The 64,125-nt window shown below is 42.7% G+C and overlaps 2 protein-coding genes across 2 annotated transcripts; both read left to right on the top strand.

The window, feature by feature from the left end:
• Window positions 1-24,976: 24,976 nt before the first annotated feature.
• Window positions 24,977-25,921, top strand: LOC130025366 (olfactory receptor 52B4-like). The gene has a single exon (XM_056116323.1). The coding sequence runs from the start codon at window positions 24,977-24,979 to the stop codon at window positions 25,919-25,921; it is 945 nt and encodes a 314-aa protein (XP_055972298.1).
• A 23,847-nt stretch (window positions 25,922-49,768) lies between these two features.
• Window positions 49,769-50,713, top strand: LOC130025368 (olfactory receptor 52B4-like). Its single transcript, XM_056116326.1, has one exon. The coding sequence runs from the start codon at window positions 49,769-49,771 to the stop codon at window positions 50,711-50,713; it is 945 nt and encodes a 314-aa protein (XP_055972301.1).
• The last annotated feature ends 13,412 nt before the right edge of the window (window positions 50,714-64,125 follow it).

Genomic DNA, 64,125 nt, shown 5'->3' with positions numbered 1-64,125 from the left:
TGATCTGACTTATATTCATGAGTCAGACACGTGTGTGTGTGTGTGTGTGTGTGTGTGTGTGTGTGTGTGTGTGTGCGTGCACACACACTTGTGCATGTGTTTGTGGGGAAAGGAGATTAGCAGCACATGCAAAATATCTGGGTTCATGTTGCTACCTTCATCCCTCCCCCACCCCCCACCCCCCAATCTGGGAAGAACAGAGCTGAGTGGTGCTGGTTGGGGGCGGGGGTTGGGGTGGGGTTCTTTCTCCATCAGATGGAGAGAAGCAGTCAGGAGCATCTCAGTGTCTTTCAGATTTACCAGAATCTTCTGAGGTTTCCAAGCTTTCTTCTCTGTAGATTGGTTCTTTTTTAAAAACTAATTTTTGCTTTGTTTTGGGCCACACTCAGTGGTACTCAGGGCTTACTCTGGAGAAGCTCAGGGCACAGTACGTGGTGCTGGGGATTTAACTTGGGTTAACTGTATGCAAGGCAAGCACCATGCATGCTGTACTGTCTTTCCAGCCCTGTGCATTTGGCTCTTGAGATTCTAATCTTACTTTCCTGCTGAGGCCAGCATGCCTACTGAGGCCAGCGTCCCCCTCCCTGACTGCTGCCCTTAGTTGTCACCCTGGGGCTGGAGAAGGCCTTGCCCTGGGCCCTCCCCTCAAGGACTGCAGAGGCACTGACTGCAGCAGAGACTGCACATAGACAGCAGATGGGGAGGACAGTTGCTTTCCGGAAACATCACACTTGATTAGCCATGCTCTTTGGGTTCCTTATAAGTAATTCCTAGAATCCCTCTCCATCCCCATCTGCCCAGTCCTGGTTTCCGAGTCAGAGGGCTCCTTCAGGCTTTGACTCTTGTGCCCTTTGAATGTGTCTCCATTGTTCTTTGGGCACTTGATCACTGTCTGGCACAACCAGAGAATCTAGGCTCATCCTCTATGTTCTCATTCCTGTGATAAGTGTTTTTTCCTTAATCACTGGGGCTCGGGATCTAGGTCATGACAGGGCACTTACATTGTATGTGGGAGCTACTGGGTTTGAACCCTGGTTCTGATGCAGGGGGTGGGGGTGGGGGTGGGGATAAAAGGTAAAGGTAAAGACCCTCCTGTTGTTCATCGATTTGCTCGAGTGGGCCCAGTAACGTCTCCATTGGAGATTTTGTTGTTACTGTGTCTGGCATATCGAATACGTCACAGGGAGCTTGCCAGGCTCTGCCGTGTGGGCGAGATACTCTCGGTAGCTTTCCGGGCTCTCCGAGAGGGGTGGAGGAATCGAACTCAGGTCGGCCATGTTGGCTGCGTGCAAGGCAAACGCCCTACCGCTGTGCCATCCCACCCTGAACGCGCCCGATCTCGTCTGATCTCAGAAGCTAAGCAGGGTCGGGCCTGGTTAGTACTTGGATGGGGGTGGGGATACTGGTTCTTATTTTGAGATGACTGTCTTTGGTTTTTTATTTTGTTTATTTATTTATTATTATTTTTTAAATTTTATTGAATCACCGTGAGATAGTTACAAGCTTTCATGTTTGGGTTACAATCACACAATGGTTCCACCAGTGCACATTCCCCCCACCAATATCCCCAGTATACCACCCCCCCCTTTCCCATCCTCCCTCTGCCTCCATGGCAGACAATATTCCCCATACTCTCTCTCTACTTTTGGGCATTATGGTTTGCAATACAGACACTGAGAGGTTATCATGTTTGGTCCTTTAACTATTTTCAACACACATCTCCCATCCTGACCGATTCCTTAAGCCATCATTTTCTTAGTGATCCCTTCTCTCTTCCAGCTGTTTTCTCCCCTTTGTTTATGAGGCAGGCTTCCAGCTATGAAGCAATCTTCCTGTCCTGTGTATCTACTATACTTAGGTATCAGCCTCATGTTATGTTGTTTTATATTCCACAAATGAGTGCAGTCCTTCTATTTCTGTCTCTCTCTTTCTGACTTATTTCACTTAGCATGATACTCTCCATGTCTATCCACTTACAAGCAAATTTCATGACTCCATCTCTCCTAACAGCTGCATAGTATTGTGTAGATGTACCAAAGTTTCTTTAACCAGTCATCTCTTCTATGGCACTTGGGTTGTTTCCAGATTTTGGATATTGTGAACAGTGCTGCAATGAACATATAGGTACAGATGTCATTTCTTCTGTGATTTTTTTTGCATCCTCAGGCTATATTTTCAGAAGTGGTATTGTGGGGTCATATGGAAGCTCAATTTCTAGTTTTTGAAGGACTGTCCATATTGTTTTCCAGAAAGACTGGACTAGTGGGCATTCCCACCAACGAATCACTGTGTGATACAGTTACAGACTTAGAAAACTTTGTGTTCATGTTTCAGTCCTATAATGTTAGAGTACCCGTCTTTCCAGCAGTGCCCATTCTTTACCACCAATGTTCCCAGTATCTCTCCAGACACCTCCCCCATTCCCCCCTGCCCCCATACTGCCTCTGTGGCAGGCACAATCCCTTTTATTCTCTCTCTCTCTCTCTCTCTCTCTCTCTCTCTCTCTCTCTCTCTCTCTCTCTCTCTCCTTTAGGGCACTATGGTCTAGAACACAGGTATTAAGTGACCATCATGTTTGGTCTAAAGTCTACTTTCAGCACACATACCCCATCCCAAGCGGGTCCTCCAAGCATCCTTTACTTGATAGGATGACTGTCTTTGGTTTTGGTTTTGGGTCATCTCTGGTGGTGCTTAGAAATCACTCCTGGCAAAGCTTGGGGACCATATAGGGGTTGGGAATGGAACTGGAATCAACTGCATGCAAGGCCAGTACCTTAACCACTGTACTGTCTTTGGCTCATGAAGATACTTTAGTCTAATGTCTGCCTCACACGTCTAAGTATCTGTGATATATATGTATACCTATATGAATAAACATTGTGTAAATATGCACACAAAAATATAATCACACATTAATCTATAGATTTTATTGCCTTGCCTATGTATCTGCCCATTTTTCTTTTCATATTAAAAACTAAGTTTTCTCAAATAAGACATATGGATGGCCAAGAGGTATATAAAAAAATGCTCTTCATCACAAATTGTCAGGGAAATTCAAATCAAAATGACAATGAAATGTCACCTCTGGCATACATCACAAAGAATGAAAATAATCAATGTGGGTGTGGATGTGAGGGAAAAGGAACCTCACCCACTGCTGGTGGGAATGTCAACTAGTTCAGCATTTATAGAAAACAATATGGACACTTGTCAAAAGACTGTGAGCTGAGTTTCCGTATGATCCATGAATTCAACTTCTGGGCATACTCAGAAAAGACACTGGTACTCCTAAGGAGGTCATTGTAGCACTATTCACAACAGCCAAAATCTAAAACAGATGACTGGTTAAAGAACCCATGGTACACATATACAGTGGAATACTACTCGGCTATAAGACAAAATCATGCAATTTTTTGCATACATGAAGTATCATGCTGAGTGAAGTTAGAAGGAGAGGAGCAGATGCAAAATAACTGGTCTCATATGTGGAATGTAAAAACCCACAATATGGGAACAACCAATGGCCCAGAGCAACAGAATCTATTTTTTCTTATTTTATTTTATTTTATTTTTTTCGCTTTTTGGGTCACACCCAGCGATGCACAGGGGTTACTCCTGTCTCATACACTCAGGAATTACTCCTGGCGGTGCTCAGGGGATCATATGGGATGCTGGGAATTGAACCCGGGTCAGCCGCGTGCAAGGCAAACGCCCTACCCACTGTGCTATTGCTCCAGCCCCTAAAACAACAGAATCTAAAATCTTCTCTATAGCATGAAGCTTACCAGGCCAATTAGACTGGAGGAATTGGGGAGGACAGTGGGACTGAAGGGGTAGCCCTGACTCAAGCGTGGAAGGAAATGGCACAGGTTGCATAGATCTGGTGTCAGAAGGTTGTATGTATAAATCCGTAACATTGACGGTATTTCACATCACAAAAAAGAAACAAACCAAAGAAAACAAAATTCACTGAAACCTCCAGGTTCAATGAAGTACCTAAGTGAAGTCACTTATATTTTCTTCTTTTCCTTTCCAACAATAAAAAATATTCAAGCTTTTGTTATCTATATTTACTGATTTGTTTAATCCTAGAATGCATAGAATGTAGTTTTAGAATTCTTTACTCATTCTCTTAGAGAAATAAACCTATGAAATGGAGTGCAATATTGTTAGAGGCCTGGAGAGCTAGTATGGGGTTGAGGCACTTGTCTTGCATGTGGTCTGCCCTAGTTGGATTCTCAGACCACAAAGGCACCTGAATGTGTTACTCCTGAGCATAGAAGCTGGAATAGCCCTCAGACTGCCGGGTGTGGCCCAGAGTCCACCTCCCCTGCCCAACAAAACAAGAAACAAATTTGATAGAGCCTAAGGGTTTAGAGGTGAAATAACTAGTCCAAAACTTATTTTTCATTTTTTTTCAGTTGTGTGACTCATTTGGAATCTCTTTATGCTTCTATTAGTATTCTCTTAAGATTTTGTTCTTTCATCCTCTATGTTATTAATAAAACAAAACCAAAACCAAAACTCCCGAGTTTGTGAAATATTAATTGGTTCTAAAAATCAGAACTGCAGAGCTGGAGAATTACTTCAAAGACTGGATTGCAGGCATGGCATGCGGGAGCCCCAGGTTTGATCACTAGCACTATCAAAAGCCATCCTGGAGCACCAGTGTGGTGTGGCTCCAGACAAAGTCAGAACTGAATAAAATCGTTTGCTCTAAGGAATATTATACTCTTCTTCTTTTTTTTAAAATCTTCTTTTAGTTGAATAACTTTGAGATATACAATTACAAAGTTGTTCATAATCAGATTTCTGTCATACAATTTTCCAACACCTTTCCCTCAACCAATGTACATTTCCCATCACAATGTCCCAGTATCCCCCCCCCCCCCCCAGCCTGCCTTTATGGCAGATACTTTTCTTAATTCTCTCTCTCTACTTTTGGGCATTGTGGTTTGCAGTACAGATACTGAGAGACTGTCATGCTTGGTCCTTTACCTACTTTCAGCACACATTTTCCATCCAATCATCATCGTCATAGTGATCTCTTTTCTATCCCAACTGCTCTCTCCCCCAGTACTTGAGACAGGCTTCCAATCATGGACCAATCCTCCTGGCCCTTATTTCTACGTCCTTGGGTATTAGTCTCATATATTAAAAATGTCTATCTATCTATCTATCTATCTATCTATCTATCTATCTATCTATAATGTATATAATATATATATGTCCTACAAATAAATGCAATCATTCTATGATTATCATTTATAATCTTGTGGCATTTATAATCATTCTATAAATGTCCCTTTCTTTGGTACTCATTTCACTCAGTATAATACTCTCCATTTTCATCCATTTATAAGCGAATTTCATGGTATCATTCTTCCTAACAGTTGCATAGTATATCATTGTGTAGATTTACCATAGTTTCTTTAATCAACCATATGTTCTCAGGCACTTGGGTTGTTTCCAAACTCTGGCCCTTGTGAGCAGTGCTGCAGTGAACATAGAAATGCAAATGGAATTTCTGCTGTGTGTTTTTGTGCCCAGGCAGGGGAGAAGAAATGAGCGGAAACTTCCTCTTCTTCCTTTAAAAACTTTTTTTTAAATTGAGTCACTGAGAGACACACAGTTACAAAGTTGTTCATGATTTGTTTTCGGTCACACAATGTTCCCACACCTGTCCCTTCATTAGTTTACATTTCCTATAACCAATGTCCCCAGTTTTCTTCCTGTCACCACCAACCCCTCTTCCCCTGCCTGCCTCTATGGCAGACACTCTTCTTCTTCTTCTTCTTCTTCTTCTTCTTCTTCTTCTTCTTCTTCTTCTTCTTCTTCTTCTTCTTCTTCTTCTTCTTCTTCTTCTTCTTCTTCTTCTTCTTCTTCTTCTTCTTCTTCTGCCACACCCATCAATGTTTAGGGTCTATTCCTGGCTTTGCACTCAGGGATCACTCCTGGTGGGCTCAGGAGCCATATGTGGTTCTGAGGATTGAACCTGAGTCAACCATGTGTAACGCAAACACCCTACTCACTGAAAGCACCGTACCTGCTGTGCTATTGCTCCACCCCCCACATTTTTTCTCTGTTTTTGTTCATTTGTGCAGATAACATTCCTTTTGGATAAAAGGTGACATGGTATAATTTTTTTTCTTTTTGGGTTACACCCAGCGATGCACAGGGGTCCCTCCTGGCTCATGCACTCAGGAATTACTCCTGGTGGTGCTTGGGGGACCTTATGGGATGCTGGGAATTGAACCTGGGTCAGCCGTGTGCAAGGCAAACTCCCTACCTGCTGTGCTATGACTCCAGCCCCAACATGCTATAAATTTTTTACTCACAGTTTGATTTTGATATTATTGGATTAATTTTTTGTAAATGGTACATTTGTAAAAATGAAGAGTTAAAATTGCCACGCAGGTCATGTGACCACTGGCATAATTTACTGGTCAGTATCTTGCAGAACCCAAATCAGTTCAGATAGTTAAATCAACTGCTTTTTCCAAAGTGGTCAATCAATGAAATATTAATGAACAAATCCTACTACTGGCAGTTGGTCTGATTTTTGCTTAGTTAATGGTTTTGAAATTATTTAGAAAGAAAAATATTTTTTAGGTTGCATTGATAGTATAGCCAACAGAGTGCTTGCTTTACACACAGTCAACCCAGTTCAATCTCCGGCATCCCATATGGTCCCTTGAATGCTGTCAGGAGTAATTCCTAAGTACACAAGTCCAGAGCCAAAAGTAACCACCGAACTTTGCTGGGTTTGACCCAAAACTCAACCCCCTTTCAAAAAAAAAAAAAGAAAAAATAAGGAACCCCTATAAAATGGACAGGTTCAAGAATTTTGAAAGGGTTTTCCATTAACCTTGAGAGAAAGCCATCAAAAAAGTGAAATTCTCAAACGTTTTATGATATTACCCACAAAAGAGAAATAATTAGTAACTATAATGACCCAGTGTTGGTCGGGTAGTTTTAGGAATTTTGTCAAGGATGTTTTCAATTCAGAACTTACCCCATGAGTGATGCAATTCTGGCACTATTAAAGGTAGGCCATGGTCAAGAATCAGTCTCAAGGTTACTTTGAGTACTTTTAAAGTGGTTATAAAGAGGTTTCATTCCTCGTTATTCTGAGGGGGAATCCCGTTTCATCTTATTATTATTATTGAGATTTTAGGTATCACCTGGGGGTGCTCTTGGCTTGGTGGTCAGTGGACCGTGCAGTGCTGGGGATCAAACCCAGGCCTCTTCATGCAAAGCATGTATCCCAGTTGCTGAACTACCTTCTGGCCTGAAGTTTGACTTTACTGGAGACATGTGACTCTAAGGCTGGAAGAAAATTTGCTTGATTGTTTGTACTCTTGACCTGTGGAACTCCAACTTATCTCTGTAATGAGAGAGACACAAATTTCATTGGTACCATCATTACCAAACACTGTAGAGCTTTCCCTTTTAGCTAAAATTCTTACTGAATTTTATTCCCCTTCAACTTCAGAAAAAAACAGGACTCAGGCCATTGAGATAGTAAAAGGGTTTAGGTGCACATGGCCAACTCTGGTTTTGTCCCTGGCACTACATACTGTCTCCCAAGTACCACCAGGAGTGATCCCTGTGCAGAGAGCCAGGAGTAAGCTCCAAGCACTGCAAGGTGTGCCTGCAAAACAAACAATCGAAACAAAGAAAAAGAAAAAGAAAACAGTGAAGATTGCCTTGTTCAGGCCTTGTGGTCTGAGCTGCCTTTCCATTACAAGTCTCAGACTCTAGTCCTAGAGCTTGATTTCACATCAGCAAGAAGCTTCTGTTAATAAACACCACCACCCTCTCAGCACAGTCCAGTCATGAGGCAGGGGAATCACGCTGGCCTGTCCAGCTTGGTCCATGCAGAGACACCCAGGCTGCTGCCTAGAACTAACGCTAGCAGGAAAATAGCCTGTACTGGGAGACGAAAAATGCACTCACTTATATTGTGCTAAAATAATCATTTGTGTTTCCAATATAGCCTGTGGGTTCCACTTACAATAGATGTTTCCAAGCCAATAAATATTTCCTTAATCGATTGCTAATGCATGTATGCAGCTCATTAAATGGGTGTGTTGAATATAACTGTTTTAAGAATAACTTTGTATTTTTGTTTTCCTTCCAATTTTTCATATTATAAACAGTGGTATATAATCATCCTCTTTTGCTGTGCATTTTATAACTTTTCTGGCCATTTATTTAGAATAAACCGATAAGATTTGGCTTGATGGGAGAAATGTAAGAATGTAAGAATATTTGTTTAAGTTTCTTACCCCTTAAATCTACAATGCTGAACTGTCATCCAGTGAGGTTTATTAATACAGAATCCCAAGAACAATATATCCATGTGTCAGTTTCTTCAAATCCAGGTCAACAGTGAGAATTAGGATTCCTTTTGTTTCATTTATTTCCTTCTTCACTTGTAGAGTTGGGAACTGAACCCAGATCTCATGCATGCAAGGCATGTATGTGCTTTACCACTGACCCCAATCCCAACCCTAAAATGCCTTTTAATCTTTATGGGATCAAGAAGTAATTGAACAGGAGGCTGTGTCACATTTTGATTTATCTTCTTTTGTTATTATTATTATTATTTTATTTTTAGGGCCATCCCCAGTGGCTCTCAGGGACTATTCCCAGCCTGGGGTCTCTACTCTCAGTGCTCAGTGATGGGGATCCAAGCAAGATCCCTGCATTCACAGGCTCAGTTTGGTTTTAGAAGTTCTGGGATTGCTGATGAAAGGAAACTCCTTACATGTCCTCAGCTGGATTCCTGCTCTCTCTGCTGTGGGTCACTGTACTGTAAAGGCTGTGGAGCCAGAAGACAACTTTTCACCACTCCCCTCTCCCGCTGCAGTATCTTACTCAGGGGCTCAGGTCAGGAAGGGAGTGGGTGCTATGTTTATGCCTTTGAAGTCTGAAGTGAATAATGGCTGCAAGGAAGAAGTGGAAAAGAGATAGTTACTGTTACATGGCGACTAATGAGGATAGTTCCAGGGAATCAGAACAGGAAATCACACACACACACACACACACACACACACACACACACACACACACACACACGTGCGCGCGGCAGGGGTGCAGGAAGCAGGCTGGGAGGGGCGAGTGTCTCCCTCCTACTGGGAGCCGAGCACTGCACAGTCTTGAGGTCTTGAGGAGAGAAACCCTGTTTCCTCCATGAGGTAGAGCCTTTCTGAATTTCCTTGAAACTTGCTTTCCTCTCAAATAGGAGGGCGAAGCTAATCCCCCATGCTGTCTCTGTTGCTGAAATGCTCATTTTAAGCAGGTGGTGGGAGAATCATACCCCTAGAAAAGACCACAGTGAGGGACAAGAACAGGGGGTAGGGAGCTATTTTTTCCCCCAAAAGCCACTAGAATATTTATAACGTTATTTGTGAACCTTCCAGCACAGGCAGATGGGCTTGGAGCTGAGGAGAAGCCACCGTGTGTCTGTCCTGCTGTGGACCAGACCTTATTCATATGGGGGATGGATTTTTTTCTTTTAAATTGTAGAGGTGATGACACCAACACACATAAAGGTGAACAGAGCTAAATTTCTGCACTTCCACAAAATAGCAAATCAATAATAAATTGCTCAAGTAACATTTTTTTCCCCAAAATGAATTGGGGTTCACATTGAATGTAATATTTTATACTCAGTTCTTTTCCTCAAAAAGCTGAAGCCAGTTCTGAATCAGTGAATCTTATCAAACAGAAATTTCTCAGTCATTTAAGATCATGGACTCTCCGACCCTTCCCCTCAATTTTTCTGGCTCCAGCTCACATGCACAATGCCAGGGCAATAGAGGGAGATCGTCATTCATCTCCTAGCTTTGTGCAATGGTGCTCTGCATTGTTCTGCTCGCTGGCACCCACCTCATCAGATCATTGGTCTTTGACTTGAAACAGCAAAATTTTTGTTCTGACAGTGAGATTTTTCAGTCTCACTCATTTTCAGCTCTTTCAGTTGCCTTGTCCTGGGCTTAGCAAACTTACAAAAATTTATGAAAACTGTGATGTGGCGAGGTTTAACTGGGATTTAGGTTCTCCAAAGATTTTGAAGTCCACAGCACAGTAGTATTATAAGCACAGTATTGTACAGTAGATTTCTAGGACTTATTCATCTTGTATAAATGAAATTTTATAACAGCTAATTAGCTTTAATATGATACATGACTCTGTCTGGGCCTGATTACAGACTCAATCACACATTCCTGTGAAATGCTAAGATCTGTTTCTCTAGGTTTTTAACTGTGTATAATACCCACATATTAGTTTCAGCCAACAGGTCATTAAAAGCCTACTGTTTACACAAAAACCGTGTCTCAGTATTGACTGGGAAGAAAGGAGTGGGCTCCGTTTTGTTAGGAGCACAATGTAGTTTCACACTTATGAATGTGGTTGAAAAGAATTTCAAGAGCTAGGCTTTGATGGGGTTTAAAGTAGAGGGCAACTACTCTCAGGGGGAAATGTATATTTTATATATATATATATATATATATATATATATATATACACACAAGGCTCAACCATTAACAACATGTTAATAATCTTATTTATTTATCTATTTTATAAAGTAGTTCACAATATTTAATTACATTTAATATTCAAACACCAATCCCACCACAATAATACCTTCCCACCACCATATTTGGGATGTTTCCCATCCCGATACCCAACCACTGCCCCAAAGCAGAACCAAAATTAATTTTGTGTTGTTTGTTTTGAATAAACTGCTGAAAATGATCCAAAAAAAGTTTTCTTGGAGGAAAGTGTGTAGAGATGGTTGTACTTCACTCAGGGGGCATTAAGCCCTTCTATGAGAGATTACTAATATGTTGTTGAATATTGAGCCTTGTGTGCTTATATATATATACAAATATATGTATATATCTATAAAATATATTTTCCTTTCAGGTTGGTTGTCTTCTTTTCATGACCACATGATATTTCATGCCTCATACCAAGGGTAGCACACCATATTTTGTGGGGTTTAAGACAACATGTTAGAAATCTCTTGTAGAAGGGCTTAATGGCAGCAGGGTGAAATAAACGTTTTTTGATCATTTTTAGTGGATTGTTCATAACAAGCAATACAAAATAAATTATTTTGGTTCTGCTTTGGGGGCAGGGTTTTGGGTTTGTGGTAGAAACATTTGAAATAAGGTGGTGGGAAGATATAATGGTGGTGGGATTGGTGTTCGAATATTAAATGTAATAAATTATTGTGAACAACTTTATAAAAATAAAATAAAATAAAAAAATTGAAAACCAATAACTGCGTCTGGATATCAGATATTATAAAATTACAGGCTGACTACACAGGTATATTAGGAATTGTCTGATATCCTTATGTTGTTTGTTTTTGCTTGACACCTGCAGAGGTAAATAGCAGATAGGCAGTATAGAGAGTAATTGCATAGACAAAAGAGGGAGAGTTTGAAGGTAATCATGAGACCTATTTATTAGAAACCTCTTAGATTTACAGGATCAACCAAAAAACTAACATGCAAACATAACATAACATGCATCATAAGACCAGGACCCAAGAGGCCTTATAGACCATCTCATCTAAGGTTTTGCCTTTATCTTTGGGCTGTCAATTCTATAATATCGATATTAAACATCCCCCCCCCCCCCACACACACACACAGACACCAGGGATTTTTTTCTTTTTCCTCACCTAGTTGTACTCAGAGCTTACTTCTAGCTCTGTACTTCTAGGGATCATTCATGGCAGTTTCAAGATACTATATGGGTCACTGGGGATCAAACCTGGGTGAGCCACATGCAAGTCAAGCATCCTACCCTATGTAGGATGTACAATTGCTCCTGGCCTCTTGAAAGTTTGTTTTTATTTCAATACTATATGGTTTTTATTTTTGTAGTTTTATAGTGTAAAGTCAGAGAATGCAATAGCTCATATTATTATTCTCAGAGTTATCTTGACTATTTGCAGAGTTTTATGATTCTATATAAATTTTTGCAATGGTTTTTTTATGCCCTTAAAGAAATCTTGGTGGTACTACATGGAAAGTATCATGTTAAGCAAAATGACTCACAAAGAAAGGGATAGACATAGAAAGATTGCATTCATCTGGGGAACATAAAGTAACAAAATAGGAGACTAACACCCAAGAATGGCCGAGATTAGTACCAGGAATTTTACTCCATGACTTGGAGGCCAACCACACATGCTAGGGGAAAAGGGAGCTCAGATAAAGAGGGGAACACCAAATAAAGGTGTTGGGAGGATCCTCCCAGGATGGGAGAAGCATGCTGAAAGTAGACTATAGACCAAACATGATTGCCACTCAATGTTTCTTTTGCAAATCACAACACCCAAAAGGAGAGAGAGAGAACAGAGGGGAATGCCCTGCCACAGAGACAGGGTGGGATGGGGGGATGGGGGGTGGGAGGGATACTGGGATCCGTGGTGGTGGGAAAAATGGGCACCGGTGGAGGGATGGGTATTTGATCATTGTATAATTGAAACCCAAGCACAAAAATTTGTAAGTCTACTACTGTACCTCATGATGTCTCACTAATAAAAATTAAAAAAAAAAAGAAATCTTGGATTTTGATGCATATTGCATTGAATTTGTGTAATGCTTTGGGTATCATTATCATTTACAATGTTGATTTTCTAATCCATGAACATGGACTATTTTCTCATTTTGAGTCTTTTTCTATTTTGCTTATTGATGGCTTATAGTAAACCTTTCACCTCCGTTGTTAAGTTGAATCTAAGTATTTTTGTTTGTGGACACAATTTTAAATATTAAAAATATTTATCTTCTAGTATATTTATATGAATATTAAAATGCAGCTGATTTTTGTTTGCTTATAACAATTATAACCTGGTACTTTATTTGTTTATTGTTTCTTAAGGTTTTTTGGTGGGAACTTTAGGGCTATATGTATACACACACACATATATATGTATGTATATATACTCATATATAATCATATCATCTGCAAATAGTGATTATTTACTTTCTTTTCTTTTTTGTGGGGCCACACTTGGTGGTACTCAGAGCTTACTGCTGACTCTGCACTCAGAGATCACTCCTGGTGTGCTCAGGGAACCATATGTGATGCCAGGGATCCAACCTGGGTTGGCTGTGTGAAAGGTAAGTGTCCTACCTGCTGAACTATTGCTTTGGCCCGCCGCTGATTTCTGTTTTTCCTTTCTTGCCAGAATCCCTTTTTGAATGACAGCGGTGAGAGTGGATATCCTTGCCTTGGACCCAGTTTTAGAGGAATGGCTTTCATTTTTCTTTTCTTTTTCTTTTTTTTTCTTTTTGAGTCACACCCAGCGATGCACAGGGGTTACTCCTGGCTCTGCACTCAGGAGTTACTCCTGGTGGTGCTCAGGGGACCACATGGGATGCTGGGAATCAAACCCCGGTTGGCTGCGTGCAAGGCAAACGCCCTACCTGCTGTGCTATCTCTTTAGCCCCGGCTTTCATCTTTTCTTTTCTTTTCTTTTTTCTTTTCTTTTCTTTTCTTTTCTTTTCTTTTCTTTTCTTTTCTTTTCTTTTCTTTTCTTTTCTTTTCTTTTCTTTTCTTTTCTTTCCTTTCCTTTCTCTTTCTTTCTTTCTTTCTTTCTTTCTTTCTTTCTTTCTTTCTTTCTTTCTTTCTTTCTTTTTCTTTTTTTTTTACACTGTGATCTCTGCTCTTTGCTTGAACAATATGAGTATTTCTCCAGGTGGAACCAGAATTCCCACACTCAGAAAAGGACAAAAGGTGGAATATGCCAATGATAGGTTATTTTGTTTGTTTGTTTGTTTGAGACATTAAAAATAAATCCTAGGTGACATACTTAACATATTTCTGGTAAAATCATTTTGCTCTTAACTTGATTATTTATTTTAAATTGAGGTAATCATTTACGTGACTCTGTATGTTGTAGAGGTACAATTTCAAACGTCTTCAAAATGTTACCTCACCACACCAATGCCAAAGTACCAACATCCTCCCAACACATTGGACCTTGACCCTCCTGACATTTCTCCATTTTTCCCTTCTGGCATTCTCAATTCTCCATTCAGAATCTTAGGAATTTTGTTGATTTTGTTCTCCTTTCTTTGTGTGTGTATGTTCCTCAAACATGTGAGGTCACCAGATGTTTGCTTTTCTCCTTCTAACATATTTTGTTTAGTATGATCCTTTCTAGTTCTCTTCATGTTGTAGCAAAAGGCAAGATTTTAATTTCTGTGGGGGCAGTGGTGGTGGTGGTGCACAGCTGCTGCTTTGGGGCTACTCTCAGCTCAGAATCTCAGAGCTCAGGGGTTGTTCCTAGAGGTGTTCTGGGAGCCACGTGGTGACAGAGATGGAACCTGGATTTCCTTGTAAAGCATGTTCTCAGCCCACCGATTTATCTCTCTGGAACTAGATTTTCTCTTTAATTATAGTTGAGTCGTTGCTCTTTGTGTAAATAGATCAGATCTTTATCCCCAAAGTTGGACATAGACGTTTTCATATTTGTGTATTAGAAGTAGAGCAATGAACATAAGTGTGCACGTAGCATTTTGAATTGTGCTTTTTGCTCTTGTGAAAAAACCTAGGGATGGAATTGCTGAATCTAATGGTAGTTCTATTTTAGTTTTTTTAATTTAAATTTATTTTTATAAGGTTGTTGATAATAATTTATTACATTCAATATTCTAACATTAATTCAACCACTATTATATCTTACCCACCACCATTATTTTGAATTTTCCCAACCACTACCCAAGCCTGCCACAAAAGCAGGCCTAAAAATGTATTTTGTGTTGTTTGTTATGTATAAGTCTCTAAAAATTATCGGGGCTGGAGTGATAGCACAGCGGGTAGGGCGTTTGCCTTGCACGAGGCCAACCTGGGTTCAATTCCCAGCATCCTATATGGTCCCCTGAGCACTGCCAGGAGTAATTCCTGAGTGCAAAGCCAGGAGTAATCCCCGAGCATCGCCAGGAGTGATCCAAAAAGCAAATATATATATATCAAAAAATATTTCCTTAGAAACCTCAATGAGCTTGATTACCATGTGGATATGGTTGATTGTGCTGAATCCTTTGCTGAACCCGGCTTGCTTGCATAGTTGTCCTTCAACTAGTGTTCTGCCAATCCTATTCAGGATGACTCGAGTGAACAGCTTGTAGATGACAGACAATAGGCAGATTGGGCAATAGTTGCCAATGTCATGGATGTCTTCCCTCCTGTACAGTAGCACAGTCCTGCTGGTTTTCCACTAGGACGGAACCTTGCATTCAGACAGGTAGCGTGTGGAGAGCTGAGCCAGTGTATTGATGGCAGGTTATTCAGGTGTTCAGGTCTGACTTTGTCTGGGCCAGGTGCTGTTCGTTTCTTTACCGATGAAATGGCGTGTCGGATTTTGGACGGGAGAACATTGGGAACGACATATCCATCCTGCGGAATTTGGTATGTGGGTAGGTGGACATGGCTATTGAAGAGATTCTAGTAGAGTCATGGATAATCTTCTCCATTGCCCTTCTGGAAGATGTGACAGATCAATCAGGACATCGGAGGGCAGTCATCTTGGTCTTATAGTTGGCGAAGGACAGGAGGGCATTGTGAATGCTTTTCCTGGCTTCTGCCACATCTACCAGCACTGCTGCTCTTCTCACTTTGAGGTTTTCCTTTATTGCTTCTCTGCACTGTTTTGCGAGCTCTGACATTCGCTTGTGGTTGCCTGAGGCATGTGCCAAGCCACATTGGTGAATAAACTCAAGAGTTTTCGCAAACAGGTGTTTTTTTGTGGCTATCTCACTCAGCTCCCGGGAGAGAACAAGGCAGAGTCTCCTACCCTGTGCCTGACTGTCTGCACCAGGGCCCAACAGCTGAAGACCTCCGGGCCCCAGCCAAGGCCATGCTGGGACCACTCTCCACACACTTGGATGAGCCTCACGCATAAAAGAACTGACAGAGGAACCCAGGTGTGTGGGACCCGGGGCTGAGATCTCCAAGCCTGCATGGTTTGGGACTGGACCTGCCAGTAGCTAGACAGTTACACCCACCAACTGCCGTGTAATTCCAACAACGGCCAGGATCCAGAGATTATCACACATTCGTGGCTGTGCGACATCTTATCACCTCATTCCTACTTTGGAAAAACTGGCAGCTACCGAATGTAACCTACCCACACGGCAGAGTCTGGCAAACTCCCCGTGGTATACCCAATATGCCAAATACCAGTAACAATCATGGGTCTCATTCTCCTAACCCTGAAAGAGCCTTGAATATGGCACTTAAAAAAAAAATCCAGGGCTAGGACGAAGGAGACGTTCCTGGGGCCTGCTGGAGGCAATCGATGAACAACAGGATGCTCGTGATCGTCGTGATCGTTATCTCTCTCTTGTCATTCCTCGCACAGTCATGGAGGTGCTGAACCAGTCGATCATATTCCTCATTAATGTTGTCAATGACGCATCTTCCCATGTTGCCGCAATAGTGCCAAAGAGTGCCAGTTCAAGATGCCGCTCTGTCTAATGTTCATTGATTTAAAGAGGCCTTTGATTCTGTTGAGAGGAAAGAAAGCGGTCACTGAAGCCCTAGCCAATCAAGGCATTAACACTCAATACATCAGGATCTTCCGTGAGCTATATTACGGATTCACTACCAGGACCTCACCATTCTACAATGAAGTGATCATCCATGTCAAGAGAGGGGTTTGGCAGGGTGATACCATTTCACCAAAACACGTCAGTGCCACCCTCAAGAACGTCATGCGACGACTGGAATGGGAAGGAATGGGAGTGAAGATAGATGGTCGGCAACTACACCACCTCCGCTTTGCTGATGAGATCGTTCTAATAATACCAAACATTAGCCAAGTGGCATAAATGCTGGCTGACTTTGACCGTGAGTGTGGAAAGGTCGGACTACAGCTGAATCTCACAATGTTTATGAGAAATGGTCTCGTTCCTGACGTTCCATTCTCTCTCAACAGAATGACCATCTCTGAATGCAACAGCTATGTATACCTAGGTGAGAAGTCAACGTGATGAATGACCTGGCACCTGAGTTGCATAGGAGAAAGAGAGTGGCTTGGAACGCCTTCAAAAGCATCGAAGAAATAACTAAGAGGACAAAGAATCTCTGACTCTGGGCACATCTCTTCTATTCCACTGGTTTTCCTGCATTAACATATGCCTCAGAGTCCTGGGCCATACAAAAACAGGATGGGAATGCTATTCGGGTCTCCCAAAGAGGAGAGCTATGAAAGAGCTATGCTTGGAGTATCACGTTTCACTCAAATGAGAGAAAGAATCCAGAGTTCAGACCTCCGTTGATGGTCAAGAATCAGGGACGCTGTCTTGTTTGCCAAGTTGTCGAAAACCAGATGGGCTGGACATGTAATGAGATTTGGAGATGACCACTGGACCAGAGCCATTATCGACAGGATTCCACAGGACGTCAAAAGATCGTGTGGATACCCACCTATGAGATGGTCAGACTTCTTTGTCAAGACCCTGAACAATCGGTTTGAGGCTCTTTGTGTTCCTAAAATGAGCAGATGCCATTGGGCTACACAAGCACGCTACAGGGACAAATGGAGATGTTACTGGCGCCTGCTCGAGCAAATTGATGAGTAATGGGATGTCAAGTGATCAAGTTACCTTAGAAGAAAAGTATTTGAAGACTGTTGTATCTCACTCATTTAGCTCTTGTATAAGAGATTACTAGCATTTTGTTACAGGTTGAGCCTCGTGTGCTAATATTTTTTTAATCGAAATTCGTTGCCTTCTACCTTACACTTTATCCAATGTGTGTTACTTCTGGTACATCAGAGGTATACAGTATGAGATGCCATGTGGCAGTGCTCCAGAAATTCTAAAATTTTAAATAGGGAAATACAGTTGGAGTTAAATTTTAACTGGACAGTGATTTTGGGGTTCTGAGGTGTCTCTGCAGCTTGTTGATCTCTTCTGAGATTTATTTATGAGTCTCTGGATCAGGGCCAGTTAAGGAGCTTATATGGTGCCAGAGGCAGTTTGTGGGTGTGACTGCCAGGCTCCCAGGAGTCTATTATTTTCTCTCTCTTTTTTTTTTTTTAAATTTTTCCCCCTTTATTTTATTTTATTTTTTTTTACAGTTGTAGATTTACAATTTTTTGTGCTTTGGTTTCAATTATACAATGATCAGATACCCATCCCTCCACCAGTGCCCATTTTCCACCACCATGGATAATATCCCTCCCACCCCCATCCCCCCATCCCCCCTGTCTCTGTGGCAGGGCAATCCCCTGTGTTCTCTCTCTCCTTTTGGGTGTTGTGGTCTGCAAAAGAGGCATTGAGTGGCAAACATGTTCAGTCCATAGTCTACTTTCGACATGCATCTCCCCTCCTGGGAGGATCCTCCAAACATCCTTTATTTGGTGCTCCCTTCTCTATCTGAACAGCCCTTTCCTCTAGGATACCCGGCTGGCCTCTAAGTTATGGAGTAATCCTCCTGGTGCTGATCTCAGCTATTCTTGGGTATTAATCTCATACTTTGTTACTTTATATCCCCCAGATGAATGCAATCTTTCTATGTCTAACCCTCTCTTTCTGACTCATTTCGCTTAGCATGATACTTTCCATATTGTACCACTTGTATGTAAATTTCATGACTTCATCTTTTCTAACAGCTACAATGTACTCCATTGTGTAGATGTACCAAAGTTTCTTTAACCAGTCATCTGTTCGTGGGCATTCAGGTTTCTTCCAGTTTCTGGCTATTGTAAAGAGTGCTGCAATGAACAAACAAGTGCAAATGTCACTTCGACTATACATTTTTGCCTCTCTGGGATATATTCCCAGGAGTGGTATCGCTGGGTCAAATGGGAGCTCAATTTCTAATTTTTTGAGAATCGTCCATACTGTTTTCCAGAAGGGCTGAACCAGTGGACATTCCCACCAACAGTGAAGGAGTGTCCCTTTCTCGCCACATCCGCGCCAGCATCGGTTGCTTTTGTTCTTTTGAATGTGGGCCAGTCTCTGAGGTGTGAGATGGTATCTCATTGTGGTTTTGATCTGCATCTCCCTGATGATTAATGATGTAGAGCATTTTCTCATGTGCTTTTTTGCCATTCGGATTTCTTCTTTGAGAAAGTTTCTGTTCATTTCATTGCCCCATTTTTTGATGGGATTGGATGTTTTCTTTTTGTGGAGTTCAACCAGTACTTTATATATTCAGGAGTCTATTTTTTAAAACCTTCTTTTCCCTTTTTTAAAAAATGGTGACCATACCAATAAACATTTCAAATGAATTTGAGGGTTTCTTTATCATTAGATCCTATTTGTTCTTTTTGGTCATTTTTTAATTGGAAAATTTTCTTTTCTTTTCCGTTTCTTTTTGGTTTTGGCTTATGCTTAAATTTATGCTTACCTGGCCATGTTTACTTCTGATTCTGCATTCTGGGGTCACTCCTGACAGGGTTCTGGGTACCAGATGTAGTACCAGGGCTCTAGCCAGGTCTTTGCTTTACTCCCTCCCTTTACTCCCTCCTTTACTATCTCTCTGACCTTTAAAGTTCTATAAAATTTTTACAAAGTGTCCAGAATATAAAATTTGTTGAGACAGAAAATTGATTAACAGTGGCCAGAGGCTGAGGAGGAAAAACGAGTAGACTTGGGAATGACCACAAAATAAGGATGGAGCTTGTTTTTGATGTGATATAATATTCTGGAGTTAGTGACTATAGTTGTAGATATAATGAAAATCAACTCTTGAACGGAGTAAATTTTATGGTATGTGAATCAGATCTCAATCTCAAAAAGAGGTAAATGACCATCCTTAGAACATGGATTTCCTCACTTTTATCTTGCATCACCTAATTTTTTTTTGGTTCCACCTGGTGGTGCTCAGGGGTTACTCCTGGCTCTGCACTCAGGAATTACTCCTGGCCAGTGCTTGGAGAGCCTATGGGATACCAAGGATCAAACCCGGGTCCACCACACGCAAGGCAAACGCCCTACCTGCTATACTATCTCTCTGGCTCCTCTTGAATCACCTACTGGTTCAAGAAAACACAGAAATTTTTTGAATAGTAATTGACACAGCCCTACTTCAAAAAAACTACAACAAAATAGTTTTAACCAAGCCATTTATAGATAGAAGCTGATAGTCTCATTTTTTTCCCACAATATTTCATTATATTTAATATTAAAAAACCAGTCCCATACCATTACTTTTCCCACTACCATATTTCCGGTGTTTCCATCCTGAGCCCCAATCCCTGCCCCAAAGCATACACTGTCACTGTCCTCCCATTGTTCATCGATTTGCTTGAGCAGGCCCAGTAACATCTCCATTGTGAGACTTGCTGTTACTGTGTTTCACATGTTGAATACCTCACGGGTAGCTTGCCAGGCTTTGCTCTATGGGTGAGATACTCTTGGTAGCGTGCGGGATCTCCGAGAGGGTTGGAGGAATCGAACCTGGGCCAACCGCATGGCCGTGTGCAAGGCAAATGCCTTACCCGCTGTGCTATTGCTCCAGCCCGCTGCAAAGCAGAACCGAAATAATTTATTTTGTGTTGTTTGCTATGAAAACCCCCTGAGAATGCTACAAAACAGGTATCCTTAAAGGAAAGAGGGTGAGGATTGTTGTAGTTCACCTATGGGCCAGTAAAGTAAAAGTAAAGTGAAGGCCCTCCCGTTGATCATCGATTTGCTCGAGCGGGCCCAGTAACGTCTCCATTGGAGACTTTGTTGTTACTGTGTCTGGCATATCGAATACTCTCGGTAGCTTGCTGGGCTCTCCGAATGGGCCAGTAAGTCCTTCTATAAGAGATCACTAACATGTTGTTAGAAGTTGAGCCTTGGGTGCTTTTATATATATAGATATCTGTAAAAAAATTTTTTTCCCTCTATAATTGGTTGCCTCTTACTGTGAACTCCATCAAAGGTGGTGTGGTACTCTTGGAGTATGGGTAGGGTGTGTGATATAAAGTGTCATGTGGTCCAGTAATAGGTTCACTTGTGGGTGAGGGTTGGTCCAAGTATGTGGAGAGCAGTCGTGAGCATGGAGGTGGTTGAGCTCTGGGAGTTTTTGGCTGCCAGGGCTGGGTCCCTTGGGGCCGGGAGGGCTCTCACCCACCCACCTCTGGGGCGCCCTGTGTGAAACAGCCTGGCGCAGAGTCCAGTGGCACGGTTATGGCGAGTGTCATGTTATGCTCCCTGATAGTCTCAATTAAAATATTACTCCCACAATGACATAAATTATCAGTGTGTCTGGCGGCCTTATAGGCTTTTGTTGACACTGCATTACCATTTTAACTTTTATTTCCCTGATAATAAGTGATAATAAATATTTTCATGTGTTTTCTGAATACCTATATGACTTCTTTGCTAAAGCATCTCTTCAGCTCATCTCCCAGGTTTTGATGGGGTTATTTGATTTTTTTTTCTGAGTTTTGTGAATTTTTTTCATGCAGTTTGGATGTTAGCTCTCAGTGCATTAAATGAGGGAAAAAGACCTCTCCTAATTTAAAAAAAAATGGTGTTGGGAAAACTGGATGGTCACAACCAAAAAAAAAAGTTAGATTTCTATCTCACACAACACACAAAAGTTAATACAAGATGGATTAAATACCTCTATTCATAAGATACATGAAGGAAAAAGAGGCATAAATGTCCAGGGTATGAATCTCTTTAAAATGCGTCAAGAACACTGACAAAGTAAAGGCATAGGTAAATAAACGGAACTAGATCAAAGTAAAACGATTTTATATGGCAAAAGAAAGTAGAGCTAAACTAAAAACAAGATTAAAAACTAAAAATTTAGGGGCCTGGAGAAGATAGCACAGCGGGTAGGGCGTTTGCCTTGCATGCGGCTGACCCGGGGTTTGATTTCCAGCATCCCATATGGTCCCCCGCGCACCGCCAGGAATAACTCTTGAGTGCAGAGCCAGGAGTAACCCCTGTGCATCGCCAGGTGTGACCCCCCCCAAAAAAGCTAAAAATTTATTTAAAAATAGAGTCCTTTTCAAATAAGAGATACGATTTTCATACCTTTTATTTGATAAAGAATACTATCCTAAAGACATACAAAGACATCACAAAGCTCATAAACAAAAATAACCAAACAACTCCATCAAAAATGGGACTAGGAAATGAATAGATAGTTATTTAAAAGAGTCATGGATGCAGCAGGTGGGACGTTTGCCTTGCACGCAGCCAACCTGGGTTCGATTCCCAGCATCCCATATTGTCCCCTGAGCACTGCCAAGAGTAATTCCTGAATGCAGAGCCAGGAGTAACCCCTGTGCATTGCCAGGTGTGACACCCCCCCCAAAAAAAAGAGACATGGAAGGCCAGTAGGCACATGAAAAATTGCTCTTATCACTTCATAAAAAATACAAATCACAGTGGCAGTGAGATATCATTTCACTCCTGAAACAATGGCATATAAAGAACAAAGGTTGCCTGTACTGGAAGGGATGTGATTAAATAGGAATCCTCTTTCACTATTGGTGGGCAAATTGTTTGGTGAAACCTCTATGGAGAGTTTTAAAAAATATAAAAATAGAATTTTTGTATGGCCCAATATCTTGGCTCCTTGGCCTCTATCCCAAGAACACAAAGATATTGACATGAAAATGCATACGCACGCTTAGGGCTATTGCTGTACTTTTTACAATAGCCAAGATTTGGAAATAACCCAAGTGCAGAATGACAGATGAGTAAATAAAGACATTATGAAATGTACAACCAATGGAGTATTACTGAGTTATGAGAAAAGATGAAAACTTGCCTTTTGTTACAACTTGGATGAAACTAGTGTGTGTGTCATGATCACTAAAATAAGAAAATATAGCATGATCTCAACTTGTACTTGTATAAACAAGAAAAGAAAAGAAAAACAGACAGTATCTACTGATAGCTTACTTATACAAACTTATACAAACCTGTGGTTACCAAGGTGGGAGGGAGGGAGAGAAGAGGGAGCTAAAAGTGACATGAGGACAGTGGAGAAGGGCCTTGGAGACTTTCGTTCTGGTTGAGGGGCAGTTTCTTCGTACATCAAAGTCTTAAACATAAAATACTATTGAAACCATGTCACATAACTGCATAACAAACAAAAAAATCCAAGAGTACATATAAAATGCAAACACTTATGCTATCAATGGATAAAATAGGTCTTACATCAAGGCTTTAGGAGGAAAAACTATTTCAGTTTAGTTTTTGATTGGACAAGAAAGATAATAAAGATTGAAAGACAAGAAAGATAATAAAGAAGAAGATAAAAGGGTGGAAAATGATCTTATAGACCCAATCCACTGGAAATATGGTGAGGATGACAAAGAAATCTTTGTCCTTGGAGCCTGGGGGATAAGTACTTCTCTCAGGGGCACACCCAACAGAGAATAAATGGCCCAACTCCTCTGTGCAACAAGCTGAATCTCTTGGCTAATCTCATGTCTGTCCTGAAGACACAGTTTGAGATTGGTGAGTAAATTAGACATCTTTTAGTGGGGTGGTCCTAGGATCAAGGTAAATACTGGGCTGACGTATGGTCTAAGGCTGGTATACAGTCTGAGGATTGACCATCAGGTTCTTGAAGCTATTGATAAAGTTGAACAAAGAATGATAAATCCCAGAGCCATTGGTTTAGTTGATTATAGCATGTGGTAGAGATATGGTGAGGAGGGTTTGCTGGAGGTGACTTGAAGCAAATAAACAAGGAATACCATCTAAAGGATAACAGGTGAGCTAATAATTAAGCTTGACATTAGAGACAGAAAAGATACTGACTATTGTACGTTGTCACTTCATACTCCAGACTACAGAAATGTTTGCGGGACTATGAGAAGAGGTCTGGGAATAACAGGATCTGAGCCAGGCTTTCCAAAGCAGGATGGGAGAGAATTGAGAATTGAGGAGATTTCCAAGCTATTTCAGGAAAATAAGGGGGAATGCATTTGAGAGGGGATTTGTGGGATAAATTTATGGTAGACACAGTCACAGCTAGGAGGCAAGTCTCACAGTGAGCTCCCGAACATGAGATCCTTGGCTTCTGTCCATGGGTGATAAATGACAAATTCTTCTATTCTTTCCTTCTTCCAGCCCCATGAAATCAACTTTCTTTAATCTCCCCTAATCTCAGGCTCTGGCTATTTCCTTTCCACAGAGCAGCCTTTAGCAGTGTAGAGTTTGCAATGTCATCACCAGTGACTGGATGTACTTTATCAGTAAGTCTAATGGTCGATCAATTTCATCCATGACATTCTGGGTGGTGAAAAAGCTCTTTTACTATTCTGGAGAAGAAAAACAAAGGTATAAAGAAGGGAATATGAAGAGAAAGAAAAAATGTCAACATTATTTGTCAGAAGATTAGATACTGAGCTAGTTTTTTTGAAGTGCTCATTTAGCACAAGTGATGGAGACTTCTTTCCATTCTTCAAAAGCATCCATTCATGTACTTACAAATTGGCTTTACTCATAGTCAGTGAGCTTCTAGAATTCTTAAGATTCTTTTTCTTGGGGCTGGAATGATGCACAACGGGTAGGGCATTTTCCTTGCATGCGACCGACCTGGGTTTGATTCCCAGCATCCCATATGGTCCCCTGAGCACTGCCAGGAGTAATTCCTAAGTGCAGAGCCAGGAATAGCCCCTGTGCATCACTGGGTGTGACCCAAAAAAGCAAAAAATAAATAAACAAAAATTAATAAATAAAATTCTTTTTCTCATATTGGTGTTTTCAGTTTGTTGTATGCTATTTGAAAACTAGTTACTGCCAATAATGTTCATTTATGAATAGAAAATATGTGGTAAAATTTCTACTTCAAGGAAGTTCATGTAAATATGCCTTTTCACTTTTGTCTGTGTCTCAATATATGCATGTTCCAAGATGGCGAGTTGGAATATACCAAAAGATCTTGCTGCCTTCACAAAGAATATTACAGAAAACTTGTTTTCCTCTACTTGTATGAATAGAAAGGAGGCTCTGAAATGTTTCCAGGTATGACTTCCTTAAACCACACCGGTTTTAGCCACACTGTCTTCCACCTGCTGGGCATCCCCGGGCTTGAGGATCAGCACAAGTGGATTTCCATCCCCTTCCTCATTTCCTATGTCATATCCTTATTTGGAAACAATTTGCTCATTTTCATTATCGTCACAAAACGCAGCCTCCATGAGCCCATGTACCTCTTCCTCTGCATGCTGGCAGGAGCAGATGTTGTCCTCACGACAAGCATAGTACCTCAGGCCTTGGGCATCTTCTGGTTCAAAGCTGGGAAGATCTCTCTGAATTGTTGCATCACTCAGGTATTTTTATGCTCTTCCATTTTCATCTCTGAGTCAGGAATCCTGCTGGTGATGGCCTTTGATCGCTACATTGCCATCTGCTACCCACTGAGATACACCACCATTCTGACACACTCACTGATTGGAAAAATTGGCGTGATCATCTTTTTGAGGAGTTTTGGTACAATGTTTCCTATAATATTTCTTTTAAAAAGGTTGACTTACTGCCGGAATAATAATATTCCACACACGTTTTGTGAACACATTGGCTTGGCCAGGTATGCCTGTAATGACATTCGAGTGAACATCTGGTATGGCTTTTTTGTCATAATATCCACTGTGATCATAGATATACTGTTAATTTTTGTTTCCTATATGATGATTCTCTCTGCTGTCTTTCAAATGCCTTCTAAAAATGCTCGCCAAAAAGCTCTTAACACTTGTGGTTCCCATGTCTGCATTATTATCCTCTTTTATGGGCCTGCAGTGTTCACGAGCCTAGCTCAGAGATTTGGACGTCACATTCCACTTCATGCCCACATCTTGTTGGCTAATGTTTTTATTCTGGTTCCACCTGTGATGAACCCTATCATTTATGGGATCAAGACTAAGCAAATCAGAGAGCAAGTGGTTCATATATTTTTTTCAAAGCAGAAATAACTTTATCACAGCTTTCAGAATTTCTGGTACCACTGAAGTATAATGGAGAGGAATGTGTGTGGGGCAAACTGAACCATTAGGAAATAGCTCATTGACTTTTATCTTGGGAGAAAGTCTGCCGATGTGTTTTCTGGAATTAATTTTTCCATGTTTGAGTGGACAAACCACCTTCTGCAAAGAACAGGAAATGGCATGGATTCATTTTCTGAACTCATACATGCTTTTTTGATATGCCTATTAATTGGGAATAGGTTAAAAACAACAGTGACCTGGAGTGGAAATTTGCCCAGCTATTTTGTTCTAAATTTAACTCTAAAACATCTTATGATAGCTCTGAGACATCTTGTGATATTTATGGAAAATCACATATATGCAAATGGTGCCATTGCTTTATTTGCTTCATTCTAGCAGAATGATATTCTTAGTGATTATTAGAGTTTGCAGTTATTTCCCTTTTATCATGCTTTCAGGTCATGGGGGTTTGGAAATGAATTATGTGATTTATATTTTCCAGAAAAAATTTGATGTGACTGAGGTTGATAATACTTTTGTTTCAATATTCTTATATACAAAAGAATAATTCCACAATTAGGAACAATCATGTAAAAGAAGAGTTAGAACAAGATATCAGGCACAAAGTTCATGCAAGAAAGATCCTAAAGAAGAATTTAGTATGTTTGGGTAAGGCCCAGGTGATTGGTGAATTATGCGCTTGTGGGATAATGGAGCAAGATATAATATGCAAGGTAACAGGAGTCACATTCCGATAGTTCTTTTATATTAGTAAAAGGTGTTGACATTTAATTAAGGTAAAGGTAAAGGTAAAGGGCCTCCCGTTGATCGTTGATTTGCTCGAGCGGGCCCAGTAACGTCTCCACTGGAGACTTTGTTGTTACTGTGTTTGGCATATCGAATACGTCATGGGGAGCTTGCCAGGCTCTGCCGTGCGGGCGAGATACTCTCGGTAGCTTGCCGGGCTCTCCGAGAGGGGCGGAGGAATCCAACTCAGGTCAGCCATGTTGGCCGCTTATAAGGCGAACGCCCTACCTCTGTGCTCTCACTCCAGCCGAATTGGGCACAGCGGTAGGGCATTTGCCTTGCACGCAGCCAACATGGCCGACCCGAGTTCGACATTTAATTGAGTTCCAATTATACAATAAAAAAGTTTAAAATTGCATGATCCCTCTTTTAGAACAATTTTTAAGTGGTATAAAATATGAACAATCCCTCACCCCAGTGTTTCGATACATAGTAAGATTTACGAGAACATCAAGACTTAGAAGAAAAAGTGGTGGAGGTTAGGCTTTGCTTTTCACAGTTTCTGTCCTGAGGGCAGGGATTTAAAAATCAGAAGAGAATTTCAAACCAACTAGAACTATGGAAAATTTAAGGTAGTTCTTCTGTAATTAGAGTGCTAGAAGCTAGGATGGTATAAAGTTTATAACATATTTTTATATCTGAATTATGATTACATGTCTTACTGACCCTAAATGATGCCTGCATAAGTCATAGTCACAGCATCCCAAAGAAATAAAGGCAAAAGAACTGAGCAGAAATTTGTGATCTGCCCAAGAGATAGGCTTTGTATTATGAGTCCAACAGTGTTTAAATCTGAATATAAACAAATGGAAAGTAATATTTTGAGAGTAATAAAATAGAATTCACGGGCAGGGAAAGCGGGTTTGAGCCGGGCTCGGGGGGGGAGCAGCGGGGACCTCATGGGAGGGGGGGCTTTGTGGGCCGTCCCCCACGCCCCACCGGGGTCGCCAGCTGCCCCCCACGAGCGGCTCTCCGGCACGGCCACGGCCCCGGAGGCACAAGGACTTAGCACAGAGAACCAGCCGCTTGGAGCAGAAAAGCAAATGGACTTGTGTTGATCCGCGCCACCAAGCCTGCCCGGAGGGGGAAGGGCGTTGACCAGCCTGCCCGCTCCTCTCTGGAAAGAAAGATGGCGGCCGCACGGGAGCCTTGTGGAAAGCGGGTTTGAGCCGGGCTCGGGGGGGGAGCAGCGGGGACCTCATGGGAAGGGGGGCTTTGTGGGCCGTCCCCCACGCCCCACCGGGGTCGCCAGCTGCCCCCCACGAGCGGCTCTCCGGCACGGCCACGGCCCCGGAGGCACAAGGACTTAGCACAGAGAACCAGCCGCTTGGAGCAGAAAAGCAAATGGACTTGTGTTGATCCGCACCACCAAGCCTGCCCGGAGGGGGAAGGGCGTTGACCAGCCTGCCCGCTCCTCTCTGGAAAGAAAGATGGCGGCCGCACGGGAGCCTTGTGGAAAGCGGGTTTGAGCCGGGCTCGGGGGGGGAGCAGCGGGGACCTCATGGGAAGGGGGGCTTTGTGGGCCGTCCCCCACGCCCCACCGGGGTCGCCAGCTGCCCCCCACGAGCGGCTCTCCGGCACGGCCACGGCCCCGGAGGCACAAGGACTTAGCACAGAGAACCAGCCGCTTGGAGCAGAAAAGCAAATGGACTTGTGTTGATCCGCGCCACCAAGCCTGCCCGGAGGGGGAAGGGCGTTGACCAGCCTGCCCGCTCCTCTCTGGAAAGAAAGATGGCGGCCGCACGGGAGCCTTGTGGAAAGCGGGTTTGAGCCGGGCTCGGGGGGGGAGCAGCGGGGACCTCATGGGAAGGGGGGCTTTGTGGGCCGTCCCCCACGCCCCACTGGGGTCGCCAGCTGCCCCCCACGAGCGGCTCTCCGGCACGGCCACGGCCCCGGAGGCACAAGGACTTAGCACAGAGAACCAGCCGCTTGGAGCAGAAAAGCAAATGGACTTGTGTTGATCCGCGCCACCAAGCCTGCCCGGAGGGGGAAGGGCGTTGACCAGCCCGCCCGCTCCTCTCTGGAAAGAAAGATGGCGGCCGCACGGGAGCCTTGTGGAAAGCGGGTTTGAGCCGGGCTCGGGGGGGGAGCAGCGGGGACCTCATGGGAAGGGGGGCTTTGTGGGCCGTCCCCCACGCCCCACCGGGGTCGCCAGCTGCCCCCCACGAGCGGCTCTCCGGCACGGCCACGGCCCCGGAGGCACAAGGACTTAGCACAGAGAACCAGCCGCTTGGAGCAGAAAAGCAAATGGACTTGTGTTGATCCGCGCCACCAAGCCTGCCCGGAGGGGGAAGGGCGTTGACCAGCCCGCCCGCTCCTCTCTGGAAAGAAAGATGGCGGCCGCACGGGAGCCTTGTGGAAAGCGGGTTTGAGCCGGGCTCGGGGGGGGAGCAGCGGGGACCTCATGGGAGGGGGGGCTTTGTGGGCCGTCCCCCACGCCCCACCGGGGTCGCCAGCTGCCCCCCACGAGCGGCTCTCCGGCACGGCCACGGCCCCGGAGGCACAAGGACTTAGCACAGAGAACCAGCCGCTTGGAGCAGAAAAGCAAATGGACTTGTGTTGATCCGCGCCACCAAGCCTGCCCGGAGGGGGAAGGGCGTTGACCAGCCCGCCCGCTCCTCTCTGGAAAGAAAGATGGCGGCCGCACGGGAGCCTTGTGGAAAGCGGGTTTGAGCCGGGCTCGGGGGGGGGAGCAGCGGGGACCTCATGGGAAGGGGGGCTTTGTGGGCCGTCCCCCACGCCCCACCGGGGTCGCCAGCTGCCCCCCACGAGCGGCTCTCCGGCACGGCCACGGCCCCGGAGGCACAAGGACTTAGCACAGAGAACCAGCCGCTTGGAGCAGAAAAGCAAAAGGACTTGTGTTGATCCGCGCCACCAAGCCTGCCCGGAGGGGGAAGGGCGTTGACCAGCCCGCCCGCTCCTCTCTGGAAAGAAAGATGGCGGCCGCACGGGAGCCTTGTGGAAAGCGGGTTTGAGCCGGGCTCGGGGGGGGAGCAGCGGGGACCTCATGGGAAGGGGGGCTTTGTGGGCCGTCCCCCACGCCCCACCGGGGTCGCCAGCTGCCCCCCACGAGCGGCTCTCCGGCACGGCCACGGCCCCGGAGGCACAAGGACTTAGCACAGAGAACCAGCCGCTTGGAGCAGAAAAGCAAATGGACTTGTGTTGATCCGCGCCACCAAGCCTGCCCGGAGGGGGAAGGGCGTTGACCAGCCTGCCCGCTCCTCTCTGGAAAGAAAGATGGCGGCCGCACGGGAGCCTTGTGGAAAGCGGGTTTGAGCCGGGCTCGGGGGGGGAGCAGCGGGGACCTCATGGGAAGGGGGGCTTTGTGGGCCGTCCCCCACGCCCCACCGGGGTCGCCAGCTGCCCCCCACGAGCGGCTCTCCGGCACGGCCACGGCCCCGGAGGCACAAGGACTTAGCACAGAGAACCAGCCGCTTGGAGCAGAAAAGCAAATGGACTTGTGTTGATCCGCGCCACCAAGCCTGCCCGGAGGGGGAAGGGCGTTGACCAGCCCGCCCGCTCCTCTCTGGAAAGAAAGATGGCGGCCGCACGGGAGCCTTGTGGAAAGCGGGTTTGAGCCGGGCTCGGGGGGGGAGCAGCGGGGACCTCATGGGAAGGGGGGCTTTGTGGGCCGTCCCCCACGCCCCACCGGGGTCGCCAGCTGCCCCCCACGAGCGGCTCTCCGGCACGGCCACGGCCCCGGAGGCACAAGGACTTAGCACAGAGAACCAGCCGCTTGGAGCAGAAAAGCAAATGGACTTGTGTTGATCCGCGCCACCAAGCCTGCCCGGAGGGGGAAGGGCGTTGACCAGCCCGCCCGCTCCTCTCTGGAAAGAAAGATGGCGGCCGCACGGGAGCCTTGTGGAAAGCGGGTTTGAGCCGGGCTCGGGGGGGGAGCAGCGGGGACCTCATGGGAAGGGGGGCTTTGTGGGCCGTCCCCCACGCCCCACCGGGGTCGCCAGCTGCCCCCCACGAGCGGCTCTCCGGCACGGCCACGGCCCCGGAGGCACAAGGACTTAGCACAGAGAACCAGCCGCTTGGAGCAGAAAAGCAAAAGGACTTGTGTTGATCCGCGCCACCAAGCCTGCCCGGAGGGGGAAGGGCGTTGACCAGCCTGCCCGCTCCTCTCTGGAAAGAAAGATGGCGGCCGCACGGGAGCCTTGTGGAAAGCGGGTTTGAGCCGGGCTCGGGGGGGGAGCAGCGGGGACCTCATGGGAAGGGGGGCTTTGTGGGCCGTCCCCCACGCCCCACCGGGGTCGCCAGCTGCCCCCCACGAGCGGCTCTCCGGCACGGCCACGGCCCCGGAGGCACAAGGACTTAGCACAGAGAACCAGCCGCTTGGAGCAGAAAAGCAAATGGACTTGTGTTGATCCGCGCCACCAAGCCTGCCCGGAGGGGGAAGGGCGTTGACCAGCCTGCCCGCTCCTCTCTGGAAAGAAAGATGGCGGCCGCACGGGAGCCTTGTGGAAAGCGGGTTTGAGCCGGGCTCGGGGGGGGAGCAGCGGGGACCTCATGGGAAGGGGGGCTTTGTGGGCCGTCCCCCACGCCCCACCGGGGTCGCCAGCTGCCCCCCACGAGCGGCTCTCCGGCACGGCCACGGCCCCGGAGGCACAAGGACTTAGCACAGAGAACCAGCCGCTTGGAGCAGAAAAGCAAAAGGACTTGTGTTGATCCGCGCCACCAAGCCTGCCCGGAGGGGGAAGGGCGTTGACCAGCCTGCCCGCTCCTCTCTGGAAAGAAAGATGGCGGCCGCACGGGAGCCTTGTGGAAAGCGGGTTTGAGCCGGGCTCGGGGGGGGAGCAGCGGGGACCTCATGGGAAGGGGGGCTTTGTGGGCCGTCCCCCACGCCCCACCGGGGTCGCCAGCTGCCCCCCACGAGCGGCTCTCCGGCACGGCCACGGCCCCGGAGGCACAAGGACTTAGCACAGAGAACCAGCCGCTTGGAGCAGAAAAGCAAATGGACTTGTGTTGATCCGCGCCACCAAGCCTGCCCGGAGGGGGAAGGGCGTTGACCAGCCTGCCCGCTCCTCTCTGGAAAGAAAGATGGCGGCCGCACGGGAGCCTTGTGGAAAGCGGGTTTGAGCCGGGCTCGGGGGGGGAGCAGCGGGGACCTCATGGGAAGGGGGGCTTTGTGGGCCGTCCCCCACGCCCCACCGGGGTCGCCAGCTGCCCCCCACGAGCGGCTCTCCGGCACGGCCACGACTCCAGGACACAGAAACCAATCTCTTAACTAGCTAACTTTTAATAGAAATTCTTCCAGGGTCAATAAGTAAAATAGCAGAAATTCAAAACCGCGCGGCCGCTATCGTGGCCGCGCGACATCATTTTATTCTTAAACCAAGTTGTAGAAAGCAAATCATTTCACAACGCTGTTTCAGCATGTCTGATTGGGGGGGGGGGGGGGTGGGTCGTAAACTCTTAACAATAATTGTGCATCTTCTATCGAAATAATCTATCTAGTCAAAGTAGATAGAGTATTAACTAGAACTCATCTACCTCACAAGAATTGGGAGGGGTGGGAGGTGGGGGTCTATTGGGGTTCGGGGTTAAAAATGAGTATTGGTAAAGGGAAATGTGTTCGGTATCTACATGACTGAGACCTAAACCCGAAAGCTCTGTAACTTTTCCCACAGTGATTCAATAAATAAATAAATTATAAAAAAAAAAAAAAAAAAAAAAAAAAAAATAGAATTCACGGGCAAATACTAGAGTCTTTGAAATATCTGGGATATAAAAATTATCATTTAATAAGTGAATGAGCACAGCATATCTCATTCACAAAAGCAGTGAAAATCAACAATATAGAGCCATTGTAATTTGAGCAAAATGTGGAAGTGAGCAAAATAATATCATACATCTATATGAATCCACTCAATAATAGAAAATTAAATATTCACATAAATAAACATGAAATTTCAGTTACAAATGAAAGATAAATTTTATTTAAAATCTTTAAAATTGGTGGTTTTTAGATATATACATATATAGTACTATATGTGTAAGTAATATGTATATATGTTATTTGCTTGGTTTTAAGATCTTTTTGCCACACCTGACAATATTCAGGGGTTCTTCCCGCTTTGCACTCATGAATCACTCTTGGCAATGCACAGGGACCTTATGAGTTGCTGGGGCATAAAACCATGTTGGCCATGTACAAGGAAACCATCCTGTGTCTGTACTATCTATTGCTTTGGCCCCCACTTTGATCCCTTTTAAGTAATATTTTTTTTGAGAATTGGTTTAGTGGTGATAAATCTTTAATGACTGAAAAGCTCTTTATTCCTCTTTGCAATCTGATTGATAACCTAATAAGGCTTTATTCACTGGAGATCACTTTCATTCAGAAATTTGCATATATCAGGACACTGCCTTATGTCTAAGACCCTTAAAAATAATCTTATGTTTGGGGTTAGTTTTTGTGTAGATTTGTGATGGACTTGCTGTTATAGCACGTGGAACACATAGGTTCTCCTGTCTTATCTCCTACTGAGGCTGTTCATTCTGGTGTGTGAAAAAGAAAAAAAACACAAGGTTTTCTTTTGGGGCTATGTATGCTGGGATAATGCTGAGGAAGGGGAACTTCTTCAATCTCTGTGTGCTCGTGGATCACTCCTGGCGATGCTCTGAGGAGCATATGGAGTGTCTGAGATTGAACCAGGTTGGCCGTGTGCAAGGAAAACACCCTCTGTTCCAGGCCACGTCCTTTATGATTTTCTCCTCAGCAGGGCATTCACAGTATTGACCTTAATAGTAACAGTTCCCTATCACACCCAGCAACCCTAGCTTTGGCACATCCCACCATTTACTCCTCATCTCTCCAGGGTTTTTCATACTTTCCAAATTTTTTTGGTTAGTCTTACAATAACAAATTTCCATTCATTTGTCAAAAAAATTTTATCTTAAAAATGTTTCCTATCTTGACCTAGAAAGATTGCATTTATCTGGGGAACATAAAGTAACAAAATAGGAGACTAACACCCAAGAATGACTGAGAGTAGTACCAGGAATTTTACTCCAATGCTTGGAGGCCAGCCACACATGCTAGGGGAAAAGGGAGCTCAGATAGAGAAGGGAACACCAAATAAATGATGTTGGGAGGATCCTCCCAGGATGGGAGAAGCATGCTGAAAGTTGACTGTAGACCAAACATGATTGTCACCCATTGCCTCTTTTGCAAACCACAACACCCAATAAGAGAGAGAGAACAAAAGGGAAAGCCCTGCCACAGAGCAGGGTGGGATGGGGGGCAATGGGGGTGGGAGGGATACTGGGATCCGTGGTGGTGGGAAATGGGCACTGGTGGAGGGATGGGTATTTGATCATTGTATAATTGAAACCCAAGCACAAAAATTTGTAAGTCTACAACTGTACCTCATGATGTCTCACTAATAAAAATTTAAAAAAATGTTTCCTATCTTGTTGTTTTTTTAGTGAAATTTTCTCTTATCAAATCCTACATATGCATTGTTCAATTCAGACTTCCACTCACAAAAGTGAGAATGTGGATGAAATTGATGTTATTATACTAAGAGAAATAGGTTGAGAAGTAAGACAATTATTGGATTGTTTTACTCATACATGGAATGTAAATAACCAAAGCAAATAAATTGGCAGAATACAACAAAAATAACACAGACTGATAAAACACCTTAATTACCTGGAGAAAGGGGAAAGGTGGGTGGGAAGAATGGGTAGAAGGGTTCCTTTTTGTGTGTGTTTTTATGCTCAGGAGGTACTAGTAGCTTGGTCCTTAAGGATTGTTTCCAGGAGTGGTTGGGAGACCATATGATTCCAGGGATTCAGCTCATGGCTGTTGCATGTAATATATGCAATTTAGCCCATTTGAGTCATTTTTCCACTTCTTATTTTTATAATGTGATGGCACTGAAATTTTGGTGGTGGATGTAATAAGTTGTATACACATATAGAGGTGAGAAGCTGTACTCTGGAAATTTTATAAAACTTTTAGCTATTGAAAAATCAAAAATATTTGTCTTAAAAATCTATAGCACATTTTCATACTTCTTTCATTTCTCTAATAATTCCCCTCTTTTAATATATATACAATGCTATATTTATATGCATGATGCTACAAATAAGATTCTGTAACTTATTTTTCTTTCTTTTTGTTTCTTTTTTGTCATAATGAAATTACAAATTTATGATTGTGTTTTAGGCATACAATGTTTCAATATGGAGACTTTCGCCAGTGTCTACTTTCTTCCACCAATGCCTCCCAATTTGCTTCCCACCCTGCTTTAATGATATATAGGTAAAGGTAAAGGTAAAGGCCCTCCCGTTGATCGTCGATTTGCTCGAGCGGGCCCAGTAACGTCTCCATTGGAGACTTTGTTGTTACTGTGTCTGGCATATCGAATACTCTCGGTAGCTTGCCGGGCTCTCTGAGAGGGGCAGAGGAATCGAACTCGGGTCGGCCATGTTGGCCGCTTGTAAGGCGAACGCCCTACCCGCTGTGCTATATATATATATATATATATATATGTATATATATATATATATATATATGCTGGAGCAATAGCGCAATGGGTAGGGCGTTTGCCTTGCAAGCGTCCAACATGGCTGACCGGATTTTGATTCCTCCACCCCTCTTGGAGAGCCTGGCAAGCTACCGAGAGTATCTCGTCCCCACGGCAAAGCCTGGCAAGCTACCCGTGATGTATTCGATATGCCAAACACAGTAACAACAAGTCTCAAAAAAAAATGGAGACATTACTGGGCCCGCTCGAGCAAATTGATGAACAACGGGAGGACAGGCGACAGTGATATATATATATATCACTGTCGCCTGTCCTCCCGTTGTTCATCTATTTTCTCGAGCAGGCACCAGTAATGTCTCCTTTGTGAAACTTGTTATTGTTTTTGGCATATTGAATACACCACGGGGAGCTTGCCAGGCTCTGCCATGCAGACAGCAAGCCCACGGTAGCTTGCTGGGCTCTCCTCCGATGGAGGAGTTGAACCTCGGTTGGCCACGTGCAAGGCAAATGTACTACCCGACATTTATATATATAAAATATTTTTTCAGTGTGATTTACAGTTTGGTTGATGGTTGGTTTTATATACAACATTTTACCACCTTTCAGATCCACCTCTTCCTGTTTAAATGTTCCTGCCATCAGAAACATTGCCCATCCCTGTCCTATCCCCAGACTCTCAAGCATCATGTGTAACTTATTTATTTTTTCTGCTTTTTGGATCTCTCCCAGTGATGCACAGGGGTTGCCCCTGGCTCTCCACTCGGGAATTACTCCTGGCGGTGCTCAGAGGACCATATGGGATGCTGGGAATCAAACCCAGGTCGGCTGCGTGCAAGGTAAATGCACTACCCACTGTGCTATTGCTCTAGCCCCTAACTTATTTTTCTTATCTAGAAACATATGACATTGTTCATCTTTAGTCTATGTAAATCTACATACTGAAGCTAGAGCCTTACACATATACTGTATACTGAGGGTTTTATACAATAGTTATTTTCATCAATTTTCTTTAGTCGTTTTCTATGGCTTTATAATAATTTATCTATACATTTTAGGGTTGAATTTACTTCTTTCGTTTGTAAACAGGGACCACACCTGGCAGTACTCTGGAGGCTTGTTGCCACTTGGTTGGAGCTGTAATGCTTGGGCTGGCAGTTCTCAGTGGCCACAGAGGCTACGCCCAATGAGGGAGGGTTCTCTTTGGGTGTCTCCCAGGTCACACAGACAGGTGCTCAGGGGGCTCTAGGGCTACATCTGATGATATCCTAGGGGGACAGATGATGGGGGTCAAATTTAGGGCAGTTTGTCCTCATGTTTACTTGACTTATTTCTTGTTTTATTCAGTTTCTAAGCCCAAATTATTTTTATTATTATTTGCTTTTATGCAGGATTACTGCTATTTATTCAGCCACTAATTTGCTGATTAAATTGGAACTCCACCTTACTTTTTTCATTTTTTATAATTTTATATTGAATTACCATGAGAGCAGTTACAAAGCTTTTTGGGTTTAAGCCTTGATCATACAATGAAACACCCGACCTTCACCAGTGTCCACTCTCCATCACCAAAAACCCCAGTATACCCCCATCCCACACCCTCCCCCTACCTGTGGGGCAGATGATTTCCACATTACTCTCTTTCTACTTTGATCACATTCAATATTTTGACACCAGACCCACCACTATTATTTGGGATTTTCCCCCAACACTCAGATCTGCTGAAAAGGCAACAGTAGAGAATTTGTTTTCTATTGCTGGTTATGAATAACATATGATGTCATGTGGCTGCAGTAGTGGCCGTAAGATTTTGAAATTTCAAAATTTTAACAATTAAATCTGGAGGGATTTCTGCCAAAACCTGCTGGATTCCGAGATTTGTTCCTGAGTCTCTGGGATCTGACCATTAAGCAGCTTGATCAGAAGCCAGAGAGGCCGTTTGTGGGTGGCGACTTGGGGTCTTGTTGGGACGGGGAAGAAAGGACCGGCTCCACTCCCATCCCAAGAGGCTCTGTGTGTCTCATCACTGTGGGCCCAAACCTGATTGTCCAATGGCCTCCGGAGGATGGTGGCCACCGAGCCGCCTAGTGGGAGCAGGCGGAGGGACAGCACCCTTTCCCCCTGGGGTGGCCTGAAGACAGTAATCTATTGTGGGGTCTGGACGCATTTCTGCCAAAAGCCACTGGGTTTCAAGATTTGTTTCTGAGTCTCTAGGATCATGGCTGTTAAGCAATTCAATTAGGAACCAGAGAGGCCGTGCCTCCAATTACATAGCTGAGCCAGAGGTGGTTTGTGGGTGTATCTCTCACATACCTAAGTTTTGGCCGTTTACTTTCTTGGTAAACTTTGCCCCAAGTTTTTGGGGTCTGGCCAAATGCACAGTAGCAATTTTGGGGTATCTGGAAGTCTCAAGGAGCCATGAGGCTGCTGATGCACTCGCCTCACAGGTCCAGATTGGCCTGCTGGCAACACCATACCCCCTAGCCCAAATTATTTTTTAAATAAATTATTTTTAAATGTTCTAGTTAATATAAAGACAAATATAAGACACTATAATACAACTGGAAAACAAAAAAAATATATAAAGAATCACTGTATCACTGTCATCCTGTTGTTCATCGATTTCCTTGAGGAGGCACCAGCAATGTCTCCATTCATTCTAGACCTGAGATTTTAGCAAGTGCCACATTGGAGGCTCTTTCAGGGTCAGAGGAATGAGACCCATCATTGTTACTGGGTTTTGGCATATCAAATACTCCACAGGGAGCTTGCCAGACTCTGCTGTGTGGTCAGGATACTCTCGGTAGCCTGCCAGGTTCTCCAAGAGCGTGAACTAAACAATAAGAGGTCATGCGGCTGCATTTGCTTCAGGGAGCTTGGTTTTATAGTCTCTGGATCTTGGCCGTTGATGGGATTACGTGGCCTTGGGGGCATTGGTGGGTGTAACTGCCTAGCAACTAGAAGATGGGGGATCTGGGTGGAGTAGGCCCAGTGCCTATTTGAGCAGGCTTGGAGATCTCAGCCCTGGGTCCCGCACACCTGGGTTCCTCTGCCAGTTCCTTCATGCGTGAGGCTTATCTGAGCGTGTGGAGAGTGGTCTTGAGCAAAGCTGTGGCTGGTTCCAGAGGTGCTGCCAGGGCTCTGCTCGTGGCAGGGAGGGGAACTCAACCCGCCCCCCTCCATGGGGCACCAGTGAGGACATCCAGGTACGGGGGGCAGGAGACTCTGAAGAATATAAGGAATAACCGTAGTTAATTCAATGAATAATGGGATGACAGTGCTACAGTGCTACAACCCTAGTTAGGTATAAACTACTAATAATATTTGGTGTAATACGCTAAGTTTCACTTATGCATATTTTCATTACTGTGAATAAAATAGAAAATCTGGAAATTTTTGTTCTTACTTTTTTTTTGGCTTTTTGTGTCACACCCAGCAATGCTCAGAGGTTACTCCTGGTTCTGCACTCAGGAATCACTTTGGTGATGGTTGGGGACGATACAAGATGCCAGAGATTGAACCTGGGTTGACTGTGTGCAAGGCAAACTTCTCTATGACTCAGTGATTTAACTTCTTGACAGCTAACCCCCAAACTACCTAATGTCAGGGTCCTGGCCAGTCGACCCCGGCACACTGGAGTAAGATCCCCCGGGGTCGCCGGACTTATTCCCTATAGGAGAGGGATTGTGTAGGAGAGAAGCCTCTGCCCTGACCCTCCGTGAACCGGGGACTCCATTCACCTCAGAGAAAGAACCATGTGGATGGGAGAAAGCTGGTGGTCAATCAGCAATCCGTTTATTAGCTCTCACGCAGAGGTTTTTATACATACGTCTCAGGGGCAATTCACGTGTATCACATTTACCTCATCAGGCTCAGTATAGATGTTAGTTAATGGTTTACATCTCCTGCTCTCAGGGCTGGGTGCATCAGCTTAGGCAAATGGTAACTATTATGTCCCTCATCCTCAACCAGAGTGCCTACATCTGTGGATTGCTGGAGCAAGCCCCTGGGCCCCTATAAACAAGGCCGGCTCTTGCTTTCTGGAGCCGGGGATTTGGTCAAAGTCTCAGGCTGGCTGCTGAGACCCCAACAACCTAATATACACTGTACTACCGCTCTGGCCTTGTTCTTACTATATCTTACAAAATAAATATATGTCCAATATGTAAAAGCCTCCTAATAACTATAACTTCCAATATTGCATATTATTTAAAGTAATATTTTCAATATTATTGTATATTTATGTTTTCCTAGGCAACTTTCATAAATAAGCCTGATATCAATACATTTGAACATAAAATTTCTGATTTTTCAACTTCCACTAACTTTTTAGATTTACAATAGTAGAATTTTGGTAAATTCTAGAAACCTGAACTCTGGAGAGATAATACAGTAGATAAGGCATTTGCTCTAAGTGTGGTCCCCTCTCCTGGGTTTGATCCCGAGCACCACATATAACCCCCTAAGCCATATGAAGAGTGATTCCAGAGCAAATCCAGGAGAGTTTCAATCACCAAAACTAACCCTCCCTCCCAAACAAACAAAACCTCAAAATAAAAGACACAAAACAATCCCTCTCCTGATATCATTAGTCCTACTCAGAACTGAAGGCAAATTCCCTCCCTTGTAGTTAGGTCTGGGGCTGGAGTGATAGCACAGCAGTAGGGCATTTGCCTTACAAGCGGCCAACATGGCCGACCCAAGTTCGATTCCTCCACCCCTCTCGGAGAGCCCGGCAAGCTACCGAGTTATCTCGCCTACACGGCAGAGCCTGGCAAGCTCCCCGTGAAGTATTCAATATGCCAAACACAGTAACAAGTCTCATGATGGAGATGTTACTGGGCCCGCTCTAGCAAATCCATGAACAACAGGAGGACCGTGATCGTAGTTAGGTCCCAGAGCCTCCACATCTGACCTCCACCATATTAATGGGTCCACACCACACCGCACCAATGCTAAAGTACCACATATTTGATTATGTTTAATATTTGAACATCAATCCCACCACCATAACACTTTCCCACCACCATATTTGGGATGTTTCCATCCTGATCCCCAACCTCTGTCCCAAAACAACCAAAATTTATTTTATATTATTTTTTATGAATAAACCACTGGAAAAAAAGTTTCCTTAGAGAAACGTGTGTGAAGATGGTTGTTCTTCACTCAGGGGCAATTAAGCCCTTCTATGAGAGATTAGTAAGATGTTGTTGAAGATTGAGCCTTGTGTGCTTATATACAAAAATATATACATGTATGCACATGTATATATATTTACATATAAACATATATATATATATATATACACACATATACGGGCTGGAATGATAGCTCAGCGGTAGGGCGTTTGCCTTACAAGCGGCCAACATGGCCGACCCAAGTTCGATTCCTCCACCCCTCTCGGAGAGCCAGGCAAGCTACCGAGAGTATCTCACCTGCACGGCAGAGCCTGGCAAGCTAGCTGTGACATATTCGATATGCCAAACACAGTAACAACAAGTCTCATGATGGAGACGTTACTGGGCCCACTCGAGCAAATCAATGAACAACAGGAGGACCGTGGACCGTGATATACATATACATGTGGACTGGAGTGATAGCACAGTGGGTAGGGCGTTTGCCTTGCATGCGGCTGACCTGGGTTCGATTTCTCCATTCCTCTTGGAAAGCCAGACAAGCTACTGAGATTATCCCACCGTCACGGCAGAGCTTTGCAAGCTACATGTGGCATATTCGATATGCCAAAAACAGTAGCAACAAGTCTCACAATGGAGACGTTACTGGTGCCTGCCTGAGCAAATCAATGAACAACGAGAGGACAGTGCTACAGTGCATATATACATACATACATACATATATATATATCCGTAAAAATCTATTTCCCTCTAAGATTGGCTTCCTTCTATTTGCAGCCACAAGACATGTCATACCTCATACCACCCTTGATTTCTGTTTTTCCTTTCTTGCCAGAATCCCTCTTTTGAATGACAGCAGTGAAAGTGAATATCCTTGCCTTGTACCCAGTTTTAGAGGAATGGCTTTCAGTTGATTTATTTATTTATTTTTTATACTGTGCTCTGTGCTCTGTGCTTGAACAGTATGAGTATGTCTCCAGGAGAAACCAGAATGCCCAAACTCAGAAAAGGACAAAGGGTGGAATATGTCAATGAAAGTTTTTGTTTGTTTGTTTGAGACATTAAAAATAAATCCTAGGTGACATACTTAACATATTTCTAGTAAAATCATTTTGCTCTTAACGTGATTATTTATCTTTAATTGAGGTAATCATTTACGTGACTCTGTATGTTGTAGAGGTACAATTTCAAACGTCTTCAAGATGTTCCCTCACCGCACCAATGCCAAAGTACCAACATCCTCCCAACACATTGGACCTTGACCCTCCTGATGTTTCTCCATTTTTCCCTTCTGGCATTCTCAATTCTCCATTCAGAATCTTAGGAATTTTGTTGACTTTGTTCTCCTTTCTTTGTGTGTGTATGTTCCTCAAACATGTGAGGTCACCAGATGTTTGTTTTTCTCCTTCTAACATATTTTGTTTAGTGTGATCCTTTCTAGTTCTCTTCATGTTGTTGCAAAAGGCAAGATTTCAATTTCTTTGGGGGCAGTGGTGGTGGTGGTGCACAGCTGCTGCTTTGGGGCTACTCACAGCTCAGAATCTCAAAGCTCAGGGGTTGTTCCTAGAGGTGTTCTAGGAGCCACGTGGTGCCGGGGATGGAACCTGGATTTCCTTGTAAAGCATATTCTCAGCCCACCCATCTATCTCTCTGGAACTAGATTTCATCTATAATTACAGTTGAGTAGTATCCCATTGTGTAGATAGATCACACCTTTATCCCCAAAGTTGGATGTAGATGTTTCCATATTTGGGTATTAGAAGTAGAGCAATGAACATAAGTGTGCACGTAGCATTTTGAATTGTGTTTTTTGCTCTTGTGAAGAAACTTAGGAATGGAATTGCTGAATCAAATGGTAGTTCTATTTTGGTTTTTTTAAATTTAAAAAAAGTTTATTTTTATAAGATGGTTCACAATAATTCATTACATTCAATATTCCAACACTAATTCAACCACCATTATACCTTACTCAGCACCATTATTTTGAATTTTCCCAACCTCCACCCAAGCTTGCCCCGAAAGCAGGCCCTAAATAATGTATTTTTGTGTTGTTTGTTATTATCAAAAAAAGTTTCCTTAGAAGAAAGTATGCAAGGACTGTTGTATCTCACCCTGGAGCCATTTAGCTCTTGTATAAGAGATTGCTAGCATTTTGTTACAGGTTGAGCCTTATGTGCTAATATTTTTTAATTGAAATGGGTTGCCTTCTACCTTACATTTTATTCAATGTGTGTTGCTTCAGTGGTATACAGTATGAGATGTCATGTGGTATACAGTATGAGATTTCATGTGGCAGCACTCCAGAAATTCTAAAATTTTAAATCTGGTGATATAGTTGGAGTTAAATTTTAACTGGACGGTGACTTTGGGGGTCTGAGGCATCTCTGCAGGTTGTTGATCTCTTCTGAGATTTATTTATGAGTCTTTGGATCATGGCTGGTTAAGGAGCTTATATGGTGCCAGAGGCAGTTTGTGGGTGTGACTGCCAGGCTCCCAGGAGTTTATTTTAATTTTTTAAAACCTCTTTACACGCCCCTTTTTTATGATGACCATAAAAAATTCCAAGTGAGTTTGAGGGTTTATTTATCATCAGATCCCATTTGTTCTTTTTGGTCATTTTATAATTGAAAAATTTTCATTTCTTTTCTGTTTTTTTTTTTTTTTTGGTTTCAGCATATGGTTAAGTTTATGCTTACCTGGTTATGCTTACTCCTGATTCTGCATTCTGGGGTCACACCTGACAGGCTTCTGGTTACCAGATGTAGTGCCAGGGTTCTAACCAGGTCTGTACTTTCCTCCCTGTACTATCTCTCTGGCCCCTAAAGTTCAATAAAATTTTTACAAAACAAAACAAAACAAAAAAGTATCCTTAGAAGGAAGAGGGTGAGTATTTTTGTATTCCACCCAGGGGCCAGTAAGCCCTTCTATAAGAGATCACTAATATGTTGTTAGAAGTTGAGCCCTGTACATGAGAAAATGCTCTACATCATTACTCATCAGGGAGATGCAGATCAAAAACACAATGAGATATCATCTCACACCACAGAGATTGGCCCACAACTAAAAGAGCAAAAACAACCGGTGCTGGTGCGGATGTGGTGAGAAAGGGACCCTCCTTCACTGCTGGTGGGAATGCCGACTGGTTCATCCCTTTTGGAAAACAGTATGGATGATTCTCCAAAAATTAGAAATTGAGCGGCTGGAGAGATAGCACAGTGGGTAGGGCATTTGCCATGCATGCAGCTGACGCAGGTTCGATTCCCAGCATCCCATATGGTCCCCTGAGCACTGCCAGGACTAATTCCTGAATGCAGAGCCAGGAGTAATCCCTGTGTATCGCCAGGTGTGACCCAAAAAGCAGAAAAAAAAACCCCACAAAGAAGAAACAAATTAGAAATTGAGCTCCCATTTGGCAATACCACTCCTGGGAATATATCCCAGAGAAGCAAAAAAGTATAGTCGAAGTGACATCTGCAGTTGTTTCTTCATTGTAGCACTCTTTACAATAGCCAGAATCTGGAAAAAACTCGAGTGCCCAAGAATAGATGACTGGTTAAAGAAACTTTGGTACATCTACACAATGGAGTACTATGTAGCTGTTAGAAAAGAAGAAGTCACAAAATATTCATACAAGTGGTACTACATGGAAAGTATCATGCTAAGCGAAATGAGTCAGAAAGAGAGGGATAGACATAGAAAGATTGCATTCATCTGGGGAACATAAAGTAGCAAAATAGGAGACTAACACCCAAGAATAACTGAGATAAGTACCAGGAGGTTTACTCCAATGCTTGGAGGCCAGCCACACATGCTAGGGGAAAAGGCAGCTCAGATAGAGAAGGGAGCACCAAATAAAGAGTGTTGGGAGGATCCTCCCAGGATGGGAGATGCGTACTGAAAGTAGACCATAGACTGAACATGATTGCCACTCAATGCCTCTTTTGCAAACCACAGCACCCAAAAGGAGAGAGAGAACAAAAGGGAATGCCCGGCCACAGAAGCAGGGTAGGCTGGGGGGGTTGGGGGGGTGGAAGAGATACTGGGATCCTGGTGGTAGAAAATGGGCACTGGTGGAAAGATGGGTTCTTAATCACTGTATAATTGAAACCCAACCACAAAAATTTGTAAGTCTACAACTGTACTTCTTGGTTTGTCACTAATAGGCCCCCAGCTGGAGCAATAGCACAGCGGTTGGGCGTCTGCCTTGCACGCAGCCAACATGGCCGACCCGAGTTCGATTCCTCCACCCCTCTCGGAGAGCCCGGCAAGCTACCGAGAGTATTCGATATGCCAGACACAGTAACAACAAAGTCTCCAATGGAGACATTACTGGGCCCGCTCGAGCAAATCGATGATCAATGGGAGGGCCTTTACTAATAAAAATTTTAAAAAAATGTTGAGCCTTGTATGCTTTTATATATCTATCTGTAAAAAAAATATTTCTTTATATGATTGGTTGCATCCTACTTTGAACTCCATCAAATGTGGTGTGGTATTCTTGGAGTATGGGTAGGGTGTGTGGTATGAAGTATCAGGAGGTCCAGTAATAGGTTCACTCCTGGGTGAGGCTTGGCCCGAGTGTGGGTAGAGCAGCCTTGAGCATAGCGGTGGTTGAGTTCTGGGGAGTCTTTTTGCTGCTAGGACTGGGTCCCTTGGGGCGGGGAGGGCTCTCACCCGCCCCCCTCTGGGGTGCCCCAAGTGAAACATCCTGGTGTGGAGTCCAGCAGCACGGTTTTGGTGAGCATCATCTTATGCTCCCTGATAGTCTCATTTATATTTATTTACTTTCTTTGTACAATAAAGACATAAAAGTTCCCCTGAGTTCAGTATTTATATCATAACCTTCATTTTATTCAATAGTGGGGGCAAAACTAATGTTTTCATTTTAGAAATATTTCTAGAAAGAGGTCAAAGTACTACTCCCGCAGTGACATAAATTATCTGTGTCTGGCCTTTATGATAATAGGTCATTTTTTTTTTAAATAGTGAGACATCATGAGGTACAGTTGCAGACTTACACATTTTTTGTGCTTGGGTTTCAATTATACAATGATCAAATACCCATCCCTCCACCAGTGCCCATTTCCCACCACCATGGATCCCAGTATCCCTCCCACCTACCCATCCCCCCAACTTACCCTGCCTCTGTGGCAGGGCATTCCCTTTTGTTCTATCTCTTATTGGGTGTTGTGGTTTGCAAAAGAGGCAATGGGTGACAATCATGTTTGGTCTATAGTCTACTTTCCGCATGCTTCTCCCATCCTGGGAGGATCCTCCCAACACCTTTATTTGGTGTTCCCTTCTCTATCTGAGCTCCCTTTTCCCCTAGCATGTGTGGTTGGCCTCCAAGCATTGGAGTAAAATTCCTGGTACTAATGTTGGCCATTCTTGAGTATTAGTCTCCTATTTTGTTACTTTATGTTCCCCAGATGAATGCAATCTTTCTATGTCTATCCCTCTCTTTCTGACTCATTTCGCTTAACATGATACTTTCCATGTAGTACCACTTGTATGTAAATTTTGTGACTTCGTCTTTTCTAACAGCTACATAGTACTCCATTGTGTAGATGTACCAAAATTTCTTTAACCAGTCATCTGTTCTTGGGCACTCGGGTTTTTTCCAGATTCTGGCTATTGTAAAGAGTGCTGCAATGAACAGGCAATTGCAGATGTCACTTCGACTATACTTTTTTGCCTCTCTGGGATATATTCCCAGAAGTGGCATTGCTGGATCAAATGGGTGCTCAATTTTTAATTTTTTGAGAATAGTCTATACTATTTTCCAAAAGGGCTGAACCAGTTCGCATTCCCAGCAACAGTGAAGGAGTGTCCCTTTCTTGCAACATCCGCGCCAGCACCGGTTGCTTTTGTTCTTGTGGATATGGGCCAGTCTCTGTGGTGTGAAATGATATCTCATTGTGGTTTTGATCTGGATCTCCCTGATGATTAATGATGTGGAGCATTTTCACATGTGCCTTTTAGCCATTCGGATTTCTTCTTTGTGAAAGTTTCTATTCATTTCATCTCCCCACTTTTTTTCATGGGGTTGAATGTTTTCTTTTTGTGGAGTTCAACCAGTACTTTGTATATCCTTGACATTAACCCCTTATTGGATGTGTATTTGGCGAATATCCTTTCCTATTCTGTAGATTGTCTTTGTATTTTGGTCACTGTTTCTTTTGAGGTGCAGAAGCTTCTTAGTTTAAGATTGAGTTTGATTTCCCTGATAATAGCAAGGTAGCACGGTCCTCCCATTGTTCATCGATTTGCTCAAGTGGGCCCAGTAACGTCTCCATCATGAGACTTGTTACTGTGTTTGGGATATTCAGTACGTCGCTTGCCAGGCTTTGCCGTGCAGATGAGATACTCTCGGTAGCTTCCTCGGGCTCTCTGAGAGGGGCGAAGGAATCGATCCAGCTTGGCCGGGCTGGCTGTGCACAAGGCAAATGCCCTACCGCTGTACTATCGTTCCAGCCCATCCCTGATAATAAGTGATAATTTTTTTGGGGGGGTCACACCTGGCGAGGCACAGGCGTTACTCCTGGCTCTGCATTCAGAAATTACCCCTAGCGGTGCTCAGGGGACCACATGGAATTCTGGGAATTGAACCCAGTTCAGCTGCGTGCAAGGCAAACGCCCTACACACTGTGCTATTGTTCCAGCCCCCCTGTAACTTGGATTTATCTGGTGTGTGTCATGATCAGTAAACTAAGAGAGAAAAGGACAAATGTAGAAGGGTCTCAACTTGTATGTGTTGTAGCACTGTAGCACTGTCCTCCTGTTGTTCATTGATTTGCTCAAGTGGGCACCAGTAATGTCTCACAACAAACTGTGGGACTTGTTGTTAATATTTTTGGCATATTGAATACATCACAGGGAGCTTGCCAGGCTTTGCCGTGCGGGTGAGATACTCTCGGTAGCTTGTGGGGCTCTCTGAGAGGGGTGGAGGAATCGAACCCGGTTGGCCATGTCGGCTGAGTGCAAGGCAAACGCCTTACCTGCTGTGCTATTGCTCCAGTCCGTGAATAAAGAAGAAAAGAAAGAAAACAGACAGAATTTAATGATAGCTTACCACGGATTTATACAAACCTGAGATTACCAAAATGGGAGGGAGGGAGAAAAGAGGGGATTAAAAGTTACATTAGGACAGTGCAGGAGGGCCTTGAAGACTTTCGTGCTGGTTGAGGGGCAGTTTCTTCGTACATCAAAGTCTTAAACATAAAAAAACTATTGGTATCATGTCACATAACTGCACACCAAACAAAAACCCAAGAGTACATATTAAATGCAAACACATGCTATCAATGAATAAAATAGGTCTTACATCAAGGCTTTAGGAGGAAAAACTATTTCAGTTTAGTTTTTGGTTGGACAAGAAAGATAAAGATTGAAAGACAAGAAAGATAATAAAGAAGAAGATAAAAGGGTGGAAAATGATCTTATAGACCCAATCCACTGGAAATATGGTGAGGATGACAAAGAAATCTTTGTCCTTGGAGCCTGGGGGATAAGTACTTCTCTCAGGGGCACACCCAACAGAGAATAAATGGCCCAACTCCTCTGTGCAACAAGCTGAATCTCTTGGCTAATCTCATGTCTGTCCTGAAGACACAGTCTGAGATTGGTGAGTAAATTAGACATCTTTTAGTGGGGGTGGTCCTAGGATCAAGGTAAATACTGGGCTGATGTATGGTCTAAGGCTGGCATACAGTCTGAGGATTGACCATCAGGTTCTTGAAGCTATTGATAAAGTTGAACAAAGAATGATAAATACCAGAGCCATTGGTTTAGTTGGTTATGGCATGTGAGGTAGAGATATGGTGAGGAGGACTTGAAGCAAATAAACAAGGAATACCATCTAAAAGATAACAGGTGAGCTAATAATTAAGCTTGACATTAGAGACAAAAAAGTTACTGACTATTGTATGTTGTCACTTCATACTCCAGACTACAGAAATGTTTGGGGGACATGAGAAGTGACCTGGGAATGACAGGATCTGAGCCAGGCTTTTCAAAGCAGGATGGAAGAGAATTGAGGAGATTTCTGGGCTATTTCAGGGTAAAAAGGGGGAATGTATTTGAGAGGGGATTTGTGGGATAAATTTATGGTAGACGCAGTCACAACTAGGAAGCCAGTCTCACAGTGAACCCTCGAAACATGAGATCCTTTGCTTCTTTCTATGCCTGATAAATGACAAATTCCCCTCTTCTTTCTTTTCCCCATCCCCATGGAATCATAAATTTATGCAATCTCCCCAATCTCAGGCTCTGGCTATTTTCCACAGAGCAGCTTTTAGCAGTGTAGAGTTTGCAATGTCATCACCAGTGACTAGATGTACTTTACCAGTAAGTCTATTGGTAGATCAATTTGATCCATCACATGCAGAGTGGTGAAAAGAGCTGATTTTCTATTCTGGAGAAGGAAAATAAAGGTATAAAAAAGGGAATATGAAGAGAAAGAAAAAATGTCAGCATTATTTGTCAGAAGATTAGATACTGAGCTAGTTGTTTTGAACTGCTCCTTTAGCACAAGTAAAGAACACTTCTTCCCATTCTTCAAAACCATCTACTCTAAGGATAGTAAATAAACGGGACAGGAAGACTGCTCCATAGCTGGAAGCTTGCCTTGTGAGCAAAGGAGAGGAGGCAGCTTGAATAGAGAAGGGATCACTAAGAAAATGATGGCTGGCGGAACCAGTAAGAATGAGAGATGTGTGCTGAAAGTAGATATGGACCAAACATTATAACCTCGCAGTATCTATATTGTAAACCATAATGCTCAAGAGCAGAGAGAGAGAGAGAGAGAGAGAGAGAGAGAGAGAGAGAGAGAGAGAGAGAGAGAGAGAGAGAGAGAGAGAATGGGGAATATTGTCTGCCATGGAGGCAGGGAGATGGTGGTAAAGTGGGTGTATGCCAGGTGGTGGGGAATGTGCACTGGTGGAGGGATGGGTGTTTGATCATTGTGTGATTGTAACCCAAACATGAAAGCTTTTAACTATGTCATGGTGATTCAATAAAATTAAAAAAAAATCTACTCATCTACTTACAAACAGGCTTTACTCACAGTCTGTGAGTCTCTAGAATTTCTAAAATTCTTTTCCTTATATTGATACTACTGGGTTGTTGTATGCTATTTGAAAAATAGTTACTACCAATAATGTTCATTTCTGAATGACAATTTATGAATAGAAAATATATGGTAAAATTTCTACTTCAAAGAAGTTCATGTAAATACGCCTTTTCACTTTTGTCTGTGTCTCAATATATGCATGTTCCAAGATGGCGAGTTGGAATATACCAAAAGATCTTGCTGCCTTCACAAAGAATATTACAGAAAACTTGGCGATTTCCTCTACTTGTATGAATAGAAAGGAGGCTCTGAAATGTTTCCAGGTATGACTTCCTTCAACCACACCGGTTTTAGCCACACTGTCTTCCGCCTGCTGGGCATCCCCGGGCTTGAGGATCAGCACAAGTGGATTTCCATCCCTTTCCTCATTTCCTATGTCATATCCTTATTTGGAAACAATTTGCTCATTTTCATTATCGTCACAAAACGCAGCCTCCATGAGCCCAAGTACCTCTTCCTCTGCATGCTGGCAGGAGCAGATGTTGTCCTCACGACATGCATAGTACCTCAGGCCTTGGGCATTTTCTGGTTCAATGCTGGGAAGATCTCTCTGAATTGTTGCATCACTCAGGTATTTTTCTACTCTTCCATTTTCATCTCTGAGTCAGGAATCCTGCTGGTGATGGCCTTTGATCGCTACATTGCCATCTGCTACCCACTGAGATACACCACCATTCTGACATACTCTCTGATTGGAAAAATTGGCACGTTCATTTTTTTGAGGAGTTTTGGTACAATGTTTCCTATAATATTTCTTTTAAAAAGGTTGACTTACTGCCAGAATAATAATATTGCACACACGTTTTGTGAACACATTGGCTTGGCCAGGTATGCCTGTAATGACATTCGAGTGAACATCTGGTATGGCTTTTTTGTCATAATATCCACTGTGATCATAGATATACTGTTAATTTTTGTTTCCTATATGATGATTCTCTCTGCTGTCTTTCAAATGCCTTCTAAAAATGCTCGCCAAAAAGCTCTTAACACTTGTGGCTCCCATGTCTGCATTATTATTCTCTTTTATGGACCTGCAGTGTTCACGAGCCTTGCTCAGAGATTTGGACGTCACATTCCACCTCATGTCCACATCTTGTTGGCTAATGTTTTTATTCTGGTTCCACCTGTGATGAACCCTATCATTTATGGGATCAAGACTAAGCAAATCAGAGAGCAAGTGGTTCATATATTTTTTTCAAAGCAGAAATAACCTTATCACAGAAACAACTTTCAGAATTTCTGGTACCACTGAAGTATAATGGAGAGGGATGTGTGTGGGGCAAACCACTAGAAATAACTCATTAACTTTTAACTTGGGAGAAAATCTGTCTGTCTCAATTTCTGGAATTAATTTTTCCATGTTTGAATGGACAAACCACCTTCTGCAAAGAACAGGAAATGGCATGGATTCATTTTCTGAACTAATACATGCTTTTTTGATATGCCTATTAATTGGGAATAGGTTAAAAACAACAGTGATCTGGAGTGGAAATTTGTTCATGCTATTTTGTTCTAAATTTAACTCTGAAACATCTTATGATAGCTCTGAGACATCTTGTGATATTTATGGAAAATCACATATATGCAAATGGTGCCATTGCTTTAATTTACTTCATTCTTGCTGAATGCTGTTCTTAGAGATTATTAGAGTTTGCAGTTATTTTCCTTCTATCATGCTTTCAGGTCATGGGTGATTGGAAATGAATTATGTGATTTATATTTTCCAGAAAAAATTTGATGCGACTGTGGTTGATAATACTTTTGTGTCAATATTCTTATATACAAAAGAATAATTCCACAAATAGGAACAATCATGTAAAAGAAGAGTTAGAACAAAATATCAGGTGCAAAGGTCATGCAAGTAAAATCCTAAAGAAGAATTTAGTATGTTTGTGTCAGGCCCATGTGATTGGTGAGTTATGAACAAGTGGAATAATGGACAAAGACATAATATATGAGGTAACAGGAGTCACGTTCTGATAGTTCTTATATATTAGTAAAAGGAGTTGACTTTTAATTGAGCTCCAATTATACCATAAAAAAGTTAAAATTGCATGAGAAATCTTTTAGAACAACTCTAAGTGGTATAAAATATGAACAATCCCTCCCACCTTATAACTATATGAAGTCATTGTAATGTTTCAATATATAGTAAGATTTAGGAGAACATCAAGACTTAGAAGAAAAAATGGTGTAGGTTAGGCTTTGCTTTTCCCAGTTTCTGTCCTGAGGGCAGGGATTTCAAAATCAGAAGAGGATTTCAAACCAACTAGAACTATAGAAAATTTAAGGTAGTACTTCAGTAATTAGAGTGCTAGGATGGTATAAAGGTTATAAAATATTTTTATATCTGAATTATGACTACATGTCTTACTGAACCTAAATGATGCATGCATAAGTCATAGTCACAGCATCTCAAAGAAATAAAGGCAAAAGAAATGAGCAGAAATTTGTGATCTGCCCAAGAGATTGGCTTTTTGTTATGAGTCCAACAGTGTTTAAATCTGAATATAAACAAGTGAAAAGTAATATTTTGAGAGTAATATACAGAATTCATGGGGAAATAATAGAGTTTATGAAATATCTGGGATATAAAAATTATTATTTAATAAGTGAATGAGCACAGCATATCTCATTCTCAAAAGCAGTGAAAATCAACAATATAGAGCCATTGTAATTTGAACAAAACGTGGACCTGAGCAAAATAATATCATACATTTATTATGAATCCACTCAAAAATAGAAAATTAAATATTCACATAAATAAACATGAAATTTCAGTTACAAATGAAAGATAAATTTTATTTAAAATCTTTAAAATTGGTGGTTTTTAGATATATACATATATAGTACTATATGTGTAAGTAATATGTATATATGTTATTTGTTTGTTTTTAAGATCTTTTTGCCACACCTGACAACATTCAGGGGTTCTTCCCGGCTTTGCACTCATGAATCACTCTTGGCAGTGCACAGGGACTTTATGAGTTTCTGGGGAATAAAACTGTGTTGGCCATGTGCAAGGAAAGCATCCTGTGTCTGTACTATCTATCGCTTTGGCCCCCACTTTGATCCCTTTTAAGTAATATTTTTTTTTGAGAATTGGTTTAGTGGTGATAAATTCTTTAATGATTGAAAAGCTCTTTATTCCTCTTTGTAATCTGATTGATAACCTAATAAGGCCTTATTCACTGGAGATCACTTTCATTCAGAAATTTGCATATATCATGACAGCACCTTATGTCTAGGACCCTGAAAAATAATCTTGTGTTTGGGGTTAGTTTTTGTGTAGATTAATCCAAGATTTGTGATGGACTTGCTGTTATAGCATGTGGAACACATAGGTTCTCCTGTCTTGTCCCCTACTGAGGCTGTTCATTCTGGTGTGTGAAAAAGAAAAAAACACATGGTTTTCTTTTGGGGCTATGTATGCTGGGAGAATGCTGAGGAAGGGGAACTTCTTCAATCTCTGTGTGCTCATGGATCACTCCTGGCCATGCTCTGAGGAGCATATGGGGTGTCTGGGATTGAACCCAGGTTGGCCATGTGCAAAGAAAACACCCTCTGTCCCAGGCCATGTTCTTTAATGATTTTCTCCTCAGCAGGGCATCCAAAGTATTGGCCTTAATAGTAACAGTTCCCTATCACACCCAGCAACCCTAGCTTCGGTATATCCCACCATTTACTCCTCATCTTTCCAGGGTTTTCCATACTTTCCAAATTGTTTGGTGGTCTTACAATAGGTAAAGGTAAAGGCCCTCCCGTCGATCGTCGATTTGCTCGAGCGGGCCCAGTAACGTCTCCATTGGAGACTTTGTTGTTACTGTGTCTGGCATATCGAATACTCTCGGTAGCTTGCCGGGCTCTCCGAGAGGGGTGGAGGAATCGAACTCGGGTCGGCCATGTTGACCGCTTGTAAGGCAAATGCCCTACCCGCTGTGCTATCGCTCCAGCACAATACAAATTTTTATTTATTTGTCAAAAAATTTTTATTTTAAAAAATGTTTCCTGTCTTGTTTTTTTTTTTCTGTAAAATTTTCTCTTATTAAATCCTATATATGCATTGTTCAATTAATTCTTCCTCCTTGGGAGAAAAAACTATGAAAAAGATAACACTGTCACTTTTGTGAGAACATGGATGAAATTGATGTTATTATACTAAGAGAAATAGGTTGAGAAGTAACACAATAATTGGATGGATTTACTCATACAAATGAATGTAAATACCAAAGCCAATGAATTTGCAGAATAAAACAAAAATAACATAGACTGATAAAACACCTTAGTTACCTGGAGAAAGGGGGAAGGTGGGTGGGAAGAATGGGTAGAAGAGGTCCTTTTCGTGTGTGTATTTTTATGCTCAGGAGGTACTAGTAGCTTTGTCCTTAAGGATTGTTTCCAAGAGTGGTCAAGAGACCATGTGATGCTAGGGATTGTACTCATGGATGTTGCATGTAAGGCATGCAATCTAGCCCATTTGAATCATTTTTCCAGCCCACATTTTTATAATGTGATGGCACTGAAATTTTGGTGGTGGATGTAATAAGTCATATGCACATGTAGAGGTGATAAGCTGTACTCTGGAAATTTTATAAAACTTTAAATCAGTGAAAAATCAATAAAATTTGTCTTGAAAATCTATAGCATATTTTCATACTTCTCTCATTTCTCTAATAATTCCCCTCTTTTAATATACATGCAATGATATATTTGTATGCATGATGCTACAAATAAGAGTTTGTAAATTCTTTTTCTTTCTTTTTTGTCACTGTAAAATTGCAAAGTTATTTAGATAGTGTTTCAGGCATACAATGTTTCAATATAGACACCTTCACCAGTGTCCACTTTCTTCCACCAATGCCTCCCAATTTGCTTCCACTCTGCTTTTAAGAGAGGCATTTATACATATATTTATACATAAAAATATTTTTGCAGTATGATTTACAGTTAGGTTGATGGTAGGGTTTCATATATAACACTTTACCACCTTTCAGCTCTACCTCCTTCCAGTTAAAGTGTTCCCTTCAACAGAGACATTGCCCCATCCCTGTCCTATCTCCAGACCCCTCAAGTGTCATGTGTAACTTATTTTTCTTAACTAGAAACATATGACATTTCATCTCTAGTCTATGTAAATCTATATACTGAAGCTAGAGCCATACAGATATACTTTATATTTTTCTGAAGGTTTTATACAATAGTTATTTTATCAATTTTCTTTAGTCATTTTCTATGGTTTTATAATCATTCATTTATACATGTTAGGGTTGGATTTTTTTCTTTCTTTTTCTTTCTTTTGTAAACAGGAACCACACCTGGCAGTACTCTGGAGGCTTGCTGCCACTTCCAGCAGAGTTTGGCCCCTCCTGGAGCTGTGGTGCTTGGACTGGCGGTTCTCAGTGGCACAGAGGCTACGCCCAATGAAGGGGCGTCTCCTTGGGTTGTCTCCCAGGCCATACAGGCAGGTGCTCAGGGGCTCTAGGGCTACATTTGATGATGTCCTACGGGGACAGATGATGGGGTGTCAAATTTATTGCAGTTTGTCCCCAAGTTTACTTGACTTATTTCTTTACTTGTTTTAGTCCAAATTATTTTTAAAATACATTATTTTTAAATGTTCTAGTTAATACAGGTGCAATTAAGAACCTATAACACAACTCGAAAACAAAATAAAACATAAAGAATAACCCTAGTTAGGTATAAACTACTAATAACATTTGGTATAATGCCTTAAGTTTCACCTACACATATTTTCATTACTGTGAACAAAGCATAAAATCTTGAAATTTTTGTTCTTACTATTTTTTTTTTTTGCTTTTTGAGTCACACCTGGTAATGCTCAGAGGTTACTCCTGGTTCTGCACTCAGGAATTAATTCTGGATGTGGTTGTGGATGATGTGGGATGTTGGAGATCAAACCTGGTCTGACTGTGTTCAAGAGAAACTTCTATATGACTCAGTGATTTAACTTCTTGACACCTAACCCTCAAACCACCTAATACCCACTGTAGTACTGCTCTGACTCTGCTTTTACTATATCTTCCAAATTAAATATATGTTAAATATGTAAAATACTTCTAATAATTATAACTTCCAAAATTGCATATAATTTAAAGCTTTATCTATAAATATTCTTATATTTATATATAAATATATTTATATTTTCCTAGGAAACTTTCATAAATAAGTCTGATATCAATACATTTGTACATAAAATTTCTGATTTTTCAACCTCCACTGATTTTTTAGATTTACAATAGTAGATCAGTAGAAATCTGAACTCCAGAGAGATAATATAGTGGATAAGGCATTTGCCTTATGTGTGGACCACTCTCCTGGGTTTGATCCCCAGTACCACATATAACCGCTGAAGCCACATGAGAAGTGATTTCAGAGCAAATCCATGTGAGTTTCAATCACCAAAACTAACCCTCCCCCCAAACAAACAAAACCTCAAAATAAAAGACACACAAAACAATCCCTCTCCCATACGCACAACTGTACTCAGAAACTATGTATATTTTCTTCTCATCAACAGCATATGAGAAAATACATCTAATCCCAGTAACAAAAGAAAGGGGTATTTCTATTATTAAAAAGTCCTGCCAAAGTATACAAATATTGGAAACAATCTGTGTTGGTGGGAATGTGGAGAAAAGGAATCCTTATTTATTGTTGAACGGATTGTATTCTGGTTCAGCAGCTACAGAAAACAGTTTTGAGACTTCTCAAAAAAGCAAAAATCGAGCTTCTATATGACTGTGATTTCACTTCTTGGCACCTAACCCCCAAACACAAAATATTAACTTGAAAACCTTTGTGCACACCTATGTTAATAAGTGTTAAGTACATATCTCTGCTTGCTGCACCATGGCTCCAGGTGAGAGTAATCTCCATCTGATATCATTAGTCCTACTCAGAACTGAAGGCAAATTCCCTCCTTTGTAGTTAGGTCCCAGAGCCTCCACATCTGACCTCCACCATATTAGTGGATCCACACCACAGTTCCCCAAGGACAACATATCAGCAAATTTTATACTGCTCACAGTTACATTTCCTGTCACTGGGTGAAGATGGGCAGAGAAGGAAAACTGCAACTTCCAGCCTAATCCCACAGAGTCTCTGGAGGTTCTAACTACAAAGACTTACCCTCAGCACAGGAAAACCAATGGGGAATATACAGTGAAACTCACCAAGTTCAAGGAGTTAAAAACATAACAACTCCATGGAAAGCATAACCAACATCAACCAGCTCTGCAAATTCTTAGAAAGTTACTTTAGCGACATCATGGGGGTGTTTAATGAGCCAAAAGAAATGATGACACTGGTAGTTAGGAAAGCACAAGAAAGTTTGGGAGTCAAAATAAAAAAAAACTTCAATTAAAATGACAGAAATGAACAGTATAGTAGATGATATAATAAGCTCATTAGATGGTCTTTCCAGCAGATTAGCAGCAGCTGAGGAAAAGATTAAAAAAGATGAGTGCTGGAGGGTGAGAAAAAGTCTGCAAAGAAATGAGCAACACACCAGAGAATTACAGGATGAGTTCAGGAGGAAAAATATAAGAATCACTGGGGTCCCTGAGGACCAGGAAGGCAATTTGATGAAAAACTTTAACTGATAGTTAAAGAAATCATAGTTAAAAGCTTACCAGAGTTGAGGAATACAGATAAATAAATACCAGAAGTCTTAAGGGTCAGTAAAAATAGAGTAAACCAGTAAAGCTTTTAGACCACACTGCTCAGAATGACAAAAACCAAAGCCAGAGACAGAATATAGAAAGCAGAAGATCAAAAAAGGAACTTACATACAAAGAATAGTGCATAAGATTTACAGCAGATCTATCAAATGAGACACTGTGAGCCAGAAAAGAATGGAGAGATATAGAAGAAAAACTCAATGAAATGAACATAACAGCAAGAGTACTCTATCAAGCGAGCTTATCATTCATATTTAAGAGAACAATATAGTGCTTCATGGAAAGACAACAGCTTAGGAAATTTATAGCCTTGAAACCAGTTTTATAAGAGCTCCTTTAAAAGACAGGACAACCTGAGGCACTCATTCATGGCATTTAACTTGCCAAGGAATTATAAGCATTTCAATAACAAATTAATATATCCTTTATATTGAATGCTCTATTTCTGATTAGGTCTTTTCCTTACATCCTTAGAGATTTATATTATAATCATTTACTTATTAATTCAGAAACAAGCAGTATCTATAATATCATATTTTCTAATATTAAGCCATATTCCCTTTCTTAGGATAAAACATACTTTATCTTTCATATACCCCCTATGCATATTTCCTCTTTAAACTTTCTTATTTTTATTTATTTATTTATTTATTTATTGAATCACTGTGGGAAAGGTTACAAAGCTTTCAGGTTTAGGTCTCAGTCATGCAAATATCAAACACATTTCCCTTTACCAATACTTATTTTTTACCATGAAGAACCCCAATAAAACCCCATCCCCCACCCCTCCGAATCCCTGTGAGGCAGATGAATTCTAGTTAACACTATCTGCTTTGATTAGATTCATTGTTTCAATAAAAGATTCACCACTATTATTTAGAGTTTAACCCCCCCCCCCCCAAATCAGACATGCTGAAAAAGCATTGTGAAGTGATTTGCTTTCTACAGCTGGGTTCAAGAATTAAATGTTGGTTTTGGATTTCTGCTATTTTACTTATTGACCCTGGAAGTATTTCTACTGAAAGTCAGATAGTTAAGAAATTGGTTTCTGTGCTCTGGAGTCATGGCCGTGCTGGAGAGCCGCTCGTGGGGGGCAACTGGTGGCCTCGGTAGGGCGTGAAGGGCGGACCGAAACGCCCCCCCTTCCCATGAGGTTTTGGTCGCCCCCACACCCCCGGCTCATACCTGCTGTCCACAAGGCTCCCATGCGGCCGCCATCTTTCTTTCCAGAGAGGAGAGGGCGAATGGGGCAACACCCTTTCCCCTCCGGACAGACATGATGGCTTGGATTAACGCATAGTCCGTTCACTTTTCTGCTCCAAGCTGCTGGGTTCTGCATTAAGTCCTTGTGCTTCTGGGGCTGTGACCGTGCTGGAGAGCCGCTCATGGGGGACAACTGGTGACCTCGGTAGGGCGTGAAGGACGGACCGGAACTCCCCCCTTCCCATGAGGTTTTAGTCGCCCCCACACCTCCGGCTCATACCTGCTGTCCACAAGGCTCCCATGCGGTCGCCATCCTTCTTTCCAGAGAAGAGAGGGCGAATGGGGCAACACCCTTTCCCCTCCGGCAGACTTGATGGCCTGGATTAATGCATAGTCCTTTCACTTTTCTGCTCCAAGCTGCCGGGTTCTGCATTAAGTCCTTGTGCTTCTGGGGCTGTGGCCGTGCTGGAGAGCCACTCGTGGGGGGCAACTGGTGACCTCGGTAGGGTGTGAAGGACGGACCGGAACTCCCTCCTTCCCATGAGGTTTTGGTCGTCCCCACACCCCCGGCTCATACCTGCTGTCCACAAGGCTCCCATGCGGCCGCCATCCTTCTTTCCAGAGAAGAGAGGGTGAATGGGGCAACACCCTTTCCCCTCCGGCAGACTTGATGGCCTGGATTAATGCATAGTCCGTTCACTTTTCTGCTCCAAGCTGCTGGGTTCTGCATTAAGTCCTTGTGCTTCTGGGGCTGTGGGCGTGCTGGAGAGCCGCTCGTGGGGGGCAACTGGTGACCTCGGTAGGGCGTGAAGGACGGACCGGAACGCCCCCCCCTTCCCATGAGGTTTTAGTCGCCCCCACACCCCCGGCTCATACTTGCTGTCCACAAGGCTCCCATGCGGCCGCCATCTTTCTTTCCAGACAGGAGAGGGTGAATGGGGCAACACCCTTTCCCCTCCGGACAGATATGATGGCCTAGATTAACGCATAGTCCGTTCACTTTTCTGCTCCAAGCTGCCGGGTTCTGCATTAAGTCCTTGTGTTTCTGGGGCTGTGGCCGTGCTCCAAACTTAACTCTGATTTTCAGGGAGAAACGTTGGGTGGTTTACTTCCCATTGATCACTGTATATAGAGAGATGTCGGGCGGCCGCATAAGCGGCCGCGCGGTTTTGAGGAAAAGTCCTAGTTCCCGCATACTCGAGCTGTGCTTGTAGAGGCTTCTGGTCACCGGGGTTCCATCTGGGGGAGGCGGGATGCGGTACCTACCCCATCTGGGACTTCCCGATGATCTCGGCTCTTTTTGGAACCTGTTTTTTTTTTTCTCTGGGATCTGTGGTTCCCGCCCTCCATGTGGCCCTTCTCTTCGGCTGAATGCTGTAAAGATGGCGCTGGGGGGCGGGCTGTGGGCGTGACTTCCGGAATCAGAGGTTACCTTGGAGCTGTAGTCCCGGCAGATTTGAGGAAAAGTCCTAGTTCCCGCATACTCGAGCTGTGCTTGTAGAGGCTTCTGGTCACCGGGGTTCCATCTGGGGGAGGCGGGATGCGGTACCTACCCCATCTGGGACTTCCCGATGATCTCGGCTCTTTTTGGAACCTGTTTTTTTGTTTGTTTGTTTGTTTTCTCCGGGATCTGTGGATCCTGCCCTCCATGTGGCCCTTCACTTCGGCTGTATCTAAACTTTCTTATTTTTAATCTTACTAGATTTTACATTTGAGGATTTACCTATTTTATGTAAACTCTAAAGTGTATCAGCACAGATTTATCCATAGTATTAATGATTTAAGTATATATACTCTATAAACAAAAGATTTAGTGTTGAAAAACTCTTTTTGGTTTACAATTTTGTGGACTTCAAGAGATTAGTTATATTCTTCTATATGTGTGTAGGTATCACTCAAAACACACACAGAGAGAGAGAGAGAGAGAGAGGAGAGAGAGAGAATGTGGTAAAACAAAGAAACATAGTAAGAGGACAACAATAGTCAAAGTTATCAGAAATGAAGACTTTACCTATCACTTTGAGCTTACTTGGGGGCGGGGGTTGATTGGGAGTGGTCCTTGGGAAACTGGTGGAGGCAAGTGGAATTTCTGGTTATAGTTCTTGTGTTGAAATAATGTACACATGGGAAGTGTGATTAACACTAGTGTAAATGTCAGTACTTGAATAAAGATGGTTAAAAAAATTAAGAACTAAGTACAATTGTCTAGACACAGAAATAAATATTCAACAACAGGTGAATGGATAAAGAAGTTGCAGTATATATGACATAGGAATACTATGCAGTCATTTTTTTCTTTTTTAAAATGTAGGATTACTGCTATTTATTCAGCCATTGACTAAGCTCATTGAGCTGGGCATGAATGCCACATTACTTTAAAATTTTTTAAAAATTAGATATTCATGAAATAGACCATTACAAAGCTGTTCATAATTGGGTTTCAGTCATACAATGAATGATCCAGCACCCATCCCTCCATGAATTATGTTTCCCACCACCAATGTCCCCCGTTTCCCCACTATCATTTCCCAACCTCCCTCTATGGGAGGCACTTTTCTTCTTTCTCTCTCTCTTTCCTTTTCCTTGTATGCATTATGGTTTGTGATTCAGGTGCTAAGAGGTCATGGTATTTGTTCAGGGAATTCAGAATTTTTATTGGTATGGTAAGGCTGGAGTAGCATTTCAACTGGGTGGCAGATGTGGGATGTGGGTGTGACTGCTGAGGCTTCCAGAAGTACAGCAATGTTGGGGGAGGTAGCCCATCCTGACCCCAAGAAAGACTGGAGATTTCATCTAGGCCCAAAGAAACCCTGGGGATTTCAGTTACAAAACCCACTTACCAAAATTTTCAGCAGGTTATATCTTAGTGAGGTCCATCCTGAGACAGTAGAGTGGTGGCGATTTTGGATTGTGGAAGCAAGTGGCTTCTGGGGGCGAACTTGCCCCTTCTGATTTACCCCAATCTGTTCGGTCATGTGCGGATCCAAGCTTAACTGTGGCTTTTGATCTCTTTTGAGATTTATTTATGGTCTCTGAAGCAAGGCCAGTAGCAGAGTTTATAGGGTGGTGCTGGAGTTGGTTCATGTGGGTGACTGCCCGTGCTTCTATATGTATTGGGAAGTGGGGGAAGGTAGCCCACCTCAACTCTGGAAAAGCTTGGAGATTTTAGTCACAAAATCCACATACCAGAATTTTTAACAGATTAGGGCTGGAGCGATAGCACAGCGGGTAGGGCGTCTGCCTTGCACGCAGCCAACATGGCCGACCCGAGTTCGATTCCTCCGCCCCTCTCGGAGAGCCCGGCAAGCTACCGAGAGTATTCGATATGCCAGACACAGTAACAACAAAGTCTCCAATGGAGACGTTACTGAGCCCGCTCGAGCAGCCTTTATATCTTGGTGAGGTCTGTCTTCAGACAGTGGAGTTAGGCCAGAGGTATGGTGATGATTTTGGATTGTGGAAGCAAGTGTATGCCAGGGGCTCTGTTTGGGTGGGTACACTGCGCCACTCTGATTTACCCTGGTCTGTTCAGCTATGCGTGGGTCTGAGATTAACTGTGGCTTTTGATGTCTTTTGAGATTTATCTATGAATAAGGCCAATAAATGAACTTGTATAGCTGAGCCAGAGGTGGTTTGTGGGCATGGATACCACATACCTAATTTTTGGTCATTAAATTTCATGGTAAACTTGGTCCCAAGTTAGTTGGGGTCCTGCCAAAGTCACAGTGGCAATTTTGGGCTGTCAATAAGTTTGAAGGCTTATCGTGCTGCTGATGCACTCGCCCTGCAGGTATAGGTTGACCTGTTGGCAGCACCATATTTCTGCTTTGCAGCCTTAAGAAAAGGTGAGACAGTGGCCAGAGACTTAAACAGCATATAAAGCATTTGCTTTCATGGCTGACTTGGGTTTTGTTCCTGACACCGCTTAGATTACAATTGAAAATTAATTACCTATACATGTATATATATAATATCTAGCATTTTTCTACAAAATGAAACAAAAACAAACAAAAATCCCCACTCCCAAAATAAAAAATACTGTTGTCTAGGGTTACTCTACTGTATCTTTGGTTTATTTGCCACTTATAGCAGATTTGTACCCCTAAGAATATTTGTCCTGTCCTCCTATACCCCATTTAACAATTTTTTATACTTGGCTTTTTAGTATCTACATAAATTGAACACTATATATAACAACTAAAAGACACAAAATAGGAAATCTTTTTAATGTTATATTCATAAAATTATACTGTCAATTGCTTGAATTAAATGTTCAAAAATCCACTGGTTGAACAAAAGATAACACACCAAAAATTTTATAATTAGGGACTACTTTGTAACATTCCTGATTAGTGATCATTAAAATGTTTATTTTGTAGACTTAAATGAAAATAATTTTGAATTATTGACTGAAGTGCTAAATCAAGTGGAAGCAAAACTTAACATTCAAATAATGTAATTCTTGTTATATTTTGAAACACTTTTTTTTGTTTTTTTGGGTCACACCCAGATATGCTCAGGGGTTACTCCTGGCTCTGGACTCAGGAATCAATCCTGGTGGTGCTTGGGGGACCATATGGGATGCTGGGGATTGAACATGGGTTGGCTGCATGCAAGGCAAATGCCTTACCTGCTGTACTATTGCTCCGGCTATTTTGAAACACTTTTGAAGAACACAAGGCAAACTAAAAAGAATCATAATTTGATAACAATATATAATTTTTGTGTAGCTAAAAATGAAGAAATATTTTATAAACATTACTTTCTTGGAAGACAACTGAAACATTTGAATTCTACTGCATGTTAACAATTATAAAATTGATCAATTTAACAAAAAATAATTGATCAATTATTGTCTTTCTGCAAGCTTATATAACTTGTTCCATCTAGAATTATCTTAAAAATGTAGCCTAAAGGCTGGAGAGATAGTACAGCAGGCAGAGTGCTTGTCTTGTATGTGGCCAATCTGTGTTCAATTGCCAGCACCTATCTGGTGCCCTGAGTACTGCCAGAAGTGATCCCTAGAATGCAGAGCCAAGAGTAAGCTCTGAGCACCACAGGGTGTGATCCCAAACAAAAAATTAAAATATTTTAAAACTTAATGTACACTTATAAATTGAATTAAGAACATTTACATATGTAAAAGCAAAGTAAATCATATTAACAGAAGTAATAATTATAATTTCTTTGTGTAGTTCATTATTTCCAAATACTTCAAAGTGATGATTTTATAATTTACAAAGAATGTATTTTAAACTTATTGATGTACATTTCAAAAGGATTTTAAATATCTTGATTAAGTATTTTAAAAAATCTTGTCTTTTCGTTCAGATGATATAATGGACAATGGAGAAGTAACATATAGAATGCAGATCCTGTTTTCAATGGAAAATAAACAGTAAATAAATAATTACAATAACATATGGAGTGTGCTTTTAAAAAATGCTTGGCTAAATTATATATGGCACATTTGTGTATGAATACAATGGAGAAACAATAAAAATGCCTGTTATGGTATACATTTTTGGCATGGAAATTTGTCCACATTAATAAGTAGATATTATATACTACAATTGAAAATTTGCTCGAGCGGGCCCAGTAACGTCTCCATTGGAGACTTTGTTGTTACTGTGTCTGGCATATCGAATACTCTCGGTAGCTTGCCGGGCTCTCCGAGAGGGGCGGAGGAATCGAACTTGGGTCGGCCATGTTGGCTGCG

Source organism: Sorex fumeus, unplaced genomic scaffold, assembly GCF_029834395.1.
Source record: "Sorex fumeus unplaced genomic scaffold, SorFum_2.1 ptg000030l, whole genome shotgun sequence".
Classification (NCBI taxonomy): domain Eukaryota; kingdom Metazoa; phylum Chordata; class Mammalia; order Eulipotyphla; family Soricidae; genus Sorex; species Sorex fumeus.
This window is presented reverse-complemented; position numbering and strand designations above follow the sequence as displayed.

What these genes read in the sequence shown, in the direction of transcription:
- LOC130025366 (XM_056116323.1), top strand. Translation starts at nt 24,977, where the DNA reads ATGACTTCCTTAAACCACACCGGTTTTAGCCACACTGTCTTCCACCTG.
- LOC130025368 (XM_056116326.1), top strand. Translation starts at nt 49,769, where the DNA reads ATGACTTCCTTCAACCACACCGGTTTTAGCCACACTGTCTTCCGCCTG.